The following is a 72,089-nucleotide window of genomic DNA, read 5'->3' on the forward strand; positions in this document are numbered from 1 at the left end:
GCTTGCCTCCCAGGGGTGGCAATATGAGTCGGGTGATCAGATTGGTCGAATGTGATGGGTGTTTGAGACCACTTCAGATAATTTGCCTTTGCTGGGGCAACCATGTTAACCTCTCGGTTAATCACTTTCAGTCGACTTCTGCTTTCCACATCTGCGAAGATCATCAGAGTGGAGTTGATATGCGGATATCCTCCCTCACTGTCCTCTTTGTCTTCGGCCTTGTCCGACTCCTTCTCCTTGTCCTTAGACTGTTTTCCCTGAAACTGCTGGATCAGGAGTCGACATTGGCGAGTGGTGTGCTTTGGGTAAATGATATTCCCCTCTTCATCTTTCTTCGTGTGAATGTGACACGGCATATCCATCACGTCGTTCCCTTCTTTATCCTTCACCTTCTTGGGGTTCCAGGATCCTTTTGGTTTCCCCTTAGACTTTCCTTGAGTCACGGCCAGAGCCTCTCCAGGAGCTGCCGGTTCAGCCTTCCGCTTCTGTTTCCGACTGGTGTTTCCTTTTCCGACTGACTCGGCTTGTGCTTGCCGCTTCGGAGTCGGTCTTCTTCTTCGCCGTTGGCGTACTTGGTAGCAATCTCCATCATCCGACTCAAGGTCATGTCACCGGTTCGACCAAATTTCAAACTCAGTTCTCTGTTCTTGACGCCATCTTTGAAGGCGCATACTGCCTGATGGTCAGAGACATTTTCCACAGTGTGGTGCAAAGTGATCCACCTCTGAATATACTCTCTGAGAGTCTCATTGGTTTTCTGCACGCAGACTTGCAACTCTGTCAATCCCGCTGGTCGCTTGCAAGTCCCTTCAAACGTTCTGACGAACACTCGGGACAGATCTTCCCAAGTGTAAATGCTGCTAGGAGGTAATTGAGTCAACCATGCCCTGGCAGAACCTTCCAACATGAGGGGCAAATGCTTCATGGCCACCTCGTCGTTCCCACCACCGATCTGAACTGCCACTCGGTAGTCTTCAAGCCAAGTTTCAGGCTTAGACTCACCAGTGAACTTGCTGACTCCTGTTGCCAACCTGAAATTGGGGGGGATAACTGCGGCTCTGATAGCTCTGCTGAAACATTCAGGACCAGAAACATGTACTCGACTGCTCGTGGGCACATCTCTGTCGAGTGCGCCTCGATGGGCTCTGTTCCGGTCGACCAACCCTTGCACGATAATGGATCGCGCGTCGAAGCCTGGCTCTCTGGGGTCAACTGGAACCCTACGCCCTGTACTGTACTGACGCCTATCATCTGGCTGCCGAGGAGCGTAGGACCCACCCCTTGGAGGGGAATAGGGCACTCGACGCCTATCATCTCGGTCGAGTCTGTCGCCATATTGATCTCGCCGATTCTCACGCCCTTCGCGCCGCGGAGGCGATCTGGGGCTGTGAGCCGACTGAACCGTATTCACAGTGACAGATCGACTGTGAATTCTGTTGCGCGACTGAGACATGGCTGAATTCTGATCTCCTGCTGCCCGGAGCAGATCCCTGATCTGCAGCAAACCTCTGCCAGCTTCTGACTGCGAAGGTTGAATGGACTCTGCTATACGGGTCGCAGCTGCTAAATTCTGAATTGGGGTTCGATATACCTGAGTCGGCGGGAAGAGTTGACGTCGACTGGTGTCGGGAACTCGTTGCCGCGCGCGCTCGTCGAGTGCTCGCTGAAGGTTCTCCAGTCGAGTGCGCTCGGCCAAATTGGCCAGACGCGCCTCCTCCAAGGCACGAGCCTCGGGGGTTTCTCCTGCGATGGGAATACGCAGGGGATCCTCGTTCCTGCGGCGAAGCTCTTCTCTTTGCAGAGAGTCGAGTGGCTCGGGCTGGTACTCTTCGTAGCCTCGAGCAGGGTCGCCGCCGTCACCTGCTCCACCACCGCGGGCGAAGCCAGGAGGGCTGTGGGGCCCGTCGACCATCAAGATTTCCGCCGCTGGATCACTGCTTCCGCACTCGGATGCAGTCTCTCCGGAGCCAGTCGACTGATCGAACAAGCCGTAGAGAGATTCGTTGGGCTCGATTGCCGCAACTTGTGTAGTGGTCGACTGGCGAGCCACCGCGTGACTCACCCATCGCTGAAGCCTCGACCGGCCTGAGCGCTTGCGCTGGCGGGAGACCGGGAGGGTGGAAGACGGAGGAGCCGACCGATACTGGGTCGATGGTTGCCGCAGCAGAACGCCGCGGACACATGCGCGAAAATGCGTCGCACCGCGGACGGGGAGCGCATCTACGTCGAGTGGAGCCTCCTGGAGCCATGCGGAGTCGTCGGCGATGAAGGTGAGAGTGCCGAGACGGATCTCTTGACCCTCGATCAAAACTCCAGCAGACACCATGATGAAAATACTCGGAAGAATCGCAACTTCTCCACAAAATCGCTAAAACACCTGCCCCACGGTGGGCGCCAACTGTCGTGGTTCTAAGCCTGACAGTAGAGTGGGGGGTAGGTATGGAGAGGCAAGGTCCTAGCTATGGAGAGGTTGTAAGCACAAAGGATGTACGAGTTCAGGCCCTTCTCGGAAGAAGTAACAGCCCTACGTCTCGGAGCCCGGAGGCGGTCGAGTGGATTATGAATGTATGGATTACAAGGTGCCGAACCCTTCTGCCTGTGGAGGGGGGTGGCTTATATAGAGTGCGCCAGGACCCCAGCCAGCCCACGTAGGAGAAGGTTTAAGGTGAGTTAAGTCTGGGGCGTTACTGGTAACGCCCCCACATAAAGTGCCTTTACTATCATAAAGTCTACTTAATTACAGACCGTTGCGGTGCAGAGTGCCTCTTGACCTCCTGGCGGTCGAGTGAGTCTTCGTGGTCGAGTCCTTCAGGCCAGTCGAGTGTGTCCTCGTTGGTCGAGTGAGTCCTCGTTGGTCGACTGGAAGGCGACCTCTTCTAGGGATGTCCTAGGGTAATTTACTTGGGACAGGTCCGTGACCCTACCCTAGGTACATAACCCCATCACCATGTTCTTTGATGGCTCTAAGATGTTGAATGGTTCCGGTGCTGGGGTTGTCCTGGTTTCCCCCAGAGGAGATAAGCTCAGATATGTGCTCCTGATTCACTTTGATTCCTCCAACAATGAGGCAGAATATGAGGCCCTCTTATATGGGTTGCGCATGGCCATTTTACTCGGCGTCCGTCGCCTGATGGTCTATGGCGACTCGGATTTAGTGGTCAATCAAGTGATGAAGGAGTGGGACGTGAGAAGCCCAGCCATGACTGGATACTGCAGTGCAGTGAGGAAGCTGGAAAAGAAGTTCGAGGGGTTGGAGCTCCATCATATACCCCGACTGAAAAATCAAGCAGCTGATGATCTAGCAAAGATAGGTTCCAAGAGAGAAGCCATTCCGAGTGGTGTGTTCTTGGAGCATATACACACTCCGTCAGTCAAAGAAGATCCTTTCACCGAAGAAGCTCCACAGCCCAAGAGTGCCACAGATCCGACTGAGGTTGAAGTCCCAGCAGTGGTCGACTTGGTCATGGAGATCTTGGTGGTCATTCCCGATTGGACAGTTCCATATATCGCGTATATCCTGAGAAAAGAGCTCCCGGAGGATGAGGAAGAGGCTCGACAGATCGTCCGCCGATCTAAGGCCTTTACCGTAATCAAAGGACAGTTATACAGAGAAAGCGCGACTGGAGTCGGTCAGAAGTGCATAACGCCGGAAGAAGGTCGAATCATCCTTAATGATATTCACTCGGGGACCTGTGGTCATCACGCGTCCTCTCGGACCATCGTGGCCAAAGCATACCGAGCCGGATTTTACTGGCCAAAGGCGAATGAGATGGCAAAGGAGATAGTGGATAAGTGCGAGGGATGTCAGTTTTACTCGAATATGTCGCACAAGCCTGCATCAGCCCTGAAGACCATTCCACTCGTCTGGCCTTTCGCAGTATGGGGGTTGGACATGGTCGGTCCTTTGAGAACAGGGCGAAGTGGCTTCACGCATGTACTGGTGGCAGTCGACAAGTTCACCAAGTGGATTGAGGCTAAACCAATCAAGAACCTTGACGCCGGTACTGCTGTTAGCTTCATCAGGGAACTAATATTCAGATATGGAGTCCCGCACAGCATCATTACGGATAATGGGTCGAACTTTGACTCGGAGGAATTCAGAGATTTCTGTAACTCTCAAGGCACACGGGTCGACTACGCTTCAGTCGCCCATCCGCAGTCGAATGGACAAGCAGAGCGAGCCAATGGCCTGATTCTCAAGGGATTGAAACCCCGACTGATGCGTGATCTCAAGCATGCAGCTGGAGCTTGGGTCGACGAACTTCCCTCAGTGCTTTGGGGACTGCGGACCACACCTAATCGGTCGACCGGAAGAACTCCATTCTTCTTGGTCTACGGAGCTGAAGCAGTCTTGCCGAGTGATCTTCTCCACAATGCTCCTCGAGTTGAAATCTACAACGAAGCAGAAGCTGAACAAGCGCGGCAGGACGCAGTCGACCTTTTAGAGGAAGAAAGGGAGATGGCTCTGATCCGGTCGACCATCTACCAACAAGATTTGCGTCGTTTCCACGCCAGAAATGTGAGAGGTCGAGCCTTCCAGGAAGGAGATTTGGTTCTCCGAGTGGATCAGCACAAACCACACAAGCTTGCTCCTTCTTGGGAAGGTCCCTTCATCGTCACCAAGGTTCTCCACAACGGGGCGTACCGTCTTTACAATGTCGAGCATAATATCGACGAGCCCCGAGCTTGGAACGCGGAACTACTCCGCCCATTTTACACTTAAGTTTTATCACTCGGATGAGTTGCAATAAAGTACTTCTGTAGTTCATGGACCTCAAAATAATAGTGTCATAGTTCCTCCATAATTTTTGTCACTTTTCATTTTGTCTAATAAAATTTCCCCTCAGTGGGTGACTTAGCCGCGAATCCGTTCCGCCTAAGTTTGTAAAAAATCCTACCGAGTGGTGAGCCAGACTCCCACTCGGAGGCTTAGCTGCGAATCCGTTTCGCCTAAGTTATAAAAATCCTGCCGAGTGGTAAGCCAGACTTCCACTCGGGGGCTTAGCTGCAGTCCAAGCACTCGTCTAAGTTATAAAAATCCTACCGAGTGAAGAGCAAACCTCTCACTCGGGGGCTTAGCTGCAGTCCAAGCACTCGCCTAAGTTATAAAAATCCTACCGAGTGAAGAGAAAACCTCTCACTCGGGGGCTTAGCAGCAGTCCAAGTACTCGCCTAAGTAATCAAAAATCCTACCGAGTGAAGAGCAAACCTCTCACTCGGGGGCTTAGCTGCAGTCCAAGTACTCGCCTAAGTTATAAAAATCCTACCGAGTGAAGAGCAAACCTCTCACTCGGGGGCTTAGCTGCAGTCCAAGTACTCGCCTAAGTAATCAAAAATCCTATCGAGTGAAGAGCAAACCTCTCACTCGGAGGCTTAGCTGCAGTCCAAGTACTCGCCTAAGTTATAAAAATCCTACCGAGTGAAGAGCAAACCTCTCACTCGGGGGCTTAGCTGCAGTCCAAGTACTCGCCTAAGTAATCAAAAATCCTACCGAGTGAAGAGCAAACCTCTCGCTCGGAGGCTTAGCTGCAGTCCAAGTACTCGCCTAAGTTATAAAAATCCTACCGAGTGGTAAGCCAAACTTCCACTCGGGAGCTTAGCTGCAGCCCAGTGCTCGCCTAAGTAATCAAAAATCCTACCGAGTGAAGAGCAAACCTCTCGCTCGGAGGCTTAGCTGTAGTCCAAGTACTCGCCTAAGTTATAAAAATCCTGCCGAGTGGTAAGCCAGACTTCCACTCGGGAGCTTAGCTGCAGCCCAGTGCTCGCCTAAGTAATCAAAAACCCTACCGAGTGAAGAGCAAACCTCTCACTCGGGGGCTTAGCTGCAGTCCAAGTACTCGCCTAAGTTACAAAAATCCTACCGAGTGAAGAGCAAACCTCTCACTCGGGGGCTTAGCTGCAGTCCAAGTACTCGCCTAAGTTATAAAAATCCTACCGAGTGGTAAGCCAGACTTCCACTCGGAGGCTTAGCTGCAGTCCAAGTACTCGCCTAAGTTATAAAAATCCTACCGAGTGGTAAGCCAGACTTCCACTCAGAGGCTTAGCTGCAGTCCAAGTACTCGCCTAAGTTATAAAAATCCTGCCGAGTGGTAAGCCAGACTTCCACTCGGGGGCTTAGCTGCAGCCCAGCGCTCACCTAAGTGGACTAAGGAATAAGTCGATTGCAGTAAGCGCCCTGCTTTGAACCTGCAAAAGACATTTCGAGCCAAAAGCAATCATATTCAAACGACAAATTCAAGTTCGGATCGATACCTAAAGGAACCGAAAGTGCTCGGGTGCTAAGCCCGTTAAGGTTTATCGGTTACAACTCCACTCGGCATACCGAGGCAAATTTAAAGCGTCGAGCTTAGAAGAAGTTTTTTACCCCTCCTGTGGAGGGCTGGAAGGTGCAACGAACTCATCAAGATCAATTCCATCTGCGATCCGAGTGGCAGCCGCAAGGAAAGTTTCCATAAAGGACCTGAAGTCGTGTTTCTTGGTGTTGGCCACCCGGAGGGCCGCCAGCTTCTCTTCTCGCGCATCTTTGCAGTGGACTCGGGCCAGACACAGAGCAACATCTGCACCGCACCGAGCCGAGGACTTCTTCCACTCCTGCACTCGACCAGGGATCGTGTTCAAGCGAGCCATCAGCGACTCAAGGTCATTTTGAAGTGTCTCCCCGGGCCAGAGCGTCGAGTCGATGCGAGATGTGGCGACCTTCAGCCTTGCAAGATAGTCCACGGCAGCTGCAACACGGGACTCCAGTCGGAAAACATTCATGGCAACTTCGTCGTTCACCGGAGAATTGACGGGGTCGAGGTTTGGTTCCAGCCGGCTAGTTTCTTCTTCAAAGTTTTGACAAAATTCTGCAAGGACGATCACCGAGTCAAGGCGATGGTCGAATGAAAAAATCACGATTGGAAATGATTGCCGAGCATAGAGGTTTACCTTCAAGCATAAGAAACAGCTTCTTGGCAAGACCACTCAGGAAGGCCTCCAGATCATTTTTCTTCCCAGTCAACTTACTGACTTGGTCGGTCAGGGCAGTTTTATCAGTTTTCAGTCGACTGACTTCCTTGTTGGCAATCCCAAGAGCAGCTTTCAGATTGGTATTGTCTTGTTCAAGCTTGGTGACTGAAGCTAGCTTCTCGTCAGCGAGCTTGATCTTCTCAGCTAGTTCAAGGTCTTTTTTCTGTTGGGCCTCCCTTACCTTACCTGCAAGTTACAGCAAGATCAGATTTTGAAACAAACGAAGGGGAAAATCAGTCGTCAAGGTCTCACCAAACATACCTTCGGTCTCCTCCTTTGCCTTCGTCAGTTTCTCCTGAACCAGCTTCAAATTCAGCTCGAGCTGAACGTGCTTGTTTTCCAGCTCAGAGTAGCGAGCCACAAGATCACAGGAGTTCTGCGAAGAACCAATCGACTAAATGTCAAATATAATTCACTTCCGAGTGAAAAAGGAAAAATCACACGTTTCTAAGACTACAGCCGAATACAAGCATTCGACCGTAGTCTCGGGGACTACACCCAGTGGGTGCACTCAGCGTGCCCCCACTAATCCTATCGAAGATAGAGTCGACCAGTCGACCTCAAAAAAAAAGAGAGAGATGTATTCTTTAAGACTGTAATCGACTGCAAGCAGTCGACCACAGTCTCGGGGACTACACCCAGTGGGTGCACTCAGCGTGCCCCCACCGGTTTGCGAAATCCATTCGACATAGTCGAATGACGCAAAGACTGAAATTATAAAACCTAAAGCCGACTGCCAGCAGTCGACCTTAGCCTTGGAGACTACACCCAGTGGGTGCACTCAGCGTGCCCCCACTAATCCTATTGAAGACAGAGTCGACCAGTCGACCAGTTTGCGAAATCCAGTCGACATAGTCGAATGACGCAAAGACTGAAATTATAAAGCCTAAGGCCGACTGCCAGCAGTCGACCTTAGCCTTGGGGACTACACCCAGCGGGTGCACTCAGCGTGCCCCCGCTAACACGGAGTCTAAGTCGACACACCCACTGGGTGACTACTATAAATTCTGGAAAGAAAAGTTTTTGATAGCATATCTTAACAGAACAGGCGGTGGTCGACTGACCTGAACATTGCTTTGAAGGGCGGAACTAGCGTCGTAAGCTGCCTGGCTCGCATCCCGGATGGTCCTTAACTGCTCCATCATGATCCCTGCCTGGCGTATCGCCTCCTTCGCGGCGCCAGCTTGGTCCTCTGGGACATGGTGCGTCGTGAAGAGGGAGGGCTGCTGAGCACTCGTCAGTGGATCTGCGAAGGACACAGTGTGTCGAGTGGTGTTCTCCTCCTCCGCAACCAGAGTCTCAGGCACCGTCACATCCTGGGGCACCCTGCTGGCAGACGCTTTCCTACTCCTTCTGTGCTTCAGCGGTTCCTCATCTTCATCATCAGGGAGAGTGATAACAACATTCGGTGGAGCTACAGAAAAGAATCAGGATTAGAGATCATGAGTCAGTCGACTAAAAACGGCGTTAAGAGTATAGTACCTGGTTTTGAGGTTGCTGCGTCCTCCATCTCATGGTCATCAGCCCGGGCTGAGGTCTCAGAAGTAGCAGCACTGCAACTCCAAAGAATCAGTCGACTAACTCCAGCGCCAACCAGAGACAAAGTTCACACAAAATAGGAAGTCTTAAGCAGCATGATTACCCTGATATGGTGGGGATGGACACCTTCATCTTCGGCAGGAGCTTGGTCGGCTTTGACGAAGCCGCCCTGGGCTGCTTCGACGCCTTTTCAGTCGGCGCCGGAGAGGTGGTCCGAGGGCGCTTGGTCGACTGAGCAACGGTCGCAACCCCCTTGCCACGTTCAGTCGCAGGGTCGTGGACAAGCTTCGACCGCCTTTCCGAGCGCGGTGGTACGACCTCCTCCTCCTCTTCTTCCTCGTCTTCAGCATCATCTTCATCACCGTCATCGTCGTCATCGTCGTCATCATCCTCAGCAACGTCCGAGTCCCACTCCTCCTCCTGGCTCTCGCCCCCACTCGCCTCACCCTCCTCAGTCGGAGCCTGTGCTCCATTGGGCATCGAGTACAGCTCGGTGAGGGCCTGATAGACATCAAGACAAAGATCAATCGACCGATTGGCAGAATAAACAGAAATGAATATGACAAGAAAACAGTGAAGAGCAGAGCAGGCATACCTTGTTTGGATCACTGTGGTGGTCGAGTGGAGGGAATCCTTCTGGCTCCGCGTGGGTTATCCTTGTTTCCGGTAACGGCAGCCATCCACCTTTCCAGAGTGACATCGTCGACTGCTTCTGGATGGACCCGAGTCTCGTCCTCAGTCCCACAGTACAACCACATGCAGTGGCTCCGGAACTGAAGGGGCTGGATACGACGCCTAAGGAAAACCTCCAGGAGATCCATGCCCGTCACTCCCTCCCGAACCAACTGTACTACGCGCTCCATCAACATCTTCACGTCAGCTTTCTCCTCCGGAATCAACTTCAGAGAGGAGGGCTTGTTCACTCGGTCCATGGTAAACTGAGGGAGTCCACTCGACTGCCCCGGCGTCGACTGATCCTGGCAGTAGAACCAGGTCGACTGCCAGCCTCTGACTGACTCGGGAAAAGTCATGGCTGGGAAGGTGCTCTTATTCCTCACCTGGATCCCCAGGCCCCCACACATTTGGACAACTCGGGTCCTTTCGTCGCCTGGGCTCGCTTTCTTCACGGTCTGAGAGCGACACGTGAATATATGCTTGAACAAGCCCCAGTGCGGTCGACAGCCCAGAAAACCCTCACACATGGACACGAACGCGGCAAGATAGGCGATAGAATTTGGGGTAAAGTGATGGAGTTGCGCTCCAAAGAAGTTCAAGAAACCACGAAAGAAAATACTCGGCGGCAAAGAAAATCCACGGTCGACATGGGTAGCCAGGAGCACGCACTCACCCTCTTCTGGCTGGGGCTGCCACTCCTTCCCCGGAAGCCTCGCAGCTCCATGAGGGATCAGGCCCTCGTTGGCCATGTCGAGGAGATCTTTCTCCGTGATGGTCGACTGGATCCAATCTCCTTGGACCCAGCCCTTCGGCAGGCGGGATCTAGACGAAGACCCGCCGCGGCTGGTGGATCTCCCCTTCGCCTTCTCCGTCGCCGACGCCTTCTTCGCGCGTTCCAGCGCCGCCGTCTTCTCCTTGGCCATGGTTGCCGGTGAGACGCGCGAGGAGAAGTTGTGCGGAGGCGAGAGCGAGCGCGCTGGACGGAGACGAAGGGAGCAGAGAAAGAGAATGCTGAGGCACTGTACAAAAAACCCTCGCCGGGCGTATTTATAAGGTCCCTTCCGAGTGGATGACAGGTGGGCCCGGTCGATCTAATCATATCCAGAAACAGTTATGCAGGCGGGATACGTGGCGAAGAAAGCGGCGCGGGATCGAGGCGTCTATGTCCCGTCCCATCCGAACGCCGCGGCCTGCTCCGCTTCGCGCGCTTCCCCAAAATTTCGCATCCCGCGGAATCCGCGAACGGCAGATCGGTCTGTCAGACGCGGGATTTCCTGCGATCCGTCGCTCGGAAATCGTCGAAGCCCGAAAGATCACTCGACGAAAGAAGAGAATGGATCGAGTCGACTGAAGACAAGTTGCTCACTACCAACGAAGAGATTCTTTGGTCCAGAACAACGCACGACCAGTGTGCAAAAGTTAATCGGAAACAACATCAACTCCTTCCTCACTCGAAGCCTCAATCCATTCGGGGGCTAATGATGGGGTCATGTACCTAGGGTAGGGCCACAGACCTGATCTAAGTACCCTGCCCAAGGACACCCTTAGAAGAGGTCACCTTCCAGTCGACCAACGAGAGACACACTCGACTGCCTTGAAGGACTCGACCGCGAAGACTCACTCGACCACCAGAAGGTCAAGAGGCACTCTGCACTGCAACGGCCTGTAATTAAGTAGACTTTATGATAGTAAAGACACTTTATGTGGGGCGTTACCAGTAACGCCCCGGACTTAACTCACCTTAAACCCTCTCCTACGTGGGCTGGCTGGGGTCCTGGCGCACTCTATATAAGCCACCCCCCTCCACAGGCAGAAGGGTTCGGCACCCTGTAACTCATATACATATAATCCACTCGACCGCCTCCGGGCTCCGAGACGTAGGGCTTTTACTTCCTCCGAGAAGGGCCTGAACTCGTACATCTCTTGTGTTTACAACCTCTCCATAGCTAGGACCTTGCCTCTCCATACCTACCCCCCCACTCTACTGTCAGGCTTAGAACCACGACGCCTATACAATTTACCATTGTATTGGGTGTGTTGGGAACACAAGAGACTCTTTCTTCTTTGGTTGCAAGGTTGTTTGAGAGAGACCATCTTCATCCTACGCCTCCCACGGATTGATAAACCTTAGGTCATCCACTTGAGGAAAATTTGCTACTGCCCTACAAACTCCGCGCTTGGAGGCCCAACACGAGTCTACAAGAAGAAGGCTGCATAGTAGACATCAAGCTCTTTTCTAGCGCCCTTGCCGGGGAGGTGAGTGCTTGAAGGTATATATTTAGATCTTGCAATCAAATCTTTTAGTTTCTTGTTTTATCACTAGTTTATTCTATGAAATAAAAACAACAAAAAAATGGAATTGAGGTTACCTCATATGCTTCATCTTTTTAATATCTTTCGTGAAAATGATGGAAATGAAAATTGTGCTCAAGTGCTAGAAGAAGAAGTCAATAAATTGTTTGACACTAAATATTTGAATGATGAGCATGATTTCAATGTTGTTAGTATGAACTCTTTGAATATCCATAGTACTAATGATGATTGCACTAGTCATGGTAAAATGTCTCTTATAAGCATGTCGACTTTTGTGGAGTGCATAGAGTTTGCTGTTACATACGAAAAAGGGAAGATAGATTTTGTAAGAGGGCATAAATTTTTAGAAACTAAATGGTTGCAAGAGAGGCTAGATGTTTGTGCTGAAAATTTAATTTTTCTTCGCCGTCCTTGTGAACTTTGCAATGAACGTGGTCATTTAAATCTCCAATGCAAATTGTTTCATGATCGAATCGTGTCCAAAAATTGTGATGACTTGATTTACCTTGCACATCATAATGAACTTAGTTTTATTCTAGGTTATGAAGAAATGAAATGTATAACTAAGGATATTCCAGAATTTTCCTTGAGAGAGTTCTTGATTTTGATGTAGAAGAAATTTATATGTATTGTGCGGTGAATTACATTGAAAATCCTTATATTGCCAGTTACATAAAGACAGGAGAACAAATAGAAGATGAAGAGAATACTAATGAAAGAGAAGAGGTTTCCCAATATCCACCTATTCTTTCTTATGATGAATCAGGTAACGAGGAGGAGCTTTCTATTCAACCAATCTCATTAATAAGGAGCTCCAAAAAGAGGATTAAACCCACACATAATGTGGAGAAGAAAAAGAAAAGACAGAGAAGCAAAGGTAAAAAGATATCCCTACCAAATGATGTTGCTCACATTATTGTTATGCCTATTACTCATTGTGATGATAATAATTGCTATACTATTGGTGCTATCCATACTATTTACGATCTGAGTGATTATGCTTATGATATGCAAAGGCCTAAGCTTGGGGATGCTATGTTAGATGTGAATGACATGTTTGAGAATTTATTTGCTGCAATTAACGTTCGTCCCAAGCTTGGGGCTGCTATGTTTAATGAAGATGATATTTTTAGTCTCCCAAGTTTTGATATGCAAATTTATTATGATGATATTATGCCTCCTATTTATGATGATTATATTGATGAAAGTGGGTTTGGAAGAGTGTCAACTTTAGGAAGTAATGATCCCACTATTTTGGAGGGTGTTGAATCTTATTGTGACAATTATGAAAGTGTATTTGGAGAGGTCATGACTTTATTTAGTAATCATTCCACTATCTTGGAAGAGGTTTCAATTGATTATGATGATAACAAAGTTGTTACTTATGATGATTATTATGATGATACTTATGTTATAAAAAGTAGTGATGATTATATTTGTAAAACTTGTCATGATTATGATTACCCTTTTTCTAAACATTACTCTTTTAATGTGGAAACAATTTATAGTATTCGAGTTTCTTATAATACTCCCACTATTCCGAATGAGAAGAAATTTGCTTATGTGGAGAGTAATAAAATTTCTATGCTTGTGGCTCATGAAAAGAATGCTTTGTGTGAGGAGGGTTATATTGTTGAATTCATTCATGATGCTACTGAAAATTATTGTGAGGGAGGAATTTATGCTTTTAGGAGTTACAATAATGTCAAGTTTCCTCTCTATGCTAGTTGGTTCTTGTTCCCATAAGTTTTTTCTCACAAAATCCCTAGGAATAGGAAGTGGGTTATACTTAAATGTGCTAGTCATATTGTTCATGATGCTCTCTTTGTGTTTCAATTCTTATCTTTCATGTGAGCATCATTGAAATCATCATGCCTAGCTAAAAGGCATTAAAGAAAAGCGCTTGTTGGGAGACAACCCAATATTTACCCTTACTATTTTTGTGTGTTCACATGATTAAGCTACTGTAGTAATCATGTTCTATAGCTTTTGTTTCAATAAACTGCCAAGTAAAGCCTTTGGGATAGTGTGGATGATAGTTGACTCGATTCTGTGCAAAAACAGAAACTTTTGCGCTCACTCCAGGAGATTTGAAAATTCACTGGAACGTGCTTTTGATCTGAATTTTTTTACACAAGATTGATATACAAATTGCCTAGATTGTCCTAATTTTTCAGAATATTTGGAGTTACAGAAGTATGGAAAGTTTCCAGATTACTACAGACCATTCTGTTTTAAACACATTCTGTTTTCTATGTGTTGTTTGCTTATTTTTATGAATCTATGAGTAGTATCGCAGGGTATGGACCATGGAGAAGTTGGAATATAGTAGATATAACACCAATATGAATTTATAATGAGTTCACAACAATACCAAAAGTGGTGATTTTATTTTCTTATACTAACGGAGCTTACGAGTTTTCTGTTGAGTTTTGTGTTGTGAAGTTTTCAAGTTTTGGGTGAAGTTTCGATGGACTAGGGGATAAGGAGTGGCAAGAGCCTAAGATTGGGGATGCTCAAGGCACCCCAAGGTAATATTCAAGGACAACCAAGAGCCTTGCTACCTCTTGAACTTGCGTTGGTTTTCCCTTGAAGAGGAAAGGGTGATGCATCAAAGTAGCATAAGTATTTCCCTCAGTTTTGAGAACCAAGGTATCAATTCAGTAGGAGACAACACACAAGTCACAAAATACTTGCACAAACAATCAACAACTTGCACCCAACGTGATAAAGGGGTTGTCAATCCCTTCACGATCACTTGCAAAAGTGAGATCTAATAGAGATAGATAAACGGTAAAGTAAATATTTTTGGTATTTTTGGTTTATAGATCAGAAGGTAAAAGATTGCAAAATAGTAGATCGAAAACTAGCAAGATGTAAACGAGATTAAATAATATGGAAAAGAGACCCGGAGGCCATAGGTTTCATTACTGGCTTCTCTCATGATAGCAAATATTACTGTGGGTGAACAAATTACTGCCGAGCAATTGATAGAAGAGCGCATAGTTATGATGATATCTAAGGCAATGATCATGAACATAGGCATCACGTCCGTGTCAAGTAGACCAACTCTTGCCTGCATCTACTACTATTACTCCACACATCGACCACTATCCAGCATGCATCTAGAGTATTAAGTTCATAAAGAACGGAGTGACGCATTAAGTAAGAAGACATGATGTAGAGGAATTAAATCAGGCAATATGATGAAAACCCCATCTTTTTATCCTCGATGGAAACAATACAATACGTGCCTTGCTGCCCCTACTGTCACTGGGAAAGGACACCACAAGATTGAACCCAAAGCTAAGCACTTCTCCCATTGCAATAAAGATCAATCTAGTAGGCCAAACTAATCAGATAATTCGAAGAGACTTGCAAAGATATCAAATCATGCATATAAGAATTCAGAGAAGAACCAAATAATATTCATAGATAATCTTGATCATAAATCCACAATTCATCGGATCTCGGCAAACACACCACAAAAGAATATTACATCGAATAGATCTCCAAGAACATCGAGGAAAACATGGTATTGAGAATCAAAGAGAGAGAAGTAGCCATCTAGCTAATAACTATGGACCCAAAGGTCTGTGGTAAACTACTCACGCTTCATCGGAGAGGTAATGGTGTTGATGTAGAAGCCCTCCATGATCGAATCCCCCTGTGGCAGGATGCCAAAAAATGTCCCTAGATGGGATCTCACGGGTACAGAAGGTTGCGGCGGTGGGAAAGTGGTTTCGTGGCTCTCCTGGATGTTTTCAGGGTATAAGAGTATATATAGGCAAAGGAACTAGGTCAGGGGAGCTACGAGGGGCCTACGACGTAGGGCGTGCACCCTACCCCCTGGGCGCGCCCTCCTGCCTCGTGGCCGCCTCGTTGCGTCTCCGACTTCATCTCCAAGTCTCTTGGTTTGCTTTCGGTCCAAGAAAGATCATCGCGAAGGTTTCATTCCGTTTGGACTCCGTTAGGTATTCCTTTTCTGCAAAACTCTAAAATAGGCAAAAAAACAGAAACTGGCACTGGGCCCTCGGTTAATAGGTTAGTCCCAAAATTAATATAAAATAGCATACAAATGCCTATTAAACATCCAAAATAGATAATGTAATAGCATGGAACAATAAAAAATTATAGATATGTTGGAGACATATCAAGCCTAAGCTTGGGGATGCCCCGGATGGCACCCCCTTTTTCGCCTTCGTTCATCGATAACTTTACTTGGAGCTATATTTTTATTCACCACATGATATGTGATTTGCTTGGAGTGTCATTTTATTTTATTTTGTTTTACTTGCCGCTTGAATAAAATATTAAGATCTAAAATTCTTAAAAGTTAGAGAGTCTTCACATAGTCACATAATTATTCGACTACTCATTGATCTTCACTTATATCTTTTGGAGTAGTTTGTCATTTGCTCTAGTGCTTCACTTATATCTCTTTAGAGCATGGCGGTGGTTTTATTTTATAGAAATTGATGAACTTTCATACTTCACTTATATTATTTTGAGAGTCTTTAAACAACATGGTAATTTGCTTAGGTTATGAATTTAGTCCTAATATGATGGGCATCCAAGAGGGATATAATAAAAACTTTCATATAAAGTGCATTGAATACTATGAGAAGTTTGATTCCTTATGATTGTTTTGAGATATGAGGATGGTGATATTAGAGTCATGCTAGTGGAGTAATTGTGAATTTGAGAAATACTTGTGTTGAGGTTTGTGATTCTCGTAGCATGCACGTATGGTGAACCGTTATGTAATGAAGTTGGAGCATGAGGTATTTATTGGTTGTCATCCTTTGTGTGGAGGTCGGGATCGCGATATGATTAACTCCTACCAACCCTTCCCCTAGGAGCATGCGTGTAGTGCTTGGTTTTGATGACTAATAGATTTTTGCAATAAGTATGTGAGTTCTTGATGACTAATGTTGAGTCCATGGATTATACGCACTCTCACCCTTCCACCATTGCTAGCCTCTCTAGTACCGCGCAACTTTCACCGGTACCATACACTCACCATATACCTTCTGCAAAACCGCCACCGTACCTACCTATTATGGCATTTCCATAGCCATTCCGAGATATATTGCCATGCAACTTTCCACCGTTCCGTTTATTATGACATGGTTCATCATTGTCATATTGCTTTGCATGATCATGTAGTTGACATCGTATTTGTGGTGAAGCCACCATTTATAATTCTTTCATACATGTCACTCTTGATTCATTGCACATCCCGGTACACCGCCGGAGACATTCATATAGAGTCATATCTTATTCTAAGTATCGAGTTGTAATTCTTGAGTTGTAAGTAAATAAAAGTGTGATGATCTTCATTATTAGAGCATTGTCCCAGTGACGAAAGGATGATGGAGACTATGGTTTCCCCACAAGTCAGGATGAGACTCCAGACGAAAAAAAGAGGCCAAAAAAAAGAGTGCCAAAAAACAAAAAGAATGAGAGAAAAGAGAGAGGGGGCAATGCTACTATCCTTTCACCACACTTGTTCTTCAAAGTAGCACCACGATCTTCATGATAGAGAGTCTCCTATGTTGTCACTTTCATATACTAGTGGGAATTTTTCATTATAGAACTTGGCTTGTATATTCCAATGATGGGCTTCCTCAAATTGCCCTAGGTCTTCGTGAGCAAGCAAGTTGGATGCACACCCACTTAGTTTCTTTTTGAGCTTTCATACACCTATATCTCTAGGACATCCATTGCATGGAAATCCCTACTCACTCACATTGATATCTATTGATGGGCATCTCCATAGCCCATTGATACGCCTAGTTGATGTGAGACTATCTCCTTATTTTTGTCTTCTCCACAACCACGATATTCTATTCCACCTATAGTGCTATGTCCATGGCTCGCGCTCATGTATTGCGTGAAAGTTGAAAAGGTTTGATAATACTAAAGTATGAAACAATTGCTTGGCTGAAATCGGGGTTGTGCATGATTTGAATATTTTGTGTGATGAATATGGAGCATAGCCAGACTATATGATTTTATAGGGATAAGCTTTCTTTGGCCATGTTATGTTGAGAAGACATAATTGCCTTTTTAGTATGTTTGAAGTATCATCGTTCTTATGTCAATATTAAACTTTTGTTTTGAATCTTATGGATCTGAATATTCTTGCCACAATAGAGAAGATTACATTAATAAATATGTTAGGTAGCATTCCACATCAAAAATTCTGTTTTTATCATTTACCTACTCGAGGACGAGCAGGAATTAAGCTTGGGGATGCTTGATACGTCTTCAACGTATCTATATTTTTTGATTGTTGCATGCTATTATATTATCCACCTTGGATGTTTTATATGCATTTATATGCTATTTTATATGATTTTTGGGGCTAACCTATTAACCTAGAGCCCAGTGTCAGTTTCTATTTTTCCCCTTGTTTTTGAGTATCGCAGAAAAGGAATATCAAACGGAGTCCAATTGACCTGAAAAATTTACGAAGATTATTTTTGGACCAGAAGAAGCCCACGGAGCATCGGAGATGGACTAGAAGAGTCCCGAGGCCACCACGAGGGTGGAGGGCGCGCCCCCTACCTCGTGGACCCCCTGACTTGTTCCCGGCGCCAAGACCTCTTATATATCCCCAAACTTCCAGAACAGAACCAAGATCGGGAGTTCTACCGCTGCAAGCCTCTGTAGCCATGAAAAACCAATCAGGAGCCCGTTTCGGCACCCCTGCCGGAGGGGGAGTCCATCACTGGTGGCCATCTTCATCATCCCGACGCTCTCCATGATGAGAGGGAGTAGTTCACCCTCGGGGCTGAGGGTATGTACCAGTAGCTATGTGTTTGATCTCTCTCTCTCTCTCTCTCTCTCTCGTGTTCTTGATTTGGTACGTTCTTGATGTACTGCGAGCTTTGCTATTATAGTTGGATCTTATGATGCTTCTCCCCCTCTACCCTCTTGTAATGGATTGAGTTTTCCCTTTGAAGTTATCTTATCGGATTGAGTCTTTAAGGATTTGAGAACACTTGATGTATGTCTTGCATGTGCTTATCTGTGGTGACAATGGGATATTCACGTGATTCACTTGATGTATGTTTTGGTGATCAACTTGCGGGTTATGTGACCTTGTGAACTTATGCATAGGGGTTGGCACACGTTTTCGTCTTGACTCTCCGTGATGCAATCGTCGACAGAAAAATCGAAGGCACGGACAATTTGCCCAATCTTTCACGGTATAGTGTCACCTGAAACGACGTAGTGCTCACGACCTTATAGATGCAATCACTACGGAAACAACACGCACACCCGAGAGAAGAAGTACATGGACGATCTTCAGCAGACCAGCGGAAATTGAATTTCTAGAATCAATCTCACACCAAAATCACAAAGCCTCAAGAGCTATTCAACAAATATGAAACGACGGCTCGAAGATACCCCGAGTTCCCGATCTGTTTATCTCTAGAAAATAACCTAAAACAAAAACGCTCCCCTCGTACACAGCCAGTCTTGCTTTTAATAATGCCCGCAGTCACACGGGCTAGGCCCAGTTTGTTTCCGAGGTCGGCTGCGACTTGACCAGAAAAATACGAGTAGGACTCTCTCTCCTCTATCTTAACTAACACTTAATTAACTAATTTAAAAATCCAGTAACGCTGATCACAAAAGCCAAAACAAACTAATAATACTACTTCCCACGTATGCCTCAAACCTGGAATTTAATTCCATCGACGTGTAGACTTGTGCATGGAGTCCTGTAGACTTGTGCATGGAGTTCTGAACGTCGACTTCACTTCCTTTGCTGGTATGATATGAACTTTGTTGGTCGCATAAGTGTTACCTTGAATAATTGCATGTATACTTTTCGCCCGGCGCCTAGCTGGTACTACATATCTATCCTTCTATGTTTGGCCAGCCTTCAAAATGTCCGCTGCCACCATAGCAGACACGGTCGTATCACTCCGGTAGAAACTTTGGGGCACTCTATGAAGTTCTTTGTGTTGGTTTGAATAGATGAATCTGAGATTGTGTGATGCATATCGTATAATCATACTCGCGGATACTTGTGGTGACATTGGAGTATCTAGGTGACATTAGTGTTTTGGTTGATATGTGTCTTAAGGTGTTATTTTACTACGAACTCTAGGGCTATTTGTGACATTTATAGGAATAGCCCAATGGACTGATCGGAAAGAATAACTTTGAGGTGGTCTCGTACCCTACAATAATCTCTTTGTTTGTTCTCTGCTATTAGTGACTTTGGAGTGACTCTTTGTTGCACGTTGAAGGATTTTTATATGATCTAATTATGTTATCATTGTCGAGAGAACTCTCACTAGTGAAAGTATGAACCCTTGACCTTATTTCCAAGCATTGCAATACCGTTTTCGCTCACTTTTGTTACTTGCTACCTTGCTGTTTTTATAATTTCATATTACAAAACCTATATATACTATCCATATTGCACTTGTATCACCATCTCTTCACCGAACTGGTGCACCTATACAATTTACCATTGTATTGGGTGTGTTGGGGACACAAAAGACTCTTTGTTCTTTGGTTGCAGGGTTGTTTGAGAGAGACCATCTTCATCCTACGCCTCCCACGGATTGATAAACATTAGGTCATCCACTTGAGGGAAATTTGCTACTGTCCTACAAAACTCTGCGCTTGGAGGCCCAACACGAGTCTACAAGAAGAAGGCTGCGTAGTAGACATCAGCACTCTCTAGTATGTTACCCTCACTCATCCTGACATTGTTTACACGGTCCACCAAGTTTATCTCCACATGCACGATCCACGCTACTACACTTTTCCCTCATATAACGTATCCATCGATATCTCAAAGGCACCCTTTATCATGGTCTTTCCTTACATCACACTTCTTCTCACTCTCTCATTGCCTACTCAGATGCTGACTGGCCTGGATACATGACGCTTTATATCTGTATTCTGCATGTATCTCTTGGGGACAATCTTATTTCATGGTCAACACAATGACGTACGACTGTCTCCAACTCTAGTGTCGAGGAAGAATACAAGGCAGTTGCTGCGACCGTCTCAGAGTCATGTTGGGTACGTCAGCTTTTATAGGAACTTCACCGACCGATATCGAGTACCACCATTGTCTATTGTGACAATCTCGGTGCCGTTTACTTGTTCGCTAACCCCATACAACATCATCAAACTAAATATCAAACTAGATTTTCACTTTGTTCAGAAGAAGGTCGCACTTGGCAACGTTTGCGTCTTACATGTGCCCTCCTACTCTTAGTTTGCGGATATCTTCATGAAGGGGTTAGCTACTGCTCTTTTTCAAGAGTTTTGATCTAGTCTTCATGTCGCATCATCTCCTGGTTCAGACCGCGGGGGCATGTTAGAGTACAAAACACCAACAACACCTCATCTTTGAGTCCACAGAAAGCTTCTACCACATAGATAGTTTACATGTATTAATAGGTGATTGAATTGTAATCAAACTCTGTAAACTTCTGCTCTATAAACATATGAGGAGGCTAGCTGAGGTAGACATTGAGCCGCCCGGTCCTTTATACCTTTACAGATCACAATTTCATACTCTTCAAAGTCAAAAGGATGGCTTATGTCACACCATTTGTCGATGCTCCTAAGCCGTTCATTTGTCTCATGCGGTCGGCGCTCACAAGTGATATCCCCTGGTTGATGTCATAGGAGTAGCATGTGGTCACATGCTAATCCCTTCATATTATAGTCTTTTTTGTTGTTAAAAGAAATGCTTTGTGTCATGAGATCATCGACATCTAGAGCTATGTATTTGCCTCACACGTGGTGAGGCAAAGCCGACGTGGAAGGAGTTATATGGGGTTACATATGCCCATTGACTTGTGTTGGAAATATGCCCAAGGGGCAATAATAAAGATGTTATTATCATATTTTCTCGTTCTTAATAAGTGTCTATTCTCGATGCTATAATTCTATTAACTAAAAACTCAAATACATGCGTGGATACATAAACAAACAATGTGTCCCTAGTGAGCCTCTACTAGACTAGCTTGTTTATTAAAGATGGCTAAGGTTCCCTAGCCATAGACATGAGTTGTAATTTAATAATGAGATCACATCATTAGGATAATGATGTGATGGAGAGACTCAATCATAAGCTTAGCATCTAATCATGTCACTTAGTTTAATTTTCTATAGCTTTCTTAATGTCAAGTATATGTTCCTTTGACCATGAGATCGTGCTACTTCCTAATACCGAAAAAAATTCTTTGTTGGTATCAAACGCCACTTCGTAACTGGGTGATCATGAAGGTGATCTTCAGTTATCACAAAAGGTACTAGCTAGGTTGCATGGAACAACACTGTGCCCTCTAGGTAATACGACATCCTAAGTAGCTTGCAAGCATGTGACTAATGTGTTTAGTCATAGGGATATTGTATTACGAAACGAGTAAAGAGAACTTGCCGGTAACGATAGGTATGTTGATACTGACCATCGAATCTCGGGAAAGTAACATACCACCGAAAAAAGGAATTGTATACGGGGTTATTTGAATCCTCGACATTGTGGTCCAAATCGATAAGGATCTTCTTGAATATGCGGGAGTCATTATGGGCATCCAGGTCCCGCTATTGATTATTGATCGGAGAGTTGTCTTGATCATGTCTGCATGTTCTCGAACCCGTAGGATCACACACTTAACATTCGGTAACGCCAGGGTAGTAATGGGATATTCATAATGGTGAGACCGAAGGTAGTTCGGAGTCTCAAATGGGATCCAAAAAAAGTAGTCTAGAGGTAAAGTTTCATATAAGGAAAGTAGTTTTTAGGGTTCCAAAAAAGTTTGGTTTTTCTTGTATTTGTATCTAGGAGTTCTAGAGGGTTTCATGGGTCCCCGAGTGGGCCCCACCTATCCCAGAGGCCTACATGGGCTAAGGGTGGTGCCCTGGACTACATGGTCTAGGCGCACCAATCCCACAAGGGCCCATGCAGCTACGATGGGGGAAACCCTAAGGGGGGAGATTCCCCTCATGGCCACCGACCCCTAGCTTGGAGGGGGGCAAGGCTGACCGCACCCACTCACCCCCTATATAAAGAGAGGGGAGGGGCTGGGCGCATCTAACCCGAACCCTTGGGGCCGCCCTCCCAGTCCCCCTCTACTTCTTCCTCTGCAACCGTTTGGCGAAGCCTTGCAAAAATTCCTCCACCACTGCCACCGTGCCACCATACTGGCCTAGATCCCATCTACCTCTCCCTATTTCTTTCTAGATCAAGGAGACATCACTGAGTCGTACGTGTGCACAAAATGGAGGCGTCCTTTGTGTGGTGCTCGATCGGATAGGATCATGGGGAGTACGACTACATCAACCACGTTTGTTAGAACGCTTCCACTTTCGGTCTAAAAGGGTATGTAGACTCACTCCCACTCGTTTCTAGCATCTAGTAGATTAGATCTTGGGTGTATTCATAGCAATTTTTTTTGTTTTCCATTCAACGATTCCCAACAGTGGGATCAGAGCCCCGTTTATGCATAGATGTTTTGCACAAGTAGAACACAATTTTGTTGTTCATGTTGCTACCCTCCTTTATTATTTATGATATGGAGATATTGTGGGATGAAACGGCCCAGACCAACTTTACTTGTCCATGCACAGGAGACCAGTTCTGTGATTGACAAGTAACTTGTATTACATAAAGCAGCTGGCGGGTGTATGTCTCTCCCACTTTAGTTAATCTGATTTGACAATGACGGTCCTTGAAAAGGTTAAAAGGCAACTTGTATATCACTATTATGGCTTTGTGTAGGTAAGAACAGTTCTTATATGTTGCCCTTATAAGCCACATAGAATTTGCAAGAACAAAGTAGATGATGTCTAACTCGTTTTTGCAGGGCATATGATGTGGTATGACCAAGATGTGATGTGATATATGTGATGTATGAGATGATCATATTTTGTATTCTTTCACAACTTGCATGTCGATGAGTACGGCAATAGACAAGAGCCATATGGTTGTCTTAATTTTATTGTATGACCTGCGTGATGTTTAAATGCCATGTAATTGCTTTACTTTTATCGCTATGAGTTAGCAATACTTGTAGAAGCAATAGTTGGTGGAGACAATCATATGACGGCACCGAGGACCTAGATGCCATGCTGGTGGTTATGGGGATCATGTGGGTGCTTTGGAGATGGTGATCAAAGGCACAAGAACAAAAATGCCATATCATGTCACATTATGCATGCATGTGATGTTTTTATTTTTATGCATCTTATTTTTCTTAGATCATGAGGCTAGCATTATAAGATGGTCCCGCACATTTAATATCAAGATAAAATTGTTCTCCCTTAGTATGCACCATTGCGAAAGTTCATCGTTTTGAAGCACCTTGAGGTGATCAGCTGTGGTAAACTCTATGTTCACATACAATGGGTGTATGCCAGTTTTACACATGCAAAAATACTTTGGTTAACTTGACGAGCCTAGCATGTACAAACATGGTCTCAGGACACATTGAACTGAAATGTTAATTATGATTCATATGGATGATATGATCAACATGTAGATGTTCACTATTGAAACTATTCCATCTCACCTGATGATCGGACATGGGTTAGTGAATTTGGATCATGTATCACTAAACAACTTGAGGGATGTTGATTTAAGTGGAAGTTCATTAGTAATTTGATTAGTTGAACTATTTATCATGGACATAGTCTAAATATCTTTGCAAATATGTCCTAGATCAATGGCTCGAGCTGTAGCTCCGCTCAATTTAAATGCGTTCCTAGAGAAAGAAAAACTGAAAGATGATGGAAGAAACTTTGTGAACTAGCTCTGTAATCTGAAGATAATCCTCACTATTGCACAAGAGGCTTATGTCCTTGATGCACTGCTTGGTGCGCCACCCACTCCCGCGACTATAGATGATATGAACATCTAGCAGACAAGGCATGATATGACTACTCAATAGTTTAGTGTGCCATGTTGTACAACTTAGAACCAAGGCTCCAAATACATTTTGAGCAGCAAGGGGCATATGAGATGATTGAGGAACTAGAAATGATATTTCAGGCTCATGCTCGTGTGGAGAGGCATGATGCCTCGGACAAGTTCTTTAGCTGTAAGATGGAAGCGAACAACTCCACTAGTGAGCACGTACTCACAATGTCTGGGTACACCAATTGCCTGAATCAGCTAGGAGTTAATATTCCTGATGAGGTAGAGATTGACAGGTGCTCCAGTCACTGCCACCAAGCTACATGGTTTTTGTGATGAACTATGCAAGGGATGGAGAAGACACTCCCTGAGCTTTTCACGATTCTTAAAACGGCGAAAGTAGAAATCAAGAAAGATCATCAAGTGTTGTTGGTCAAGAAAACCACTAGTTTCAAGAAGGCTAAGAGAAAGAAAGGGAACTTCAAAAAGAATGGCAAGCAAGTTGCCGCTCCCGTGAAGAAGCCCAAGGCTGGACCTAAACTGACATTGAGTGTTTCTACTGCAAGGGGAATGACCACTGGAAGTGTAACTGCCCTAAGTACTTGGTAGATAAGAAGGCTGGGAACGCCAACAAAGGTATATTTTATATACATGTTATTGATGTGTACCTTACTAGTGCTCATAGTAGCGCCTGGGTATTTGATACTGGTTCAGTTGCTAATATTTGTAGCTCGAAACAGGAGTTGTAGCATAAACAAAGACTAGCTAAGGACAAGGTGACAATGCGTGTTGGAAATGGCTCCAAGGTTGATGTGATCGCCGTTGGCATGCTCCCTCTATGTCACCTTTGGGATTTGTTTTAAACCTAAATAATTGTTATTTGGTGCATGTGTTAAGCATGCGCATTATATCTGGATCTTTTTTATAGCGAGATGATTATTTATTTAAATCCGAGAATAATGGTTGTTCTATTTGTATGAGTAACATCTTTTATGGTCATGCAGCCAATGTGAATGGTTTATTCTTGTTGAATCTTGATAGTAGTAACGTGAATAATGATAGTCCCTCATACTTGTGGCTTGACGAGTAAGGTAGTAAAGTGAATAATGATTACACCCTATGTGAATGGTTCATAATATTAATGTCAAAATATGCAAAGTGAATAATGATAGTACCACATACTTGTGGCACTGCCGCTTTGGTCATATTGGTGTAAAACACATGAAGAAACTATATACTAATGGACTTCTAGAATCTATAGACTGAGAATCATTTGAAACCTCATGGGCAAGATGACTAGAACCCTTTTTTCCGGTGTAATGGAGCGGGCAAGTGACTTGTTGGAAATAAACATACCAATGTATACGGTCCAATGAGTGTTGAAGCACGCAGTGGATATCGTTATTTCCTAACCTTCACGGATGATTTAAGTAGATATGGCTATATTTAGTTAATGAAACACAAGTCTGAAACATTTGAAAAGTTTAGGAGCTCCAGAGTGAAGTAGAGAATCATCGTAATAAGAAGATAAAATTTCTATGATCTGATCATGGAGGTGAATATCTTATTTACGAGTTTGGTAAGCATTTAAGACAATGTGGATTTGTTTCACATTCATGCCACCTGGAACACGACAGCGTAATGGTGTGTCCGAACGTCATAATCGTACTCTATTAGATATGGCGCGTTCTATGATGTTTCTTACCAATTTGCCACTACCGTTTCGGGGTTATGCATTAGAGACAACCACATTCACTTTAAACAGAGCACCATCTAAATAATTGAAAGACACCCTATGAATTATGGTTTGGCAACTAACCTAAGCTATCATTTCTTAAAGTTTGGGGATGCGACACTTATGTCAAGAGGCTACAACCTAGTAAGCTCGAACCCAAAGCGAAGAAATGCGTCTTCATAGGATACCATTGGAGAGGTAATTGGGTATACCTTCTATCATAGATCCGAGGGCAAGATCTTTGTTGCCAAGAATGGATCCTTTCTAGAGCAGGACTTTCTCTGAAAGAAGTGAGTGGGAGGATGGTAGAGCTTGAAGAGGTTGTCGAACCTTCTCTCGAATTAGAGAGTAGCGCAACATAGAAATAAGTCCATGTGAAGCTTGCACCAGCTAGAGAGGAAGCTAATGATGATGATCATGAAACTTTGAACCAGGCCACTACTGAACTTCGCGGGTCGACTAGGACACGTATTGCCCCTAAATGGTACGGTAATCCTGTCTAGGATGTCATGTTCTTAGACAACGATGAACCTACGAACTTCTAATCTGGGGTGGAGAATAACAAGTTGACCTGGGTTGGGTATTCCGCGAAAAAAGTATAGCTGGGCTAGCCTTTTTCACATTGAAAAATTAATATCTGGGCTGAAATTTTGGTCGACATAAAATAATATCCTAGTCCAGACGGGCCATAGCCCGCCCAGTTGATACCCTGCTCCTCTGAACAAGAACAAAAACATCGCGCAAGAAAAACTCTACTCACACCTCAAAAAATAAATACTGCTCGAGCTGCTGGGTCCCAGCTGTCGGCCGCTCCTTGTGCAATTCTCTCATTTATTGACTATATAGGTTGACAATGGTGTGGGACCGTGATGTCAGGAAACCAGGGATAATAAGGAGGGACTTGCATATGTACAACTATGGCCCTGGTGGGTCCCTATACTGTCATCCTCTCAAAGTAAAGTTATCTCCTGATTCCTCATGTTCATTGACCATGTTGACAACGCAAGACGATGGCGCCACGGCGGGCGCAACAACTCGAAGGACGACGAAGAAGGCCTTGCGGGCCCTACAGATGGTCTGATATAGCGCTGGCTGGTCGTTCAGGAAGCCAGGATCATCGGACCCCTATGAGCACCTTCAAGAGACTGAGCTGGCATGAAACGGTAAGGCCGCGCTTGGGAGCTCTGGATTGTTTCACACCTGTATTAAGGACACAAGTGTAATTTACTCGTCATCAGAAACAACGCGTAAAATACAGGCGTAATGAAACTGATGGCCCGAGGTCTGTAACAAAAACTGGCGGGTCACGCGTGTAATCTGAGAAACCAGTGTATATTTTACCAGTCAAAAAAAACCAACCAAGTGCTTCGCCCAAGACCATCTGCTTTTATTTACAAGCGTCAGTTTTACAAGCGGTTTTGGTTGGAAAAAGACGATCCAATCATGGTCTAATATGATGAGTTGGTCGGAAGATCATATCGTCTCACTTCTAACCTACCCGAGTTGTCGTATAGGCTATGAATGAGAGTATGAAACATAAGACGATAAACTTCTTAAGCACAGAAACAACAGAAGAGGATGATCTTCTTAACATGCAAATCACTGCCATTAGGACAACGTGCAAAACAATATGAAGCATTATTCTCAGGAGGCACGGTGAACAACTCGTGATGCCGCATGCCACAGCATTCCAAGCTCAATTTTGCAATCAAACTCACAAGGCCTGGCATTTCATAGACAACATTCAGAACAAACTCTTTAAATACCTTAAATAAGTCAACATTCATGACTATGCATCTCATCAGAGTAAATATTTACTTCTGAACTGAACACATGAATAGGAAAAAACGATCGATGCTGCTCACATCAAAGGGCGTCCCATTCCAAAATATCAAATGCATGTCTTCTGGATATCATCAATGAGCACAATTTGACAAGGTTTTCCAATTCCAAAATATTAAAAGAATGTCTTCTTGCTACCATCAATGATTAAACTTTGACAAGCCTTTTCCCATTCAAAATATGTAACGCCTAGGATTGTCATCGGTTTGCACATTGAAATGGCACATGGAGTCGGATTAACCAGCGTATCCTTTTGTGCAGTTCCACTGAAATCAAACAATGTCTTGCGTAGCATGGTGGATTTCGCATTTATATGTTGCAAGGCATTGAACACGTTGGCAACTCCATTCAAGTAGATAGTCTGGTGGCTCAAGGTGATGATGAATGATTAGAGAATCATTGGATGTATTGTGCATGATGAAGTATTATGGAGGACACAAACCATTTGAACATTTTGTGTAGTTCAACTGAAATCAAGCTAAGCATCCTTGTCTGCATAAATACAGAAAAAGTGTGATGAATATAATAGTGGTACGAGTTGATTAAACATACGCTCACAACTATAATCATCTTCATTATCTTAACAGGAAAAGATAGCAACACAATAGCTTCAATTAAACATTTATTCAAAAAAATACAACAATATAATTAGCACAAAATAACAAAGCATGATCATGTGGATGAAGGCCGATACTGACCTTGTTTGTTATAGCTGCGTCGGCCACTGACTTGGTCATACCTTTCCTTATGGAGTGAATTTTGCACTCCACATGCTATTGAGTTGAGTTTTCCTTGGTCTGCAGACTAGTCATGTCACCAGCGTCTTGTAATACTCTTAAGCTTCTTGATCATTCTTTCTATAATGTACGCAAACAGTGACTGCTTCTTTCTGCAAAGTGGAAAGACCAACTGGGCCCAATAATCACTACAAAAAAATACACTTCCGTGATGATACGCGTTTGTCACAATAGGTCATGTTTTCTATCATGCATGTACATCCATGACGATTTTATGACATAATCAAGATAGTCATACCTGTGCTGTCGTAGAAGTGTTCCATGACATTACCAAAATTATCATCACGGAAGTGTCCACTTCCGTGACGATAAATCACATGTCATAGAAGTGCTTTTGGCAAGGGTAATCGACACGTGGCATCCACCGTAATGGGTCGCCGTTAAGCTATTAGGTTCCGGTTTGAATCTGATAACCCGTTAACAGCCCAGACCAATGGGGATTTTCCACGTGTAAAATTCTCAATGGCCAGAGAAACCATGTGTCGGCTCACCGTTGGGACAGATGTCATCCACTCATTTGACTGAAGGTGCCTATGATATGTTGACACGTGGCACGGCCCAGCAGAGGACCATTCGGGTGAAAAGGCCGGCCCGTTTGACTTGGTCAAAAGGTAGCGGGCCGGCCCACGGAAATCCCGTTAACTGCTTGTTCGCATATAGCCCATTTACAGCCCGCTAACTCACGACCCATTATGGCCTACCCGAATTAGGCCCAGTAGCGTCATCTGGGCCGTCCAATATGATTCCAGCTCGTTGTAACTTCCGGCCCATTTATGGCCCTTGACGTCTTTTGGCCCATAGGAGGCTCTTTGTAACTCTGGGCCCATTAAAGGCCCGAGATGAAACTGCCCATAATGAACAGTGTGTCACTTTATACCCATTAACGGCCCATTATTTCGTCTACCATTTCCAGCCCATGTTAACTTTCGGCCTTCTAAGGGCTCATTTCCAGAATTCGGTTACTTACGGTCCGTTACTAGCCTATTCAGCTTGTGGGCCAAATTCAGCCCATGGTTACAATCGGCCCGTTTGTGGCCCATTAACCCTTGGGCTGTTTTCATAGCGTCATCAAATACGGCCTATTAACGACATGTTATGGTCGGGCCATAAAACAGACGATTTCCACTCTAGCCCGTTTATGGCCCATTTTGCGGACCATTATTGGTCGACGAATAGTACGGCCCATATTTGGCGAAACGATTATAAGGCCCATAGAAGGCCCATAGATTAGACGGCCCATAGAAGGCCCATGGATCCTACGGCCCGTAGAAGGCCCATGGATCCTACGGCCCGTAAAAGGCCCATGGATCCTATGGCCTGTAGGAGGGCCGTGGTCACTACAGCAGGTAGCAGGACCATGGTTATAATAGTCCGTGTGTTTCCATGGTTATTGTGGCCTAGTTATAAAAATAGGTTATTGTGGCCACTAGAAAAACATGAAAAAAGAACTGCAGTGACTACAAGCAAACAACTAAACAAGACAATAATGAAATAAATAAGCAAGCAACTAACGCTAGACTATTACGACTATTACACATATTACATCCACTCGGCATCAAAGTTTGCCACTGGTGCAAATATGGGGAACAAAGTAGAATATTACATACAGTGGCCGTCTAAATTGGCCACCAGTGCAAATAAACACGGCAGCAAAACAGGTCCATAACTTAAACAACTTCAGAAGAGCTGAAGAAACGTTATCCTGGGTATCCACCATGCTGGTAGTAAGCTTAGCAAGCTTATTAGCTTTCTCCTGTTTGGCGCTAAAATCCTCCACGCTTGCTGTTGCACCAGAAAGTATGCACCTGAATGCTCCAGGGACTTTTGCAGTCCTTCGGCTTCTTGTTGCAGCACAGTTGATCGATGTCTTTCAGCCCGTAGTTGAGACTCAAGAAACCAAATTGATTCAGACACTGAGTTTGAATAACTTGTGCAAGCGGTAGTGGCGAGTAACTCGAACACTACACCAAGACGGCCTTTTGGGGTTGTCTCACTATCTTCAAGATAGTTTTCCTTAGCTATTTTATCAGCTTTGTTGGAGACCAACAACAATGTCTCACTATCCTGAACCTTATCTGCATTACTTCATTTACCATTCACTAGTACAACATGGTGCTATACAAAAGATTTTTAACCCCTTTCTGCGACGGCGTTCTGAACCGTCACCTAGTGAGTGACTGCGATAGGGGGGGGGGTCCTCCCACACGACCCAGAAACCATCGGGGACATGCCCTCCTGGCACACACGCTCAACAAAATGAGGTCGTGTGCGACCGACGAGCGATCAAATACAGTTATACATACGGTAGTGCTAAAAAAAAATACAATTATACAGGCAAAATTATTTCCAGTCGTAAGTACATCCCACACAGTCAGTCCCCGCTAAACATTTCCATTCGTATATACATCCCACACGGTCGCTCCAAGGAAAACGTTTCCGTTCGCAGGTACATCACACACAATTTTCCCCATGAACTCGTTTGTGATAGCGTCTCGTTGCCATTGCACACAATATTAACAATTTTATCATTTACGTTATTGAATGCATCACACACGGTGCGTAGAAGAACTGTGTGGCAAAGGCTGTCCATCACACATAATTTTTATGTGGTAAACGTTTGCGCAAGGTCACCTAACACAAACAGTTTTCAAGAGAATGTCATGTGTGATTGTTCATTGATCCAACACGATTTATTGCTAGAAGTTGTGTGTGTTGCCTGAGGTCATCACCCACGGTATTTTCTCAATAACCGTTTGCAATAGCAAAACCCAGCTAGCAGGCTAATTTGCCATTAGTAGGCTAATTGCGCTATTATTAATAATCCATTTATTAATATAATTGACATTCATATTAAGCACATAATATATTTCATTTCCATATTAAGGAAGCAGGATTTCATAATTGAAATACATCAGAGTACAACATGATATAGCTTCAGCACTTAGCTACCCCATTACACAACTACACCAGCACCAAGTTTCACATGCAACATGTAGAACCTTTCGAAATTAGCATCATAGACGATACATAGACATATGCATCTCATCTGGAAAACTGCAGAAGTGGAAGGCAAATATTGAGCCTTCATTCATGTTGAAGGTCTTTGCAACTTTAGGCCAGTGCCTGTGGATGATTGACCATCCATCCTTCATCCTCTTCAGGAACACTTCTAGTGAACCATGGGTGTTGTATGAAAACCTTTCTTGCCTCCTGACCATAGATATGGTTTGAGAGGTAATTGATACGTCTCCGTCGTATCTACTTTTCCAAACACTTTTGCCCTTGTTTTGGACTCTAACTTGCATGATTTGAATGGAACTAACCCGGACTGACGTTGTTTTCAGCAGAACTGCCATGGTGTTATTTTTGTGCAGAAATAAAAGTTCTCGGAATGACATTAAAATCCACGGAGCAAGTTTTCAGAATTAATAAAAAAATACTGGCAAAAGAATCAGCACCAGGGGGCCCACACCCTGTCCACGAGGATGGGGGCTCCCCCTAGGGCGTGCCCCCTGCCTTGTGGGCCCCCTGGACCTCCACCGACCTCAACTCCAACTCCATATATTCACGTTCATGGAGAAAAAAACCAGAGAGAAAGTTTCATCACGTTATACGATACGGAGCCGCCGCCAAGCCCTAATCTCTCTCGGGAGGGCTGATCTGGAGTCCATTCGGGGCTCTGGAGAGGGGGATTCATCGCCGTCGTCATCATCAACCATCCTCCATCACCAATTTCATGATGCTCACCGCCATGCGTGAGTAATTCCATCATAGGCTTGCTGGACGGTGATGGGTTGGATGAGATTTACCATGTAATCAAGTTAGTTTTGTTAGGGTTTGATCCCTAGTATCCACTATGTTCTGAGATTGATGTTGCTATGACTTTGCTATGCTTAATGCTTGTCACTAGGGCCCGAGTGCCATGATTTCAGATCTGAACCTATTATGTTTTCATGAATATATGTGAGTTCTTGATCCTATCTTGCAAGTCTATAGTAACCTACTCTATGTTATGATCCGGCAACCCCGAAGTGACAATAACCGGGATACTTCTCGGTGATGGCCGTAGTTTGAGGAGTTCATGTATCACTAAGTGTTAATGCTTTGGTCCGGTACTCTATTAAAAGGAGGCCTTAATACCCCTTAGTTTCCATTAGGACCCCGCTGCCACGGGAGGGTAGGACAAAAGATGTCATGCAAGTTCTTTTCCATAAGCACGTATGACTATATTCGGAATACATGCCTACATTACATTGATGAATTGGTGCTAGTTCTGTGTCACCCTATGTTATAACTATTACATGAGGAATCGCATCCGACATAATTATCCATCACTGATCCAATGCCTACGAGCTTTTCACATATTGCTCTTTGCTTATTTACTTTACCGTTGCTACTGTTACAATTACTACAAAACTGCTACTGTTACTTTTGCCACTATTACCGTTACTTCCATACCACTTTGCTACTAAATACTTTGCTGCACATACTAAGTTATCCAGGTGTGGTTGAATTGACAACTCAACTGGTAATACTTGAGATTATTCTTTGGCCCCCCTTGTGTCGAATCAATAAATTTGGGTTGAATACTCTACCCTTGAAAACTGTTGCAATCCCCTATACTTGTGGGTTATCAAGACTATTTTCTGGCACCGTTGCTGGGGAGCATATCTCTATTCTTTGAGTCACTTGGGATTTATATCTGCTGATCACTATGAGGAACTTGAAAGACGAAAGAACTAAGATTTATCCCTCAACTACGAGGGGAGGTAAGGAACTGCCATCTAGCTCTGCACTAGATTCTCCTTCTGTTATGAGTAAACTTGCGACACCTAAACCTACTTCTGCTATTAATTTTGATATGTCGCATGTTATTGATGATGCCACTTCTACTATGCATGATACTTATGATGAAACTACTTCTATGCTTTATACTACTGTGCCATTAGGTAAATATCTTGATGAACAACTTGCTAGGGTTAGAGAGAATGAAATTCTTGAAACTGATATTATTGAAGATAGTGATGATGAAGGTTCTCCCCCTAAATATGAATTGCATGTTGTTCCTGAGGGTTATGTTATGGATGAAGAATCTGCTAGAGATTTTCTTGCTTGCAACGATAGATCTGATCTTAACAAGTTATTAGCCAAACTGAAACAGAAAACTCTGAATGCTAGAATGAAATACGACCCTGCCTTTGCTACTTCACCTATCTTTTTTACTGAGAAGGATTATGATTTCTCTGTTGATCCTGAGATAATTACTTTGGTTGAATCTGATCCTTTTTATGGCTATGAATCTGAAACTGTTGTAGCACATCTTACTAAGTTAAATGATATAGCCACCCTGTTCACTACTGATGAGAAATCTCGCTACTACTATATCCTTAAGATATGTCCATTCTCATTAAAGGGTGATGCTAAGACTTGGTATAATTCTCTTGCTCCTGGTTGTGTGCGTAGTCCCCAGGATATGACTTATTACTTCTCTGCTAAATATTTCCCTGCTCATAAGGAATAAGCTGCCTTGCGGGAAATATATAATTTTGTGCAAATCAAAGAAGAGAGTCTCCCACAAGCTTGGGGGAGGCTTCTCCGGTTACTTAATGCTTTGCCCGATCATCCTCTCAAGAAAAATGAAATACTTGATATCTTTTATAATGGACTAACCGAAGCTTCCAAGGACTACTTGGATAGTTTTGCTGGTTGTGTTTTCAGGGAAGGAACAGTCGACGAAGCTGAAATACTATTGAATAATATGTTGACTAATGAAAATAATTAACTCTTCCCGAGCCAATTCCTGAACCAGTTGAGCCAACTCCCGAGCCTATTCCTAAACCCACTCTGAAGAAGAGAGGTGTTTTATTTCTCAGTCCTGAAGATATGCAAGAGGCAAAGAAATCAATGAAAGAAAAAGGTATTAAAGCTGAAAATGTTAAGAATTTACCTCCTATTGAAGAAATATATGGTCTTAATATACCGCCTGTTGAAGAACCACATTGTCTTGATAACCCGACACAAGTAGTAAAGGTAAACTCTCTCTATAGACAATTACTATTGAATATAGAAGCATGTTTACTTAATGCTTTGCCTGATCATCCTCTCTATAGACAAGTAGTAAAGCTGAAGATGTTAAGAATTTACCTCCTATAGAAGCATGTTTACTTAATGCTTTGCCTGATCATCCTATTAAGAAAAATAAAATACTTGATATCTTTTGTAATGGACTAACCGATGCTTCCAAAGACAATTTGGATAGTTGTGTTGGTTGTGTTTTTAGGGAAAGAACAGTCGCTCAAGCTGAATTACTATTGAATAATATGTTGACTAATGAAAATAATTGGACACTTCCTGAGCCAATTCCTGAGCCAATTCTTGAGCCAACTCCTAAACCAACTCCAAATAAAAGGGGTGTTCTATTTCTCAGTCCTGAAGATATGCAAGAGGCAAAGAAATCTATGAAAGAAAAATGTATTAAAGCTGAAGATGTTAAGAATTTACCTCCTGTTGAAGAAATACAGGGTCTCAATGTACCACCTATTGAAGAAATACATGGCCTTGATAACCCGACACAGGTAGTAAAGGTAAATTCTCTCTATAGATATGATAAAGTTGAAATCTCGTCTACTAAGTTTGCTAGCCAATGCTTGGATGAATTTGATGACTTTATGGCTAGACAAGAAAATTTCAATGCTTAAGTTGATAGACAATTGAAAAGTAATGCTTATATGATTGGACACTTGAGTGATTATATGGTTAGAGTTAAAGGTGAACTTAAACTCATTAGTAAACATGCTTCTATGGTTACCACTCAAGCAGAACAAGTACTTAAATCTCAAAATGATTTACTCGATGAATTAAATAATAAACATGACTTTGCTGTTAGAGTGGCTGCTAGAACGGGTAAAATGACTCAGGAACCTTTGTATCCTGAAGGCCACCCTAAGAGAATTGAACAAGATTCTTAGAGAAATAATGTAGATGCACCTAGTCCTTCTAAGAAGAACAAAAACAAAAATGATAGGACTTTGCATGCTTCTCGTGAACCTGTTGTAGACACACATGAGAATCCCAATGATATTTCTATTTCTGATGCTGAAACACAATCTGGTGATGAACATGAACCTAGTGATAATGTTAATGATGATGTTCATGTTGATGCTCAACCTAGCAATAATAATAATGTAGAGATTGAACCTGCTGTTGATCTTGATAACCCACAATCAAAGAATCAACGTTATGATAAGAGATACTTCATTGCTAGGAAGCACGGTAAAGAAAGAGAACCATGGGTTCAGAAACCCGTGCCTTTTCCTCCTACGCCATCCAATAAAAAGGATGATGAGGATTTTGAGCGCTTTGCTGAAATGATTAGACCTTCTTTTTGCGTATGCATTTGAATGATATGCTTAAAGTGAATCCTTATGCTAAATACATGAAAGATATTATTACAAATAAAAGAAAGATACCGGAAGCTGAAATTTCCACCATGCTTGCTATTTATACTTTTAAGGATGGAATACCTAAGGAACTTGGAGATCTAGGAGTACCAACTATACCATGCTCCATTAAAAGAAACTATGTTAAAACTGCTTTATGTGATCTTGGAGCCGGTGTTAGTGTTATGCCTCTATCTTTATATCGTAGACTTGAATTGAATAGGTTGACACCTACTGAAATATGTTTGCAAATGGCTGATAAATCAACTGCTATAGCTGTCGGTATTTGTGAGGATGTGCCTGTTGTGGTTGCAAACTTTACTATCTTAAAAACCTTTGTTATTCTTGATATTCCTGAGGACGATAGTATATCGATTATCCTTGGTAGACCCTTTATGAATACTGCAGGGGCTGTTATTGATTACAACAAATGCAATGTCACTTTTCATATAATGGTAATGAGCATACGGTACACTTTCCGAGGAAACAACCTCAAGTTCATAGCATCAATTCTATTGAAAAAATTCCAACTATTATTATTGGAGGTTTTGAATTTCCTCTTCCTACTGTCAAGAAGATTCTTATTATTGGGGATGTGCATATCCCCGTTGAGGTAACCTAGTGTTATTCGAAATTTCTCTGAGTTCATGTTATTCGGAATGAGTTTGTTAACAAGACTTGATCAACCTTGTTAGTGGATTCCTTTTGATGAGCATGAGATGGACGAAGTTAGAAGGCACAACCTTCTGTACCCTCCTTTTACTTTCTGTTATTTAGATTAAATAAAGTAAAATTAGTATTTTCTGTCTGTTTTCTGAATTATCCATGCAATAAAAAATACCCAGAAAAAAAAGTTCTCCAAATGCCCTACAAATTTAGTATGGTTTTTTCTGGAATATTTGAGAATATCTGGCAGTGAGAACACATCAGGTGGAGCTGGCACCTGGCCACGAGGGTCATGGGCGCGCCCTACCCCCTTGGGCACGCCCCTGCCTCGTGGGCCCATGGTGGCCCTCTCCACTTATTCCTGCACCCACACACTTCTTCTTCCTCCCAAAAAAATCACTATCCAGCTGAAGCACGAGTTCTAGCTCATTTTGCTGCCATTTTCGATCTCCTTGCTCAAAGCTCCATTCACAAAACTGCTTTGGGGGATTGTTCCTTGGTATGTAGCTCCTCCAATGGTTTAATTAGTTTTTGTTCTAGTGCTTTATTCATTGCAAATTTTTGCTTCCTAGGTGACCCTGTTCTTGAGCTTGCATACCAAATTTATATGGTCCCAGGTAATTCTAATGCATGATATAGTCTCTAGGCACTTGTGGGAGTAGTTGCTATCAATTTTGTTGAGTTTGGTGCACTTTTATTTTGAGTTACTAAAAATTTCAGAAATTTTTCAGAGGAAGAAATATGTCTAGGAAAATGTACCAAGGTGGTTCTTCAAGGAAGCAAGGAACCAGGCTCGCAATACGTGAGCAGGACGATGAACCACCGAGGGAAGCTTATGTGCGGCCTTGTGAATGGCCGTCAGAGGAGTTTGTGGTCAAAGCAGGCATCAGGGATGAATTTGAAGCATATGTGCGTAATGCTGATCTTGAGGAATTCATGCAAGATAAGTGCCCTCAATACTACCATTTGATTGACTCCTTTGTGAGAAGGTTTAAATTTACATCTTCGCGCAATTCTCAGAATGTCCTGTTTGATCTTAATGATAAATCATATACCATGGACTTAGAAGATATTACTACTGCTTGTAAACTCCCGCAGTGGGGCAGTGTTAATGAACCTCGTAAATCTGAATATAAAGACTTTCTTGCTAGTATCACTGTGGGGGAATCTAGAGAAATAGCACAAGCTACCATAGGGAGCATTCATTTTCCTGCTATACATTATTTTGTTCTTTTCATTAGTAGATGCATTAACGGTAAAGATGAGGCATGTCACATGTGTGTTCCGGATCTTAGTGTCCTCAAGAGTGCTGTGCTAGGTGATAAACAATATAACTTGGGGGTAATTGTTGCACGTAGGTTGCATAATAATGGTTTAGATGGAGACTTGTTTGGAGGTATTTATGCGACCCGTGTGACTAATTATCTTGGTATACCCATACATGAAAATGATAGGGAGTTTCCTCCCGCTTATTTAGATTATAATGCCATGGTTAATCATCATTTCCTTGAGAGGAATGAACAATTCCTCCAGTATCGACCAATCTTTGACAGACGTCACGCTGTCCATATTACTCTCCCTGCTCCTGCCTTCTTTGATTATCAGGCAAAAGGAAGATATATTATCACCAGGGAGGAGGCGAATGCGTATGAGAGGAGGACGGAGGCAACTCGCCTCCAAGCTGCAGTTCATGATGCAATGGTTGCTGCATCTCAGTACGACCCTGGTTACAACTTCGGATATCCTCCAGGCCATCCATTGGCATAGATCAATTTAGCCAAAAGCCTAAGCTTGGGGGAGTACGTATTTCTCAGCGACATTACATTCATGTTCACACACTCATTTTAGTTGTCGGTGCTCATACTTTTTCATTGTACTATCCATGCTAGTTTATTTTCTTTTTCTAGCCTTCTTCTTGTGTGTTTGATAAACCTTAAGAAAAACCAAAAAATTAGTTAGTTTACTTTCCATGCTTGTAGTAGTAATTAAAAGAAAACTCAAAAAGATTTCTCGTTCTTCTTTTGCTTGTTGGGATCTTTCCCGTGTAAATAGTTTTATTTCTTTCCTTTCCTTTGGGGGTCGAGAGGAGAAGACCATGATGAAAAATGTTGAGTGGCTCTTATATGCATTATTGTTGATTTAACCAAGAGCCCATATTACCTTGTCTTCTCCCTTGAATTGAATGCTTGCAGATTCCAGCTTAGTCCAATGCACGTGCACTATTACTATTATACACACCGTTCGGTCGTGCAAGTGAAAGACAATAATGACGATATATGATGGACTAATTGAGATGAGAGAAGCTGGTATGAACTCGACCTCTCTTGTTTTTGTAAATATGATTAGTTCATCGTTCCTGATTCAGCCTATTATGAATAAACATGTTTGCAATGTCAATTAGAGATTATAGTTGCTTATGCCATGCTTAATTAGCTACGAGTTTATAATGGTTTACCTTGCGTGCCAACATGCTATTAAAATGGTTGTGATGTGGTATGATAGGGTGGTATCCTCCTTTGAATGATTCGAGTGACTTAACTTGGCACATGTTCACGCATGTAGTTGAAACAAAATCAACATAGCCTTCACAATATTTATGTTCATGGTGGATTATATCCTACTCATGCTTGCACTCAGTGTTGATTAATTTTAATGCATGTTCATGACTGTTGTCGCTCTCTAGTTGGTCACTTCCCAGTCTCTTTCTAGCTTTCACCTGTACTAAGCGGGAATACTGCTTGTGCATCCAAACTCCATAACCCCAAAGTTATTCCATATGAGTCCACCATACCTTCCTATATGCGGTATCTACCTGTCGTTCCAAGTAAATTTGTATGTGCCAAACTCCAAACCTTCAAATGAAATTCTGTTTTGTATGATCGAACAACTCATGCATCAACCAGGCCTATCTGTATCTTCCATGTTAGGCGGGTTATTCTCAAGAGGAGTGGAATCTGCTCCTCATTCACGAGAAAATGGCTGGTCACCGGGATGCCCAGTCCCATGCTTAAATCAAATCAAAATAATTGCAAACAAAACTCCCCCAGGATTGTTGTTAGTTGGAGGCACCGTTGTTTCGGGCAAGCCATGGATTGATGCTTGTTGGTGGCGGGGGAGTATAAACTTTACCATTCTGTTTGGGAACCGCCTATAATGTGTTTAGCATGGAAGATATCGAGATCTCTCAGTTGTTATGTTGATAGTGAAAGTATACCGCTCAAAATGTTATTTATCTCTATTTCAAAATCGAGATCTAGCACCTCTACAAATCCCTGCTTCCCTCTGCGAAGGGCCTATCTATTTACTTTTATGTTGAGTCATCACCCTCTTATTAAAAAGCACCCGCTGGAGAGCACCACTGTCATTTGCATGCATTACTATTAATTTATATTGGGTATGACTATGACTGGATCTCTTTTACCTTGAATTACAATGTTTAGTCAGTCCTTGATCTTTAAAGGTGCTCTGCATATATGTTTTGCGGTCTCAGAAAGGGCTAGCGAGATACCATCTTGTTATATCATATTATGATTGTTTTGAGAAAGTGTTGTCATCCGAGATTTATTATTATTGCTCGCTAGCTGATTATGCCATTGATATGAGTAAACATGAGACCTAAGTGTTATTGTGAATATGGTTAGTTCATAATCTTTACTGAAAACTTGAATGCTAGCTTTATATATTTGCAACAACAAGAGCAAACAGAGTTTGCAAAAGTTTTTCTTTATCACTTTCAGTTTGTCAACCTAATTGCTTGAGGACAAGCAAAGGTTTAAGCTTGGGGGAGTTGATACGTCTCCGTCGTATATACTTTTCCAAACACTTTTGCCCTTGTTTTGGACTCTAACTTGCATGATTTGAATGGAACTAACCCGGATTGACGTTGTTTTCAGCAGAATTGCCATGGTGTTATTTTTGTGCAGAAATAAAAGTTCTCGGAATGACCTGAAAATCCACGGAGCAACTTTTCAGAATCAATTAAAAATACTAGCGAAAGAATCAGCACCAGGGGGCCCACACCCTGTCCACGAGGGTGGGGGGTGCGCCCCCTGCCTCGTGCCCCCCTGGACCTCCACCAACCTCAACTCCAACTCCATATTATCACGTTCGTGGAGAAAAAAATTAGAGAGTTTCATCGTGTTTTACGATACGTAGCCGCCACCAAGCCCTAATCTCTCTCGGGATGGCTGATCTGGAGTCCGTTCGGGGCTCCGGAGAGGGGGATTCGTCACCGTCATCATCATCAACCATCCTCCATCACCAATTTCATGATGGTCACTGCGGTGCGTGAGTAATTCCATCGTAGGCTTGCTGGACGGTGATGGGTTGGATGAGATTTACCATGCAATCAAGTTAGTTTTGATAGGGTTTGATCCCTAGTATCCACTATGTTCTGAGATTGTTGTTGCTATGACTTTGCTATGCTTAATGCTTGTCACTAGGGCCCGAGTGCCATGATTTCAGATCTGAACCTATTGTGTTTTCATGAATATATGTGAGTTCTTGATCCTATCTTGCAAGTCTATGGTCACCTACTATGTGTTATGATCCGGCAACCCCAAAGTGACAATAATCGGGATACTTCTCGATGATGATCGTAGTTTGAGGAGTTCATGTATTCACTAAGTGTTAATGCTTTGGTCTGGTACTCTATTAAAAGGAGGCCTTAATATCCGTTAGTTTCCATTAGGACCCCGCTGCCACGAGAGGGTATATACAGACATTTATACATACATTTTTTAACCCCTTTCCGCGATGGCATTTGGAACCGTCGCCAAGTGAGTGTGGGCAATAGGGGGGGTCCTTCCCACACAACCTAGAAAACTGTCAGGGATATGCCCTCCTGGTACACACGCTCGGCAAAATGAGGTCGTGTGCAACCGGCGAGCGAGAAAATATGGTTATACGTATAGTAGTGCTAAGAAAATACAATTATATTGGCCAAATCATTTCCGGTCGTAAGTACATCCCACACAGTCAGTCCCCGCTGAATGTTTCCGTTCGTATATACATCCCACACAATCGCTCCAAGGAAAACGTTTCCGTTTGTAGGTACATCACACACAATTTTCCCCGTTAAATCATTTGTGATAGTGTTGCCATCACATATAATATTAACAATTTTATCGTTTGCGTTATTGAATGCATCACACACTGTGCGTAGAAGAAACTGTGTGGCAAAGGCTGTCAATCACACACAGATTTTATGTGGTAAACGTTGGCACAAGGTGGCCTAATGCAAACAGTTTTGAAGAGAATGTCGTGTGTGATTGTTCATAGATCCAACACGGTTTATTCATAGAAACTGTATGCATTGCCTTTGGTCATCGCCCACGGTATTTTCTCAATAACCGTTTGTAATAGCAAAAACAATTAGCAGGCTAATTGCTATATTATTAATAATCCATTTGTTAATCTAATTGACATTCATATTAACACATAATACATTTCATTCCCATATTAAGGAAGCAGGATTTCATAATTGAAATACATCAGACTACAACATGATATAGCTTCAGCACTCAGCTACCCCATTACACAACTGCACCAGCACCAAGTTTCACATGCAACATCTAGAACCTTTCGAAATTAGCATCATAGATAGTACATAGACAGATCCATCTCATCGGGAAGACTGCTGAAGCGGAAGGTGGATATTGAGCCTTCATTGATGTTGAATGTCTTTGCAACTTTAGGTCAGTGCCTGTGGATGATTGACTGTCCATCCTTCGTCCTCTTCAGGAACACTTCAATATTGAATCATGGGTGTTGTATTCAAACCTTCCTCGCCTCCTGACCATAGAGGTGGTTTGAGTGGTAATAATCAGTGAACTGCTTTGGAAAGGCCTGAAAACAAGGATGTGCATAAATATCTTCTCTATATTGGAAATGGGGCAAAGGAATAAAAAAGGCAAGATATAATAGTTAGTAACATCTTGTAGTGAACTGATGTCTTCTTCATTGTGCAGACAAAGATCTTGTTTTTTGTTTGTCGCTAATTTCTTTATTCTAACAATCTTTCTGAGTTTCTTAACTTGATTGATATTCATGGACAATTCATTTCCCCATATGCAAAAAGGTTCGAACAGTGGGCCAAAACCTCTAACAGCAGGACCTACATGTGCAAGACCAAATTGTTAAAAACCGAAAATATTAGAATGGTTCCTGCAATTGCACAATAATGTGCTATTAGACAACAGACCATGCACGTACTAACCTCGATTTTAAACCTCGGTGCTTCCCATTGTTTCCCTGCAACACATATAAGGTAGTTAGTCATCAGGTTAAGTAAGGGTTCGCATGCTATCAGTAAAATATGTTGATGAAAAATAAGCACATTACATATTCATTAGATTAATTCAAGCCACAGGGAAAGCCCATTTATCCATACCAAGCATGATTAAGAACTAGGAATATAACACTTGTATATGTTTCTCATGTTTTAACACTACTGCAGGATGCTACTAACGCGACACTACAAACTGTGGGCAATGCAATAATCGCAAACGGTGGTGTAAGAAAACCGTCAAAAATTTGCAAAACGTTTGCGAGGACAGATGCATCAAACACACTTCATATTTTAGTTGCATGTGTAATGCACGTCATACGGTTCGGTTCAATGAACTATTTGCGATGAGGAAGAAGAACGGAAATGGGCAGCCAGATGAAGGTGTGTGCGATATACGGCATACAGTTCAATCGGATTAACTATTTGTGATGAGGAGGAACAACAGAAACAGACAGCTAGATAAAGGTGTGTGCGATTGAGGGCATACGCTTCAAAAGGATTAACTGTTTGCGATTAGGCAACAGAAGAAAAACGTTCAGCCAGATCAAAGGTGTGTGTGATTGATGGCATACACTTCACATGGGTGAACTATTTGCGATTAGCCACAACAAATAGAAACAGTTAGACAGATCAACGTGTGTGCGCAAGACGGGCACACATTCTAATTAAAAGAAGCATGCGCGATGGTAATAACGAGCACACACGGTTCTGGCAACAAGACGTGTGCTGGCATTGCCTATTGCGGTGCACCAAATGCCACCTACGCGGCCGAGAAAGCATGCCCACATTACGCCATTCGGGAATAGTGCCGCACTTAGAAATTATAGAACCGTCAATAAATTTTGAGCCTGCGTCCCGTCACCTTCCATATTGCAAACCTATTCACACTGATCAAAACCTAAATAGTTTCCCACATAGGAGCGTATTAGTACTCAGTTATAAATATTGTACTATGCCAAGATGACTGCACATTCCTTCCTCAACTCCTCATCCACAAAAGCAAACAAGTCATCCAACATCGTTCTCTTGCGTCTGCCATGGCCAGATTGAGTTCTCGGTCGAGAGATTACCACCACAGAGAGGCAAGCATGGAAGCAAAAGCACGAGAGATGTCCCGCTTAGCCACGAAAGCAGCCGACATGTCCCACCGCACCGCCGAAGTAGCACGGAGGTATTGCTGCACCGTCGAAGCAGCACAGAGGTCCCACCATGCTGTCATTGCAACAGACTGGTCCGGTCGCGCCGCGGAAGCAGCAGAGATGTCCTGTCGTGCCACGAATGCAGCAGAGATGTCCTCCCGCGCCGTGGCGACCTGGGAAAATCTCTTGCGAGCAGGCGAGGACTCTTACAGGCGCATGCACACGATCGTCCATAGCCAGATCGATCAGATCTCTGACTGGATGAAGCTGCAGGACGAGTTGAATGCCTCCTTTGAACAACTCTGGGCCGACCGCGACCTGCTGAGGATGAAGATCGCCGGAAGGGTGGAGCAGGCGGAGGAGACTGCTGCCTTGTTGAAGAGGACGGTCGTCCTCATCAAGAAACTTATGGACGAGAATGCCATGCTCCGCATCAAGCGCGACAGGCTGGTGGAGGAATCTGCGGTTGCTTCCGAGCAGTGTATTAAGGACATGAAACTGATGAAAGAGACATGGCTGCTCGCGGCGAGAACTAGTCTCCGCGACCTGCATCGCATCAAGAAAGTAGAGATCAACGAGCCAGATCGTTGTATGCGTCTTCCTTCTTCTTTTGCCCTTATGTATTTCGGGTGTAGCCGCATGTGGATTTATTAGTTATCTTCCTAGATATGTAAGACAATTATTATCCACTGTCATCGTCCTTATATTCATCATGCTTGCTATAAGTCGCAGTCGATGCTGTATAGGTCCGTCGGATCTTACATCAAGATCCGCAAAACTTTCTTTTCAGATTTTCACTTTCCTCTCTTAAATCTCAGTCTAGTGAGACATAGCCACGTCGAGAAACAGGGGCTCGGGCGCCATTAATGAAGACGTTGGGAGGGAGGTGCGCGGCGGATAGAGGTCAAAGGGCTCTCCTCCCGATGAGCATGCGCATGGGGCTGATCGCACGCCTCCCGTACTCAAATAGGTACCCCACACGACACCTCCTAGCCAATAAAAAAGGGATGCGTGGCGGCACGTAATTGGTAAGTAGAACACCCACGGTTTCAATAATAGTTGTGTTTCTGATTTGTAATGTGACAACACTTATTCCAAAATGACTTTGTTGATTTTTAATGTGCGCGCCTTCGCAAATCGGACAGAAAAATTACCACAGCATGTTGGTGCCATGTCATGACATGCCAAGTTTCATGATTTTCAGGCGTATTTTGGATTTACAAGAATTAAAAAATGAAGTTTCTCAATCTTTTCGGCCGAGCCACGACACCCAGATGCTTGCATTTCATTCTCATTTCTTGCATGGGACCTAGAAATTCACCCAAGGACACACATGTGATTTTTTAACCAACTTTGGTGCACTGGAGCATGTGCTTGTAGTTCAAATTTGAATTATGCACATTAAATGCCCAGAAATTCAATTAATGTATAAAAAAAGGCCAAACGAACCCGGAATAATTCCAAAATTTAGCACGATACTTCTATTTGGTCTAATCTTTGTGTGTAAACAAATTAAGGCGTGAGAAGGCAGTGTACATATGTCATTTCACACACGGAGGTGACACGTTCCCTCTCGAAACCACGAGCCTTCCTGTGAGAAGGTCCGGTTTGCAAGAAGCTTATACCAAAGCTTGTCCCAATTCGGCCAAAAAATTTACCGCAACATGTTGGTGCCATGTCATGACACCATGCAAAGTTTCATGATTTTCAGGCGTGTTTTGGCTTTACATGAATTAAAAAACCAAGTTTCTCAATCTTTCTGGCCGAGCCACGACACCCAGATGTTTGAATTTCATTCCCATTTCTTGCATGGGACCTACAAAATTTACCCAAGGACACACATGTGATTTTTCAACCAACTTTTGTGCACTGGAGCATGTGCTTGTAGTTCAAATTTGAATTGTGCACATTAAATGCCCAGAAATTCAATTAATGTATAAAAAAGGCCAAACGAACTCGGAATCATTCCAAAATTTAGCACGATAGTTGGTCTAATCTGCCTATGTAAACAAATTAAGGCAGGCGAAGGTAGTGTATGTATGTTGTTTCGCACATGGAGGTGAAACGTTCCCTCTCAGAACCATGAGCCTTCTTGAGAGAAGCTCCGGTTTGCAAGAAGCTTATACCAAAGCTTGTCCCAATTTCGGGCAAAAAATTTACCGCAACATGTTGGTGCCATGTCATGACACCATGCCAAGTTTCATTATTTTTAGGTGTGTTTTGGATTGACATGATTTGAAAAACCAAGTTTCTCAATCTTTCCGGCCAAGCCACGACGTCCAGATGTTTGAATTTCATTCCCATTTCTTGCATGGGACCTAGAAATTCACCCAAGAACACACATGTGATTTTTCAACCAACTTTGGTGCACTGGAGCATGTGCTTGTAGTTCAAATTTGAACTGTGCACATTAAATGCACAAAAATTCAATTAATGTATAAAAAGGGCCAAACAAACCCATTCCAAAATTTAGCATGATAGTTGGTCTATTCTGCTTGTATAAACAAATTAAGGCAGGAGAAGGCAGTGTACGTATGTCGTTTCGCACACGGAGGTGTCACGTCCCCTCTCGGAACCACAAGCCTTCTTGAGAGAAGCTCCGGTTTGCAAGAAGCTTATACCAATGGTTGTCCCAATTCGGCCAAAAAATTTACCGCACCATGTTGGTGCCATGTCATGACACCATGCCAAGTTTCATGATTTTCAGGCGTGTTTTGGATTTACATGAGTTAAAAAAACCAAGTTTCTCAATCTTTCCAGCCGAGCCACGATACCCAGATGTTAGAATTTCATTTCCATTTCTTGCATGGGACCTAGAAATTCACCCAAGGACACACATGTGATTTTTCAACCAACTTTGGTGCATTGCACTACAAAAAAAGACACATCTGTGACATTTTGGGCCAAACGAATTTTTTCCTGTCATACTTATGACACTTCTATGATGATAATTGTGACAAAACCCGGTATCATTATAGATGTGGTGGGCTCCTACTTCTATGACAAAAAAAATCATGAAGATAATGGGCTTTTTCGTCTGGGCGGGCCGGAGACATAGCTGCATGACATTCTTTGGGCCGTCCATGACGGAAAAAACCATGGTAGAAGCGAGGGCGAGGAAAATTTCGGCGAGTTCCCGGTTACGGTGGGAGGTCGGGGGCCGAGCGATGCGGGTTTCTCTCATACACGTACGCGTGTGTGTGCGAGGCGTTAGCTCTAACTGAACCCGAGTGAGGCGTTGGGCTCTAATTGAACCCGAGCGATTGCACTACAGGCTACGCGTTACTGAGCGATCGATCGATGGCTGTTAACTGAACCTGATCGAGCGATTCCTTCGCTATTGCTGCTAACTGAAGCCGATCGATGCTGCCTCTCTAGATGAACAGTGAGCGTTGCGGGGGGGGGGGGTGGATGAACAGTGAGCGGTGGGGGTGGATGAATAGGACCCCGTGGCCTTGCCTCTAGATGAACAGGACCCTGATGATCGAGCCGGTTGGGGCTAGATGAACAGGACCCCCGTGGAGGGCTAGATGAACAGGACGACCCCGTGGAGGGCTGGATGAACAGTATACGGTGGAGGGGTGCCCGTGGAGGGGTGGTTGAACAGTAGCCGGTGGAGTAGCGCGCGGTGGAGGCTGGATGAACAGGAGCCCGTGGAGGCTGGAGGAGGTCGACGGTAGCCCATGGAGGCTGTAGGAGTTCGATGGTGGAGATGAACAGTAACCCATGGAGTCCTGTTTTGCAGTATGCCACACCCCTCCCGATGAACAGGCCCTCCGTTTCGACTGTAGCGCTCCAACACAAGTCTGTTTTGTCCGTTTTGCGGTACGCCACACCCCTCTCGATCAACAGGACCCCCACTTCGACCATAGGAGGTCCGTTTCCTCCGTTTTGCGGTACGCCAGACACCTCCCGATGAATAGGATCCCGTTTCAAACGTGTCCGGTCGAACACAAGGCCGTTTCCTCCATTCTGCAGTATGCCAGGCCTCGTTTCCATTGCCTGTTCCGTCCAAGCCGGTTGGCTCCCATGCGTTTTGTTGCCTCCCGATGAACACGACGCATTCCTCTGCCTCCCGATGAACACGACGCATTCCGTTGCCTCCCCATGAACAGGACGACGACGCAGTTTCTCGGTTTCGACCCAGCCATGTACACGAGCCCTGGCCGTACGTATGCGCGAGTAGGCGTTCAAAACCCCACCCATATGTACGTACGTGGCCGTATTTTGTTTCTTGCACCCTGGCTGTTATACGTACGTGTACATTCTACGTGCGCGCCTCTACTATGACACGTGTGCGCCTCTACTATGACACGTGTGCGCCTCTACATCAACTAGTATGTACGTACAAGTTCGCGACCAGAATGACAACGCTATGCACTCTTTGACCAGGTGGGTCCCGACTGTCACGCACTTCCTTGCGTGCGAAGATGTAGCTGGTGAGTCCCAACAGTCACGGGGGCGAATCGTTTTTTCTAGATGCACTTCCTTGCGTGCGAAGATGTAGATGGTGGGTCCCATCAGTCAGGGAGGACCATTTTTGTCACGAAATACGGTGGCCCGTTCGGTGGGTCCCTGCTGTCAGGTGGAGGAATAATTATTTTGCGCGTAATAAGGAGGTACTTCCTTGCGGCCGCCGTGGAGCCAGCTGTCAGTCTCTCCACGTATAGAACTCTTCCGATGGAAGTCGTTCCTTGACCACGTTGACCACTCCGCGCCGAGAGCACCAGGGCGGTGGACGACGGCGAGGCCTAGGAAGGGAACGACGCGGATCCGGGGAAGACACGATAGTGGAAGCCCGCACGGAGAGGAGTACGAGGGTTCACTGGTTCGGCTGCGGTGTGAGGCTGCCGTCGCCGCAGAATAATAGGGGGTGTGGGTGAGTAGAGGGATGGCCTGGTCAGTGGTGGGAGTAGTAGGGGACGGTGAGGCCTCTGCGGCATCACAACTGACAATGGGAGGCAGGAGCACGCGGCACGGCCGGCGCTGGTTTGGGCGACTGGAGCAAGAAGACCATAGGTTGAAGAAGCACTACGGCCGTTGGATGGACATGTACGGTCACTGGAGCTAGAATCGTTCATATTGACTAAGTTGACAAAGCCCTCCGTCCCCGTCAACTTAGTAGGCCCACAAGTCAGCCTACCACCAAGGTGGGTCCCAACTAGCAAGGGGAGTATTCATTTTTTGTGCGTAATAAGGAGGCACTTCCGGTGGGTCCGAGCTGACAGCGGGGGGAACGTTTTTTCGCGAAATATGGTGGCCCGTCCGGTGGGTCCCAGCAGTCAGGGGGAAACGTTTTTTTCGCGAAATACTGGTGGCCCGTCCGGTGGGTCCCTGCTGTCAGGTGGAGGAATAATTATTTTTCCGTGTAATAAGGAGGCACTTCCTTGCGGCTGCCGTGGACCCAGCTGTCAGCCTCTCCACGTACAGTACTCTTCCGATGGAAGTCGGTCGTTGACCACATTGACCACGACGCGCCGAGAGCACCACGGCGGTGGACGACGGTGAGGCCTAGGAAGGGGACGACGCGGAGCCGGGGAAGACGCGGCAGTGGATGCCCACGCGGAGAGGAGTACGAGGGTTCACTGGTTCGGCTGCGGTGTGAGGCTGCCGTCGCCGCAGAATAACAGGGGGTGTGGGTGAGTGGAGGGATGGCCTGGCCAGTGGTGGGAGTAGTATGGGGGCGGTGAGGCCTCCGCGGTAGCACAACTGGCCATGGGAGGTAGGAGCAGGAGGCACGAACGGCGCTGCTTTGGGCAGCTGGAGCAAGAATACCAGAGGTTGAAGAAGCACTATGGCCGTTGGATGGACATCATACGGTCACTGGAGTATTGACTAAGTTGACAAAGCTCTCCGTCCCCATCAACTTAGTAGGCCCACAAGTCAGCCCAACAATATGGTGGGTCCCAGCTAGCAGGGGGTATTCATTTTTTGGGCTTAATAAGGAGGCACTTCTTTGCGTGCGAAGATATAGCTAGTGGGTCCGACCTGTCCGTGGGGGGAACGTTTATTTCACGAAATACAGAGGCCCTTCCTGTGGGTCCTAGCTGTCAGGTGGAGGAATCATTATTTTGCACGTAATAAGGAGGCATTTCCTTGCGTGCGTCCGTGGACCTAGCTGTCAGCCTCTCCACGTACAGTACCACGTTGACTAGGCCGCGCCGAGAGCAACAGGGCGATGGACGACGGCAAGGCCTAGGAAGGGAATGACACGGAGCCAGGGAATACTCGGCATTTGTTTCCCACGCGGAGGAGTACGAGGGTTTACTGGTTCATCTGCCGTCCCCTGAGAATAACAGCAGGTGTGGGTGAGTAGAGGGATGGCTAGGCCAGCGATGGGAGTACGGTGGGGCTGTGAGGCCTGCGCGGCAGCATAGCCGGCCGCGGGAGGAGGGAGCAGGCAGTCCCGTCGGCGCTTGTTTGAGCGGCTGGAGCATGAAGAGCAGAGATTGAAGAAGCACGACAGTCGTTGGATGGACATCCAACAATCACTGCTCTCGTGTGTTGACTAAGTTGACAGGGCGTTGTGTGTACGTCAACCTTTTTTTATGAAAGCATACGCATCAACCTGTAGTAGGCGCACAAGTCAGCCTCAAATCTGTGGAAAACAGCATACAACGCATCTGCCATTATTTCTAACAATGTACAGCCCATTTGCTAATTCTTCAGAATTTTTTTGCAGCCCATCTTCTTTTTGTTAGCATTACACCCCATATTGTGGCCACGGTTAAAAAGTATACGAAATTTTGCATATTTCGGTGCGGTCAACTGTTTTTAATCCAGAAATATCGATTCACATTCAAACTATTTTGAAAAATAATTTATATAAATAAAAAATCCAAATAATTGTCCATGCATAAAAATCAATGGAATTTAAAATCTTGTAATGAAAAAATTGAAACTAATTCCCGGTTTGATGTGTTTTAAAAATGTACAGCCCATTTCTGGGCAAACCGAATGAAACTCTCCTCGTCTTGAAAGATTTGCAGCCCAGCAGGGCCGATAAAGCAAGTAGGCCTTGTTTGGGTATTTCTTTAAAAAATAGAACTGGGCTAGCCATTTTCAGCAAGAAAAAAACACAACTGGGCTCATGATGTGGTAAACATAAATAAAACCCTGGCTAGACGTGCCATGGCCCCCGCACAGCCCCGTTGTTACCATGATCCGTCGCTAAAACTAGTATAAATAACAACTGCTTGTTCCTCAAAAAAACTGCGCGACCTGCTGGGTCCCTGGTGTCAGCCGCTCGTAGTGTAATTCTCTCGTTTATTGACTACGTTGACAATGGCGTGAGCCCCAGATGTCCAACCATTAGGAGGAACCATATTTTTGGGCTTGTAATATAGAGGCACTTGCTTGCGTACTGCCATGACGCTGGTGGGTCCCTACTGTCATCCTCTCCACGTACAGTCATCTCCTTGTTCCTCTCGGTTGTTGACGACGTTGACAACGCAAGAGGGCGGCGCACCGCGCACGGCGAGCGAACCAAGGCCGCAAGGCGGAGGACGACGGCGAGGCCTCGGACGGAACGAACAGGAGCCGTGGAAGATGCGCCGGTCCAGTCGCAGGCGGAGGGGAGTACGAGGGTTGACTGGTTCGGGTGCGGGTGCGTGTTGGGGCTGACGTCGCCGGAGAATAACAGGACGTGTGGGGGAATAGAGGGAGGGACTGGCCAACGTTGGAGGGTACGTACGGTAGGGCGGCGGAGGCGCAGCCAGCCATGGGAGGCGGGAGCAGGCGGAGCCGACGGGGTGGTTTGGTTTGGGCGGCTGGAGGAAGAAGAAGACAAGAGATAGAAGATACACGACAGATGTTGGATGTCAATCCAACGGCTGGTAGGCAGAATCGTTTGTTGACTGGCTAGTAAGTCGACACCACCTTGGATAGGCTATTTCCTCGCGGGTCCCAAATGTCAGAATCCAAATCTGTCACGGTCATGCAGCCTTTCCTATGAAAATTTACAGCCCATTTGATGTGCTAGTTCGAAATAAGTTTGTGGGTGCTGGTGGGGGCTAATCACTTGGCTTCTGTAATGCACAGTGAGCTCAAGCAGCCGGCGAGAGTGATGTTATTTCCCTTGGTTGGGATTTGTTACAATATTTCACTCTAAATTAAACGAATGGCAAGCCATTTGCCTTGTTTCAAAGAAAATATGACAGTCACAGCCGAGTTGAAAAGGGCAGGAACATCTAACTCCAGCTTACAAACTGTACAAAAGCACGAGGGTTAATTGTTCATCAGGTTTACAAAAAAACCCAGGTTGAAAAGGGCAACAACATCTAACTCCAGCACTGTTTTCGGCAGTCACAGTCAAATGGATCGGTCAGGTCCATAGAATGAACATCCTGGGTCGTAAAATTTACTGGATTATGACCACAATATGTTGTAAATAGAAGCCCGACACGTTCAGAAGCTCTTTTGCCCACCTGAAACTCCTTTTTTTGCTCTTCGACATACCCATCCGTCAAAACCATGCTGCTGATAAACTTAAGCCTGATGGACAATAGTAACCTCGCATTCAGCAGGAAGAATGTGACAAATCTAGTGTTTGCACGGTTGGCTACATATCGTTCTAGCGTTATTGTCTTCAATCGAATCTCATGAGAAGTGAGAAAATCCCGATGCTTACGAATCCACCGATTGGTTATAACTTTCTTACCCCGTCCTGTTGCCTAAATAGACATGAAGATTGAAAACAGTTAAGGTCTAAAAGAAGAGTGTCGAAAGAGCAACAGCTGAACGGTTAATTCTAGTACACTATATGCGGGCTTCCAATGTGCGTGAAATTATCACCTTTATATACAACTTCTCCAGACATGGAAAGCATTGCAGCAAGCCAATAATCTTGTTCAGATCAAAACTATTCATTTGGATATATAAGATCTTGACAGAATCCAGCACCATTGATAGGCCATCCATGGAGAAACTCTTCATTGAGCATAGAACATAATATTAGTACAAAATGTGTACTCCAAGATGATATATAACTTATGCGCAGAAATTTAAAATGCAGCTTATGGTTACAAGTGTAGATGATAATATAAAGTACCTGAAGAACTGTGGAGCCAAACACCATATTGAAATGAGCACAGAGATCATGTATTACACCCAAGGTCTCCAGTTTAGGCGCAGAGAGGACGGTTATTTGCAACGGTGAATAACTAGAATCAAGGATCAACCTTTGAAGTGAAGGGGCATCTTGGATGATGAGCTGCCTTCCGTCAAAAGAAATTCCAATTCTTACAAGGTTAGGCGACTTTATTTGGAGACAACCGATTCTAACTGTGAAAACAAGCACCAAGCACTCCAGGGCAGGGCAACTGGAGTGGATGATGCTGTGCAATGAGGCCTCCGATATACGAACCCGCACAAGTGAAAGTTTCTTGAGAAATGGGAGTCGAAGGTTTAGTACCAGATTGTCTGGTAGGTAGCACAGCGCAAAGGTGGCGGTGTGGAGAGAGGAGGAAAACCGCGAGATGGACATCGGTGCTGAGGGCACAAGTTCATGGCGTTCGGTATGTGGTATGTGATTTCCAGGGGAATAGTAGAACTCAAGCAGCTGTAGTTCTGTGAATTCAGGGGATTTCAGCCAGGCGTCCACCATGCAGGGCATGGTATGCTTGCTCAGGTAGCATGACGGGATGCAGAGGCTTTGAACGGAGCCCTGGTGGGAGGAGATGATGGCTCTGGGGATTTCAAAATCATTGAAGAGAGATAGCTGACGACAGTCGAGATTAAGGGGCACGGCGCGCCATAGAGGGCGCCACCGAATTGAGAGGACTTGGGTGCGGCAGCAATCCTTGGTGGGGAGAAGCGAGATGATCTCCCCAAGGACGGCGTCCGGGAGATCGCTGATGCGGTCCACCCGAGATTCTACGGGTTCCTGGGATCCGGTGGGGGCGGGGTCGCCGCTTCTCCCCGCGCTGCCGGGTGCGGGATCTACAACAGGCGTCGCCGCTGGCGGGAGCCTCATCTTCTTGGCGCTGGGGTCAGCCGACTCCATTTTCCTCGAGGGCGTCGCGTCGCGCTCACGGATTTGAGCAGAGTAACGAATGACGAGCCTAGTTGTAGTGCGAGTGAAGAAGAAGGGGAGCTGGGGGTTTTTCTGTAGGAGTGAGGAAGAAGGGGAGCTGGGGTTTTCTGTAGGAGTGAGGTGAGGAATTTGGGGGTACGAGTGGAGCGAGCTGACGTGAGGTGGGTGGGAGCGAGGAGGAAGAAGAGCACCCAGGTTTTTTTGGGGGGGGGCGGTGTGCTGGGTGTGGGTAGCGCCTCTCATTCAGTAAATATATGGGCTTTTGAATTGATTTTACTATTTACTAGTGTGGATGGGCTGTTTTGTCTTGGGCCCAGAGAAACAATTACTACTAGTACAGTGGAGACACTCTACAGCTACCAGAAAAACAATTACTACTAGTACAGTGGAGACACTCTACCGCTTCTGGCTCCTCCTAGGTCATTGAAACGTCTCCCTCTACTGAATGTCGTTATACTTTTGTTCACCGACATGCGGGCCATGCAGCGCGCGGGCCCAAATGCCATCCACCAAATTAGAAGGCAGTATGCAGGCGGAGAGTCACCCCGGTCGTAGCGCGGCAGTAACGAGCCGTCGTATCACAAAACCCCACCTCCCCGCAGTCTAAGTTTGACGGACGAAGCAACCATCATTTCACTCTTCGCTGAATCCCCTTCTCCCTCACCGTCTTCAAGAAAGGCAACACTCGCATCTGCCACTGTTCTTCTCTCCCAACGAAGGGAAGGTAAGCGGATCCGTGATGTTGGTATATTTTCGTTCAGAGAAAAAAAGAACTTTTGCAAAGCAGTAACCGATCCTCACTCTCTTTTTTGTTTCATTGTCATTGCGATTGTGTTTTCCTTTCAGTGGTCTCCTAGTATTCGTCAGTTTCATGATGGACCAAGGAGAACCAGGCAAAGATCTGCCGATATTGGAGCAGACGCGGGAGGCTGATCCCCACGAGACAGAGAGCTCCAAGAAGATGGAGGCAGCCACCGAGCCGACCCCAGATACGCTCACGGCCACTACTGAGATGGTCAACGCCCCGTTTGAGGTTACAGCCCCCGTGGCACTGCAGGAGCAGTTTTCCCCCTTCGAGGATGTGTCCCCCCCCCCGCTGAGCTGCCCAAGGTGATTTTCTTCTTTGCCGATCTCGATTGTGGTTTTTCATCTAAGTATGTGGTGATTAATAATGCAAAATTTTATTAGCTTCGATGCCATGCTATACATAGTGGTTTAAATAACTTGTGTTTCTTATACTGAAAAGTAATTCAGAATTTGTTTCTGTTTCAATTAGAGCCCTGATGCAGACAAGGATTGTGTGGTTGTACATGTCACTCGCTATGAGGCGGATGACCTGAATATACGCACTGGGAAAACAGAGTTCTTAGGCTGTTGGATCCTGGAAGCCATTTGCGGTTATACCAATGAAGAGTTGTATTCCAGCCTCACTGTTGTCAGGCGTGTTGTCCAGGGTGTACTGAAGCACAAGAAGTTCAAAGCTACTCCTTCGTTTGTGAGGCATACTGTTCTTGTCAAGCTTACGCAGGAAGATGACGTGGCATGCCTCCACAAACAAGTTTATCAGTGGCAAGGCCACAAGGTTGTCTTCATGAAGGTTCACAGGATTGAGCTGCTGCGGGACGTCCTCGATGATGTTCATGGCAAGGTCCGTCTTGTGTCCAGCCCAAATTAGATCGAGGCATGAAATAGTTGCCCCAGCTAGTGTTTAATAGTAGTTTGGATTGTGTCTAATTATCCGAACCTTGCCTGTTATCGACCCCTCTGGGGCTAGTACTCTGTTTGAATCCGTCTATGGGAACTGCTGCTACTTTTGTGTGCCCGTGAATCATGTGAGAACCATCGTAATTGTTGCCGAAACAGATGCGTCCTCACTAGTTTTTTCATGAATATGGCATGGTAAGACATAAGTTGTCACGGTTTATCATACGAGCAGTGTGTGTTTTGATGAAATAGAGCACTCGTTCGAGAACTGTGCGCCGACGTATACATAAGTACTTGTAAACACTGTTGGTGCTACCCCACTTGTAAGCAGTTGTGCAAAACACGGCACATTGGCTCAGCTCGCTTCAACACTAGGCTATCGACCAGCTAACAATCAACAATCTGCTGTCTGACATATAAGCAACTATGTATCTTGTTACAGTGGTTCATGCAGTTAACTGAGGCCACAATGTAATAAATTCCAAACGTTCACACGCTAGTCCAGCGCTCATGTGGAACACTCACATTAAACTCGTCTTCATAAAAAACTTGAAAAGCATAAGTTAAGCAATTTTATACATCTCAATGATTCATAGAACATAACAAACATATACTAGTTCACAGCAAAAGACAAAGTTGTGAGAAGGTTTACAAATCAGGAAAAAACAAGCAAGGCTTCTCTGAGCAAAGGGCCTCCCGGCAGGCTTAAATTTCCTGGAGTTCACTCTGGTTTTTTCTTGTTGCCACCATCCAGGGTTAGGTTCTCTCATTCCAGAATAACCAATTATAATTGTGGTCTCAGCTGGAATGCTGAACTGAACCATGCAGTGTACTGACCAGGTGAAATTCTTGTGCATTCCACTAAATTTAAGCACCGCTATTTGCAGAAATAAGCAGACCACAATGCCTCTTGTCCGCGCACCTGTCCAAAAAACCGCCGTGCAGCCGTGCCAGCTAGTCCTCGGTCCATGGATGAACTGGTAGAAAGTGCATTCCGGACTAGGATGCAGTTGTTTTCGCTCGTCCCTGCACTGCAATCAGGAAGTAAAACGTACGAATCAGCTTCTTTTAGATTGCGTTGGTCATTCTACCTTAGTTACTACCAATGTAGGAATACCTTGAAGACGGGAGGTTAGACGACGGCAACGAGGGATAGCCATCTCATTTTGCGCAGTTGTACTAAAACTGAGGTGTGTGCTTTTGATTGCGCGGATAGAAACGATACGGAGACAGACATCCCGAAACGATATGGAGACAGACATCCCTGTTTGCGCAAATACGAAATACGGTTATTTAAACAGTGACAGATATTTGCAGTGGCGTATGATTAACAGCAGCATCTATTGTGTTATAATTGGCACTAGATTGACAGTATGAAGAGTCCTTAAGTAAGTAGCATCACATCACATCAACAATGCCACTAGATTAACATGCAGAACAATAGCATTAGTATTACTGTCATGAGAGTAGCACATGGTCAGTAAATGTGCAATCAAATTTGTGCAGTTCCACTGGGATGAAGCAATGTTAGCGGTGTGAGATTTAAGTGTAACTGCAAAAACACAATTCATGGGAAATAAAGCAAGACGGAAGCACTTCATAAAATGGTGGTGGCATTGCTTCAATTTATCGACGGCACTAGACCATTACTTATAGTGACATTAGGTGGCATTGCTTAATGCTTCATGTGATTTACATTAACGGTAGCGATATGGGCGTAGGGACAGCAGGGGCATAAAGTGGTGAGGCAGATGTGGCTGCCGAGAGCGGCAAACACTCAGGCAGCATGTCTGCATTTGTCCCATTTTTTATCTCCTCGGCGACATTTTCCTATGTGAGCACAGGAAATCTAGACCTGCTCATTCTCATTTGCGTTGTCCCCCAACACCCGTCACTTTCTTTCCTTTTCAACCAAGAGATAGGTCCACTTCCCCACCCTTCGCATCCACCATGCTTTCTTCGTCTTTCAACCAAGAGACTGGTTGGGTAGCCAGTATCTACTACTTTCCCCGTTTCCTCTTAGAACCAAGTCCTAGATTCATGCTACAGCTTTCCCACTTTCTTCCTGTTTGAACCAACTCTAGAGTCGACTGTATGAACTAGCTTTACCTCTAATAATAGTAAAAGTCTAGGTGGCTTGGAACTGTGGACGGAAGTAGAAAAAGATCCACACGAAGGGAGCTGGGGCAGTAGAGCAAGGCAGTTTCGAAGGAATATATACCTGAGGGTCGTCGCATGTGGCAAAGACGGCGTCGGGAGGCCGCATCTTGGCCACAATACCGCAGGGAGGAAGAAGGGGTCGGAGGCCCTCCCGAGCCGGCGCTCTCTCGGAGAGAACGGCACGGCCGCCGATCGGGACGCGCGGGCAGCCGTTGGTCTCCTCCCTCGCCGCTGACGACAGCGTGAACGATGCACCTACACCCCTGCCCCGGTCGAGGTTGTCCGACGGATTTGTGACCAGCCGTGAGCTGAGAGAGAGTGTGGCCACCTATGTCTTGCTTAGATCTGGAGAGCATGAGAGAGTGAACGAGAGGAACCCTAGTAAAGCAAGCGCTAAGGCTCCTGCTTATATATATAGTGGAGTGATTTTGTTGTACCAGCTTCAAAAAATGCGCTCCTACGTGTACCCGCGAGTGGGTGTGAGAGAACTAGTGCGTGCGTGCACCGCTTCTCTTCGTGAGAGTACAATATACTATGCCCAAAGAACGTTCGCCGCAAGAGTAATAGTATAAGTGTGTGACGTGTGAGCTAAAATAAAATGTGCTGACGTCTTTTGTTTTTTAGAAGTTCTGAGGGTAGGGTGTGAAGAGCACATATGTGCGTGACGTCTACCTGCAGATAGACGGTGGGTGCGACGTGCGAGTCTGCGAGAGGACTCGGGAGAGTCGTGACTCATGAGGGTGCGTGTGCGTGAGAGAGAGGGGGGCACGTATCAATGCAATGCATGTGTCCGTAAATCATTATCTGACAAACGTTCGCCACAAGCCTTTTCCTGACGAACGCCGTAAGAACCGTTAGATCGGCATCCGACAGTGTCAGTTTTGCCATGTCATTTAACAGAACAAGCCACTCCTCCTACACACAAATCTTCCACGTGAGTGTTAGCAACTGCCGTATGCTCCCTCCGTTCCAAAATGCAGTGCATATAGCTTTATTGAAAATTCGAACCATCGCAAACTTTTACCGAGTTTTCGTGTACCAAATTGCACATGTAGAATACCCTGTATATATCATTTCATTCATCTTCGAGAGGTAACTATAAAGATGGGTGAGGAGTCTACAAAGAAAGACCATCGTATCAACCCGCACAATTTCAACCATCCTTTGGTGTCGAGGAATATCATAGGAACTCTATATGATATGATTTTTATAGGATTTTTTCCTTTAGAGCCAATTGGTTCATAGGAATAGATTCATATACTCCACATTTCAAAGGAAATAAACATGATATCATTTCTATAGCTTTAGAGCCACTTGGTTCATATGAATGGATTCCTATACTCCCTTAATTTCAAAGGAAAATAAACATTAGCATATATTCAATAGAAAAGTTCCTATGATATGAACCAAATTACATCTCTTTTCTAATCCCTCCTCATAGGAATTGAGATACATGTCATCTCTAGATTCAATAGAAAAGTTCCTGTGATGTGAACCAAATGACATCTCTTTTCCAATCCCTACTCATAGGAATTGAGATGCTCCATGTCATCTCTTTCCCTACAACTTCCATGTATACATCTTCTATTCCTAAATAGATAGTACAACCCACTAGTAGCTTTTTTCCAAAACATGCAACTATGGCACAAGAACTATATAGTGTGCCAATAACTTTGAAAGATGGCCGCTGGATGAAGCTAATCCGACAGTGCAGAGATGACAAATACGAGCACTACTGGCCGTTGGATATCATCAACATTCCACCAGATCTGCCACATATACAATTTAGAAGACTCCATGGTTGAACTTAAGCATAATGCACAAACCTCAAAACACAAGCACTTCTCCTTTGTTGTAAATCTTCTGTATCATAATTGATTTTTTTTCTAAATGAATTGCCATTATTTATTTTTTACTTTATGCTTTACAATGCACAACCCCATGAATCCTAACATTTTTATGAAACTAATTGATTTTAAATGAGATGAACTATAAGAACTAAACGAACATCTACATCATGCATATATGACTCAAAGCTTTACATGCTATAGTGTGTATTTATTCATAATTTGGTTTCGAAATCTCATGCGTTCAATGCATGTGTACCTTACTAGTTTTGAGTAGAGTAGCAAATTTCACGTGGCCCCGGGTATATCAAAATGCAGGGCCCATGCATCATTGCCTTTCGGTCGAACCTACATCCACAATTTTTTGTACGTACTATATATCCACTGGTCCCTGAACCCAAAATGTTGCCTCGTTCCCGTAAAACCAACCGGCCCACACATATTTAAGGCGTCGACTCGAACCCGTTTACTACGACGTGGCCCCGCAGGCCGTAGTACTCCTACAAACCGTACAGCCGCACTCATCATCGGGTTTCTTCAAGAGGACGAGGGAGAAGCCGATTTGTAGTGGAGGCGCTGCCAAAAAAGGATATGTAGTGGAGACCCCTACCCTAGGGTGCCCTAGGTAGCTGCCGCACACATCATTGTTTTCTCTTTTCTTTATGCTCTTGCTCCCTAGAGTGAAATGATGGTTGCTTCGTCCATCCAGCTTAATGCAGGAAAGGTGGGGCTTTGTGATTTGACCCCTCATCGCTCATTTTCTACTACTGCGGTGCTACGTCCGGAGTGCCTCCAATTCCAACCTCTGCTCCAAACTGTAATTTGGTGCATCGCACGTGGAACAAGACGGTGGATGCGCCACATGTCGGCCAAAGGGGTCCTGTTAAGTGTGTCGCCATTTCGTGTGCGGACTGACCCTGCTTGAGTTGCTACGCCAACACGACAGGAGCAGCCTACCACTTGGTTTTGCTCCTTGGTGAATCCCGACTATATTGATCTAAAAAGATACGTGCTGAACTACCCTCTCCGTCTCGTTTTTTTATTTTTAGGCGTCTTGGTTTATAGGGCATGCACGTAGTTCTAGGTCATCCATTTGACTAACTAAATATGAGTTACTATGTCACAAAAAGTATATCATTGGATTCTTAAGCGGATGTAGTTGTATTTAAAAGTCGAGGGCGGGGCTTTTCCTGCGGGGTAGGCGGGGCAGTTCTGCCTAGTCAGTTCGACAAAGACGCGAGAAGATGGGGGAGTAGGCTGCTTCAAACGTAGGGCTGTGTGATTTGACAGCGAGTTACTGCTGGACAGGTGGGCCCCGTGATTTGACTTGCCATTATCATTTTAACTGCAGGCGCTACGACCGGCGTGAGTCTCCCGACTCCTGACCACCTCCATACAGGTGCCTCTCCCAATGCTCCACCATGTAGTTGAGGCTGGCTCTTGCATGAGATCCCACTTCTCCACTTTTTCCTTGCCTCTCTTTCCTCCACATATAGCCTACTATTGTAGTACTACTTACTTGCTCCTACAGGTGCTAAGCTTGCCACATAGGCATAAAGTCTGATGTGGCAAGTTAATCAAGAAGAGAGAGAGACTAGTTTGGTGACCCAAGGAAGAAAGGGTGCTAAAGCGCGTGTACCTAGGTGAAAAGACAATTTTGAGTCTATAGCTAATTAAATGAAGCAAACTTAGCAACAAAAAACTAATAAGCACTTATGCATTGGGGACTTGATTGCTAAGCCATTTAATGCCCTTAGCACGTCATCTAAAGCACCATTTCATTGGAAGAGGTCACTCCTTGGCAAATGCAATAAATACTATAGTACGAAGAAAGAGATAGAGAGAAGTAAAAACAAAAATACACTTATAGCCAACCTTAGAGCTAACCTTGTTGTAGTATGAGTGACTAAGTGATGACATGCCAACATCAGATAGCCTAACGCACCGTGTCAAATCTCCAAGGGCGCGACCGCACAAGCGACGCGACGGTCGTGGTAGGCGCGACCATGATACGGGCTGCTGGCAGCCCTTGGATCTGAGATCGAACGATCGCATGCTAAGTTGCTGAAAATTTGCAGAATAACCCTCCAGGATTGGATATTCACCCATAGGTCTAGAATCACGCCATGAAACCGTTCGATCTCAGATCCAAGGGCTCTCGGAAGCCGGTATCATGGGAGAATGGAAAGCCACTACCCTGCCATTCGCACGCTAGCAGTTCGCTCCTACTCGTCCCCACACGTCCTTCAATACTACGGCGGTTCGCTCCTAGTCGTCCCGTCCTTTCACATTACGGCAGTTCCACTAATCCTAACCCTCCTCCCAAATCCATGGCATCCCAAATCTCCATGATCAACGGTGAGTACAAGGTTATAACCATCACCGGCAATGAGTTCGATGTCATCTACACCCATTCTTCCGTGACGGTGAAAGGATGCCTTTCTTGCTTCAGACGCATGTTCGAAAACTCAGATGATGAGTGGGTTGCTGGGCTAGATGTTGAGTACACCACAGTCCTGGGACGAGATAAGGATCTAAAGGACGAAGAGAGGAAGAAGCCCGTCGTGATCCAGGTTTGCGTGCATGACTTATGCTTGGTCTACCACATATGCCATGCCGACGTTGAATGCCTGGATTTTAAGGACTTCCTCGAGAGTAACCTAGTCAAATTCATTACTGTAGACTTTACGAACGACAAAGAAGTCCTGGGTCGGATAGGCCTCATTGTAGGCAACCCCTTTGACCTCCAAAGTAATGGGCTGGTGTCCTCTCGTCAGCCTTCAATGCTGACCCTGGCAGGAGCTATGGTTCATCCTTCGTATGGTAAACTGGAAAAACCTCCATACATGTTTCATCGTTATGCATGGCAGCAAAATGTACTAGATATAGACCACATCCACTATGCTGCAATGGATGGCTACCTTTGTTTCAATATCTACAAGGGTTGGATGAAGAGCAAGAGCCAAGTATGCAGTTCAAGCAAAGAAGTATCGGCCAAGAGGAAGAGGGACAAGGACGAAGTCGAGGACGTGGACGAGGACTCCGAGTGAGTAAGGTGTCAGTATCGTTGCTCATGGTGGTTCTAATGAAGTGTCTACCGGATTAGTTGCATAGTTTAATTTCAGGTGTGCTTAGTTTAATTTTAGGGGTGTGTTGTGCTGAGCCCCCAGCAGAACTATGTTATGTTTCTTCTCGTTACTTTAACTCTTCAGTATGTACATACTACTAGTATTTCTTTAATAGAATTTAGCACCCCAATTAAGCACGTACTAGCTTTTTTAATAGTACTATATGCATAATTTGGCGACGAGCGCTCTCTATATGTACCACCTTTTTTTAATTTCAATTTTTGCTCCATGGCGCAATCCATCGATACTACTACTGTACAAAAGTATACATTTTTTTCAAAGGCTAGAGTACTGTTCATCACATATATAGCCAGTTAAATTCTCAACCTAGCACGACATGCATGCCATGTAGTAAACCGATACGGAGGAAGTATAATAAAAATGAGGTGATTTTACCGAGCGATCGGCGGTGGAGCATGGCCTATCATGCGGTCCCACGTGTCATGATGTACCAAGGCGATGCACGTGTCCCTCTTGAGGCAGAAGCAATACTATGTGGTTTGAGATGATGGCGAACCGAAGTGTAAAATAATGGTTGCTTCGTCCGTCTGGGAAGGTGCGACATTGTGATTTGACGTCTCATTGCTCATTACTACTACTAGGCCGGTACGAGTGGGGTGCGCCCCCCTGCTGTTCTGCACTATTATTTGGTGCTTGACACGTCGACCCGGTTGCTATATGTCCCACATGTCAGTGACAGGAAGTACATAATTCATGAAAGGGAGCGTCGACGGAGGAGTATACTATAGAATTCATGAAAGGGAGCGACTTAGTTTTGGAAAAATCTATTTTTACGGAGTACGTACCCACTAGGGTTTATAGGGCTCATGTAAAAAACATTCGTTTGTCCGTTTGATAAGTCTCAGTTCTACTAGTAGTAGTAGTACCATTACATGTTGGATTTCGAGGTGCGTTAGATCACCCGATGCAAGCAGTGTCAAGAGGAAACTCACCAATGCATGTAGAAGTTCATGGAAATTTAGTGGTCATTCATGCATTCGTTCTAATTAATGCCTCGGTAAACATAACTTCTCGAGAAAAACGAGCGTACTAATTACTTGTGCAAACTACGAAATTAATTCGACCACTCACCATCTACCTTGGTTGGAGAGATTTTGAAATTGAGCCATAAATTGGAAAGGAGGGAGTAGTAACTTTTGTCTAGATTACTATTTGTGGCCTTGTATAGATGCAAAATGTATTTTTTTATAGTGGCCTCGTATAAGTAAATGGAGGGAGTACTTAAGGACATATATATATTCCAAACAATATGATAATCTCTCTAACCAAGGTACTACGGAGTAAATGGAGGGAGTAGTAAAATTTTCTCCTCGTGTTGCGAGCCACCGCGCTCGTGGGCAAGGGAGCGGGCGTAAGGCGTACAATACTAGTACCACTACTAATCGTAAGCAAGCTTCACCTCATCCTGCGAGCCACCGCACCTGTGGGGAGACGGCATACTAAGCAAGCTTCTCCTCGTTCTGCGAGTTGACGGGACACATCAAAAGTACTCCAGTGTATAGAGCCTTGCCTCTAAGGTAGGCCCCACATGGTTTGCCTCTTGTTTAACATAACACGTCAAGTCGCAATTTGTTTGTTCACCCGTGGTATATGATCCTCCGTCCACCAAGTGGACATCCAGTACACGTGTCAAATTACCACGTGGGCTGCCTTTTCGTACAGAAATGAGCTCCAGCGTGTACCCGCGCGGGTGTGGTTGGGAAAGAGACGGGAGTACATGCGCCGTGCATGCACCTCTTCTCTTCGTGCACGTCCCCCACCTACGTGTGTGTGTGTGTGTGAGACAGTGAGAGAGATACAAACCTAGACATAATGCGCCGTCCATCCCCATGCCTCCGCCCAGTCCGACCACCAGTCACCACCACGCCCCACTCCTCCTCACCTTATCTCTCATCTTTCTCCCTCCATTTTTATATACAAGGGGCCACTATCAAAATTACAATTTGCATATATATAAGGCCACTAACACTAATTGATGCAATATTAGTGGTGTTTGCCTCCTGGTACTAGCAAAGGAGGACATTAATTATCCCTTGCATGCATGCGGGAGTTTGTAAAAAAATGCATCTTGATGTTCCGTGCAATGCACAGGCATCTTGCTAGTCCATGAAAACAACACATGGCAAAATTCCACGGCGAACGAGGGATTTAAATCTGTTGGGAGGGGCTGTTTAGATCTTGCCTGGGGTAGCCAAAATATTGGCGACCCTTTTATCCACCGGTGCCTTTGCCACCAATGAACGAGGAATGGCTAGGTGCTCATGCATCCTCCAGCGCGCACGTTGGAGACGAGCTCGCACGAGCTATGTTTTTTTTGTCCCACAACGCCGCCCGAGCCGCCCGCAGACCGACCGGCGATCCGCAAATTACACCATCCAACCATAGCCGCACACATTATGACAGCAAATCAACCAATCGGACGAAATCCACGCAAACACGTAGACAAACTGATATTTTATATAACAACGACAAAAATCATATAAAATACCGGATTTTCATACAAACATGAGGGATTTCATTACATTCAAATGAACTACGCGGTGCTAGTTCTAGACAGCACATGTATATAATACCTGGCCTAAATGGTCGCCCGCCGATCGATTTGTGTTCCTCATGTCCGGCAGCATGATCACTGGACTGCCGGGAGCCTCGGAGGTATATGGTTCAGCGCAAAGGACAGCTCGCTTTCCCACTGCCCAACTAACATCATTGGCTGATGCCGAAGATGATGGTGGCCGGCACCGGTTCGAGTTCATCACCGGCCACTACTTCGCCATGGCCGGCACCGGCTCGAGTTCATGCTAACATTCCCCTCTTCCATGGAGCCCATGCAGGGTCGACGAAGGTCCTCACAACAAAAGGATCCGGCAAGACACATGCTGTGTACGCCGGCGTCGCCTCTGCGGTGGCCTTCATGGGACCCAAGCGGCGGCGGCCTCCCATGTTCTACTTCTGCTCGCTGATGGCGGCGGACGCGGAGAGGCTGGTCACCGACTCGTCGCTCTCCGCGCACCTGGCTTCTATCGCTGCTTGCATGGTGCAGTCGCCGGCATGGGAGTCTCGGCCACAGAAACGGGAGACGCGGTACGAGGCGGCGGCGTGGACAGCAGCAACGATGCCCGTGCGCCGCTCCTCGTCGAGCTGGCCTGGAGCGGCGAGTTGCTGAACCGCGCGCCGGCTTGGGGCGGCAACTGGCTCCGTCGGGCGAGGGGAGGGAGGTGGATCAGCGATCTGCATAGCTCGTATCCGGCGGGCTACCCAGCCGGCTTGGATGCAGAATAACTACTCTTCGTAAGCCAGTGTAAGAGTGGACAAAATGGTGAAGGAGGAGATAGGGGAGCGGCGGAGGTGTGTGATTCTTGGCCGGCGTTTGGCCTCGTTTAAATAGGAGATTAAATGGACGGCGAACAGGAGTAGCTCGGCCGGCGTTGCGTTTAATGCCGGCCCGATCATGAACGGACGTGTGTCCAGAGTGGGTTTCTCGGCTTCCACACGGGCGGGTTTCATGGAGGCGTTTGAATGTGGGAAGGAGGCATGTTCAGCCGGGCGTGCAGCGAGTGGCACCCTCGACTCTGACCTAAGACACCGCACCGTTCTTCCACTGACGTGTGGGCTCTTTGGGTACATGGCCTGCATGTCAGTGACCCAACACAGGCAGCGCACAGCAGAGGAACCTTTGGTGGGCCAGGGCGGTCAGAAGCGGGCATTTCATAAACCGATGATTGTTCATTGAGTGTGGCGTCATCTTTTTCATGTTGATAAGCCTACTATGTTGATAGCCCGTTCGATATGTTGTGATTCATAAAGATCGCTGCAAACATCATTGTTCTGCTTATCACATATAAGATTGATTAATACACGTAACAATCCATGTCCTTAACAAAGGGTTCATGCACGTATAGGTTGAGCGTGTGTCTTGCGTCGTGTGCTGTGTGCATGCAGGCGGGCGAGTGTTGCGTCCGTGCAAGGGTACATTTTAGTGTTGCATGCATGGGTGTGTACGTGCGTGTGTTCGTGAGTGCATGTGTACGTGCCAGTGTTGCACACTAGCATGCGTGCATGTGTACGTTATGTGTAAGTGGCAGTGTTGCACGTCTGCATGGGTGCGTGTCTTGCGTGCGTGCATGTGTACGTGCGGGGTGAGGCTACACGTCAGTCGACTGACTTTTTAATCTCTAGTCATTACATTTTCCAGCCGTTGGATACGAAATCAAGGGCCTCCAGTTTATCATCAAACTCCACCCCCCTGAGCCGCCAGCCACCACCGACCGAACCACCGTCCCCCACCGCCCACGGCCGGCCTGCGCCGCTACACCGCCCCTCCCTCCCCGAAACCACTCCCTACCGCCGGTCCGCCGCCGCACCAGCAATCCCTCTAGCCCCCCCCCGCGCCGAGCTTTTTCTCCAGCGATCCCCACCCCACCGCCCAATCAACGCCCCCAACCGCCGGCGACTGCCAACCAGAGGTCTCACGACTTCGATACCCAGCGACCACTAATTTATTACCATTTCTGTCCTTCATATACGCGCTGACGGGTGGGCCCTATGGTAATGTGTGCTGCTGAATGTGGACCGTTTGACTGGTCAATTGATCATGTTATCAACAAATTACGGAGCTGTATGGTGAGCCAATGACCGTATGATCACCCTAAAATGTACTCTTATTTTATTAACACAGTAAAGACTCAAACTACCATTTTCTTTCTTTCATATATGGGCTAACAGGTGGGCCCATGGTTACGCGCCCAGATGGTGCAACACTAGTTGCGCCGCATGGAACGTTTGACTGGTCAATTGATTGTGTCAAACAAAATACGGAGTTGTACGGGTGAGCCAGTGACCGTATAATCATGACATGTATTTGTTTAACACGGTATAGGCGCAAGGGCTTATATATACGCGCAAGCACTCATCGCTATAAGCGCACACATGTGGACCCTACCCCTATGAGCACCTTCGAGAGAGTGGGTCAGCATATATGATCTTGAGATTTTATGAAGTCACCATAGGTGCCTCGTAGTCGAGTGTAACGTCTCCTCCCACTGAACGCACATCGCTGGAAAATACTGAAATTAACACAAGATAAATGCGAGCACTGGGACTTTAACCTTGGTGGGCTCGAGAAACCACTGTCCTCCTAACCATCCAACCACATGTTGGTTAGCACGACAAAATGTATGTGGTGACCATGATGAGCTTATTCTGAAGTCTAGTGACCATATCGTGCTTTCGCTTCAAATACAATGACCGTAAGTGTCGCCAACAAAATACGGAGCATGCATCAAATGCAAAGTCAGTCAGTGTCGTCAACAAAATATGGAGACGTATCATGAGCTAGATACCGCTGTACTACTGTATATGCTTATTTTCTTAGTGGCCGATTGCATGTGTGGTGTGGTGGGCACATCATTTCTAGTTGTGGTGGGTCAACATGAAGACTCATGGGGCGGCTCCATCCTGCGTCACATATAGGTTGGACCGAGACGCGTTATATGAAGACCCATGTGGAGGACTTGGCGTACAACACGAAGCTACCAGAGTCGCGGAGGACTCTATCCCCACTGGTGATAAGCCGACTATATATGATTTGTAACCCTAGGCCCCCAGTATGTTACAGAAGCTTGGGGGCTAGTTCATCGATAGTATACACACACGCACAATGCCTGGTATTCATGTGTACTTTGTACACACCCCTATCACTAATATATAGTACCAGGAGTAGGCTCTTTCTTCAACTGCAAGGGTCCGAACTAGGGTAAAACTTTGCCTCGTATTACCATCCAGCCTAACAGCCAGGGATATCCTACCGAATGATATGATGAAATCATATCTGCCAACTACTAAGAGAGAGGTGTGTCTGGGGGGGCAATGTGTGTGAGAGAGGCCTAAAGATAATGTGCGTGCGGGAGACACGTAGGCACATATATGTGCGTATAGAGGGCTAGTAGAGACCATGCGTGTGTATATATGCATGTGAGAGAAATAGTGTTTTCCAACTGAGATTAGTGAAAAGAGTGGTACATAGTAGTCAGAAAGAGAGAGAGAGAGAGAAACAGAGAGAGCATGTGCGTGAGACACCCCGACACCCTGAGAGAGATTGTGAGCATGTGTGAAAGAGAAATGCCGATGCATATAAAGTGTGTGCACTTATGCGTTAGATAGAGAGAGATATAACACATTTGTGAGAACGGGCCCAGGCATAGTGCATCTACGTGTAAAAGCGGTTCTACACATTTAATTAAAATATAAATGGCATTACTATTTTTGGATGAGATCATGAATTTTGCAAATTGCATATGGACGAAAATCGGTCTATTAAACACCCATACTCTATTGAATTCTAGCATGTGCATGTGTTTATTTCATATTATCGATCCATAGAGTGAGAGTGGTTCGAAATACAGGCAACATATGCTTTTGCAATTCATATATAAACATTAATTAGTGCACTCCATGTTGTCAGTGTGAAGCACTTTATACATTTTTCACTTGCATGGATACATTCCAAATTGCTAGCTATGAAATAGAATACATGTCGAATTCAACATAAAGGGGGTTTCGAAGATTCGAATTCATAGGAAGTGCATTCATCTATTTGAACCCGAGATAATGGCATTTGTAAATCAGATGTAAAATGAGGCATCAATCTTTGATGTGAGTTTGAACATGCTATATATATTCATATGCATATCTAACTTTTTTTTGCAACCAAGGAGATTATATCTGGAACCATGCATGAACTGAGGTAAGTTGCATATTTTTTAATATATACTCATGTACAATGTATATTCAAATGTACCCCCTCCATTCCAAAATAATCATAGCTTTAGGATTTTCAAGAGTAAAGATTTGTGAAGTTTGACAAATCTTGAAAGTTCAATTCAAGAGAACTGAAAATGTTAATGCTTCTGCTCCCAAATATTGAATGAAGCACCAAATAGGCCTGTGGTCACCCGAAACCGCGCGAGACTAATGTTTGGTGGTAGAAAATTACTGTCCTGACTCTGGCCCGTGTAGCCTATCGGCCCGATGTCCAAAGGTCTAAACCGGGGTAGGTTTGTAACTTCACCAAGACACCAGTCTCAATTGCCTCCGAGAAGCATTCATATGCCGTGGGCGCCTAAACACCCATGCGCTTGGATGAAATCTATCTCGCCCACATTTGGGACACCTGAGATTACTATCCTACCCCCAACCCGAATATGTCTGAAATTTTAGATGGGGGCAAAGTTTGTAACTTTCCCCAAATTTCAGGCGCGTCTCAAACCGAAACATTGTTCCCCCTTAGTTCCCCGCTTCCCTCCGTTTCCCCATTCATACTCCATGGGCGCCAAAACACCCTCTCCACCAGCCGCGAAACCCCAGCTTCCTCCGTTCTCCACCCCATAGCGGCCAATCCACCACCACCCTCCTCCATCACACCGGAGCCGGTACCCCGACGTCGTCGTCCAACGCAACCGCAACCGCAACGCCCTCAAGGACTTAGCAGTTGAAGCCGAGGCAGAGCTGCCTCCACGACGCCGATGCCGACGTGCGCCGTACCAGAACCACTCCGACCACGCCGTCCTGCGCCTCACTGCTGCTGCTCCACTGTCGCAACCGTCCGCCGCACCGGAGCTGTTCCTGCTATGCCGTTGTTCGCCGCCTCGGATCTGGTTCCCCGCCACCGATAGACGGCCACCGCACCACACTCAACAACTTGGCCATGGGTTCGTCCAAGGCTCCATCGTCCTCCACAACTTCTTGTTTCCAGCGAACCACAAGAAGATCGTTGGAAAAACAGAAGGAGGACACATCACTGCCAGCAGAAAGAGGTACTCCTCTTCCCTTATTCGTGCAAATCTTACGTCTCCGCTCACTCCCACAATTAAAATAAGCAGCACCCTCTTAGGCGCGCGGAGAACCTAGTCCGCCTGTTCCCCGGGGAAGCGGCGCATTGGTGTCTATCATAGGGGTGTGGGGCGCAGGAGCTGCTTGCGCCTAATCTGGAGGTCGGCGGGGCTTGAATGGATGGCCGGGGGCGGTGCCAAGCACGGCGGTGCGGTGAGGTCGAGGGGAGGGTGCAGGCAGGGGAGGAATACTGGGCCGGTAGTCGCTGGCGTTTCGAGGAAGATCGTCAACACTGACTGGCTGGAGGCAGATGAAGGCGATCTGCCCGTTCTTCGTACATCGGACGGTGCAGAAAAAATGGACTGACCTATTTGCTTTCAGTCGACTGTTATTTTCATAGAATCCTATAGTAATTTAGTGTGCCATGCATGTTGTAGAGCTATCATATGTCTCCCGTCATTTATTTCTCACCGACCTGCTATCTGCTACCTTTACACTATACTAATTGTGCACACACTTCACCCATACTCACACTATTGTTTTTTTATGCATGGGTATTTCAGACTCTGACGCAGTGTTGAGGAATGTAGAAAAGAAAAGACAGAAGTCACTCCAGTGTATTTCGAAGATAAGCACTAAGCGTTTCAATGCTCTAATGGGTGCAGTGTCAGTAGTTGGAGACAGTAAACGTAGCTCTGCAGTTGATGATCTCAATTGCCACACACAACCATCCGAGGTGCTTGCTTTAACTTCGCACTGTCAAATGTGGTTGCATGTTGCATATGGTGTCTAGCTTGTATTGCTTCCAATTTGGTTAAATTGCATCTGCTTACTTTACACATTATACCTTTGATAATGACATGCCTTCCTGTTTTTGATACATACTACATATGTCTATTAACCATGTTCATACATCAAACTAATGCTCTTTTGTATCCCTCGTCAATCACTTATGATGAGACAGTCACCCGAGTGGGTTACTGTGAGACGCCCTACTCGTTTAAAGAGTGCAATGGTATC

This window comes from Triticum aestivum, chromosome 5B (genome assembly GCF_018294505.1).
Source record: "Triticum aestivum cultivar Chinese Spring chromosome 5B, IWGSC CS RefSeq v2.1, whole genome shotgun sequence".
Lineage (NCBI taxonomy): Eukaryota > Viridiplantae > Streptophyta > Magnoliopsida > Poales > Poaceae > Triticum > Triticum aestivum.